Source organism: Rattus norvegicus, chromosome 7 (genome assembly GCF_036323735.1).
Source record: "Rattus norvegicus strain BN/NHsdMcwi chromosome 7, GRCr8, whole genome shotgun sequence".
In the NCBI taxonomy this organism is placed as follows: domain Eukaryota; kingdom Metazoa; phylum Chordata; class Mammalia; order Rodentia; family Muridae; genus Rattus; species Rattus norvegicus.
This window is the reverse complement of record NC_086025.1, coordinates 20,473,641-20,534,588: the sequence shown is the minus strand read 5'-3', so window position 1 is coordinate 20,534,588 and position 60,948 is coordinate 20,473,641. Positions and strand designations below refer to the sequence as shown.

The window sequence follows — 60,948 nt, the reverse complement described above, 5'->3', positions numbered from 1 at the left end:
ATTAACTTGAGTATTTCTTATATACATTTCAAGTGTTATTCCCTTTCCCGGTTTCCGGACAAACATCACCCTCCCCCCTCCCCTTCCTTATGGGTGTTCCCCTCCCAAACCTCCCCCCATTGCCACCCTCCCCGCATAGTCTAGTTCACTGGGGGTTCAGTCTTAGCAGGACCCAGGGCTTCCCCTTCCACTGGTGCTCTTACTAGGATATTCATTGCTACCTATGGGGACAGAGTCCAGGGTCAGTCCATGTATAGTCTTTAGGTAGTGGCTTAGTCCCTGGAAGCTCTGGTTGCTTGACATTGTTGTACTTTTGGGGTCTCGAGCACCTTCAAGCTCTTCCAGTTCTTTCTCTGATTCCTTCAACGGGGGACCTATTCTCAGTTCAGTGGTTTGCTGCTAGCATTCGCCTCTGTATTTGCTGTATTCTGGCTGTGTCTCTCAGGAGCGATCTACATCCGGCTCCTGTCGGTCTGCACTTCTTTGCTTCATCCATCTTGTCTAATTGGGTGGCTGTATATGTATGGGCCACATGTGGGGCAGGCTCTGAATGGGTGTTCCTTCAGTCTCTGTTTTAATCTTTGCCTCTCCCTTCCCTGCCAAGGGTATTCTTGTTCCTCATTTAAAGAAGGAGTGAAGCATTCACATTTTGATCATCCTTCTTGAGTTTCCTTTGTTCTAGGGATCTAGGGTAATTCAAGCATTTGGGCTAATAGCCACTTATCAATGAGTGCATACCATGTATGTCTTTCTGTGATTGGGTTAGCTCACTCAGGATGATATTTTCCAGTTCCAACCATTTGCCTACGAATTTCATAAACTCGTTGTTTTTGATAGCTGAGTAATATTCCATTGTGTAGATGTACCACATTTTCTGTATCCATTCCTCTGTTGAAGGGCATCTGGGTTCTTTCCAGTTTCTGGCTATTATAAATAAGGCTGCGATGAACATAGTGGAGCACGTGTCTCTTTTATATGTTGAGGCATCTTTTGGGTATATGCCCAAGAGAGGTATGGCTGGATCCTCAGGCAGTTCAATGTCCAATTTTCTGAGGAACCTCCAGACTGATTTCCAGAATGGTTTTACCAGTCTGCAATCCCACCAACAATGGAGGAGTGTTCCTCTTTCTCCACATCCTCGCCAGCATCTGCTGTCACCTGAGTTTTTGATCTTAGCCATTCTCACTGGTGTGAGGTGAAATCTCAGGGTTGTTTTGATTTGCATTTCCCTTATGACTAAAGATGTTGAACATTTCTTTAGGTGTTTCTCAGCCATTCGGCATTCCTCAGCTGTGAATTCTTTGTTTAGCTCTGAACCCCATTTTTTAATAGGGTTATTTGTTTCCCTGCGGTCTAACTTCTTGAGTTCTTTGTATATTTTGGATATAAGGCCTCTATCTGTTATAGGATTGGTAAAGATCTTTTCCCAATCTGTTGGTTGCCGTTTTGTCCTAACCACAGTGTCCTTTGCCTTACAGAAGCTTTGCAGTTTTATGAGATCCCATTTGTCGATTCTTGATCTTAGAGCATAAGCCATTGGTGTTTTGTTCAGGAAATTTTTTCCAGTGCCCATGTGTTCCAGATGCTTCCCTAGTTTTTCTTCTATTAGTTTGAGTGTGTCTGGTTTGATGTGGAGGTCCTTGATCCACTTGGACTTAAGCTTTGTACAGGGTGATAAGCATGGATCGATCTGCATTCTTCTACATGTTGCCCTCCAGTTGAACCAGCACCATTTGCTGAAAATGCTATCTTTTTTCCATTGGATGGTTTTGGCTCCTTTGTCAAAAATCAAGTGACCATAGGTGTGTGGGTTCATTTCTGGGTCTTCAATTCTATTCCATTGGTCTATCTGTCTGTCTCTGTACCAATACCATGCAGTTTTTATCACTATTGCTCTGTAATACTGCTTGAGTTCAGGGATAGTGATTCCCCCTGAAGTCCTCTTATTGTTGAGGATAGCTTTAGCTATCCTGGGTTTTTTGTTATTCCAGATGAATTTGCAAATTGTTCTGTCTAACTCTTTGAAGAATTGGATTGGTATTTTGATGGGGATTGCATTGAATCTGTAGATTGCTTTTGGTAAAATGGCCATTTTTACTATATTAATCCTGCCAATCCATGAGCATGGGAGATCTTTCCATCTTCTGAGGTCTTCTTCAATTTCTTTCCTCAGTGTCTTGAAGTTCTTATTGTACAGATCTTTTACTTGCTTGGTTAAAGTCACACCGAGGTACTTTATATTATTTGGGTCTATTATGAAGGGTGTCGTTTCCCTAATTTCTTTCTCGGCTTGTTTCTCTTTTGTATAGAGGAAGGCAACTGATTTATTTGAGTTAATTTTATACCCAGCCACTTTGCTGAAGTTGTTTATCAGCTTTAGTAGTTCTCTGGTGGAACTTTTGGGATCACTTAAATATACTATCATGTCGTCTGCAAATAGTGATATTTTGACCTCTTCTTTTCCGATCTGTATCCCCTTGATCTCCTTTTGTTGTCTGATTGCTCTGGCTAGAACTTCAAGAACTATATTGAATAAGTAGGGAGAGAGTGGGCAGCCTTGTCTAGTCCCTGATTTTAGTGGGATTGCTTCAAGTTTCTCTCCATTTAGTTTAATGTTAGCAACTGGTTTGCTGTATATGGCTTTTACTATGTTTAGGTATGGGCCTTGAATACCTATTCTTTCCAGGACTTTTATCATGAAGTGGTGTTGAATTTTGTCAAATGCTTTCTCAGCATCTAATGAAATGATCATGTGGTTCTGTTCTTTCAGTTTGTTTATATGATGGATCACGTTGATAGTTTTCCTTATATTAAACCATCCCTGCATGCCTGGGATGAAGCCTACTTGATCATGGTGGATGATTGTTTTGATGTGCTCTTGAATTCGGTTTGCCAGAATTTTATTGAGTATTTTTGCGTCGATATTCATAAGGGAAATTGGTCTGAAGTTCTCTTTCTTTGTTGGGTCTTTGTGTGGTTTAGGTATAAGAGTAATTGTGGCTTCATAGAAGGAATTCGGTAGGGCTCCATCTGTTTCAATTTTGTGGAATAGTTTGGATAATATTGGTATAAGGTCTTCTATGAAGGTTTGATAGAATTCTGCACTAAACCCGTCTGGACCTGGGCTCTTTTTGGTTGGGAGACCTTTAATGACTGCTTCTATTTCCTTAGGAGTTATGGGGTTGTTTAACTGGTTTATCTGTTCCTGATTTAACTTCGATACCTGGTATCTGTCTAGGAAATTGTCCATTTCCTGAAGATTTTCAAGTTTTGTTGAATATAGGTTTTTATAGTAAGATCTGATGATTTTTTGAATTTCCTCTGAATCTGTAGTTATGTCTCCCTTTTCATTTCTGATTTTGTTAATTTGGACGCACTCTCTGTGTCCTCTCGTTAGTCTGGCTAAGGGTTTATCTATCTTGTTGATTTTCTCAAAGAACCAACTTTTGGTTCTGTTGATTCTTTCTATGGTCCTTTTTGTTTCTACTTGGTTGATTTCAGCTCTGAGTTTGATTATTTCCTGCCTTCTACTCCTCCTGGGTGTATTTGCTTCTTTTTGTTCTAGAGCTTTTAGGTGTGCTGTCAAGCTGCTGACATATGCTCTTTCCTGTTTCTTTCTGCAGGCACTCAGCGCTATGAGTTTTCCTCTTAGCACAGCTTTCATTGTGTCCCATAAGTTTGGGTATGTTGTACCTTCATTTTCATTAAATTCTAAAAAGTTTTTAATTTCTTTCTTTATTTCTTCCTTGACCAGGTTATCATTGAGTAGAGCATTGTTCAATTTCCACGTATATGTGGGCATTCTTCCCTTATTGTTATTGAAGACCAGTTTTAGGCCGTGGTGGTCCGATAGCATGCATGGGATTATTTCTATCTTTCTGTACCTGTTGAGGCCTGTTTTTTGACCAATTATATGGTCAATTTTGGAGAAAGTACCATGAGGAGCTGAGAAGAAGGTATATCCTTTTGCTTTAGGATAGAATGTTCTATAAATATCCGTTAAGTCCATTTGGCTCATGACTTCTCTTAGTCTGTCTACATCTCTGTTTAATTTCTGTTTCCATGATCTGTCCATTGATGAGAGTGGGGTGTTGAAATCTCCCACTATTATTGTGTGAGGTGCAATGTGTGTTTTGAGCTTTAGTAAGGTTTCTTTTACATATGTAGGTGCCCTTGTATTTGGGGCATAGATATTTAGGATTGAGACTTCATCTTGGTGGATTTTTCCTTTGATGAATATGAAGTGTCCTTCCTTATCTTTTTTGATGACTTTTAGTTGAAAATTGATTTTATTTGATATTAGAATGGCTACTCCAGCTTTCTTCTTCTGACCATTTGCTTGGAAAATTGTTTTCCAGCCTTTCACTCTGAGGTAATGTCTGTCTTTGTCTCTGAGGTGTGTTTCCTGTAGGCAGCAGAATGCAGGGTCCTCGTTGCGTATCCAGTTTGTTAATCTATGTCTTTTTATTGGGGAGTTGAGGCCATTGATATTGAGAGATATTAAGGAATAGTGATTATTGCTTCCCGTTATATTCATATTTGGAAGTGAGGTTATGATTGTGTGCTTTCATTCTCTTTGTTTTGTTGCCAAGATGATTAGTTTCTTGCTTCTAGGGTATAGCTTGCCTCCTTATGTTGGGCTTTACCCTTTATTATCCTTTGTAGTGCTGGATTTGTAGAAAGATATTGTGTAAATTTGCTTTTGTCATGGAATATCTTGGTTTCTCCATCTATGTTAATTGAGAGTTTTGCAGGATACAGTAACCTGGGCTGGCATTTGTGTTCTCTTAGGGTCTGTATGACATCTGTCCAGGATCTTCTGGCCTTCATAGTTTCTGGCGAAAAGTCTGGTGTGATTCTGATAGGTCTCCCTTTATATGTTATTTGACCTTTTTCCCTTACTGCTTTTAATATTCTTTCTTTATTTTGTGCGTTTGGTGTTTTGACAATTATGTGACGGGAGGTGTTTCTTTTCTGGTCCAATCTATTTGGAGTTCTGTAGGCTTCTTGTATGCCTATGGGTATCTCTTTTTTTAGGTTAGGGAAGTTTTCTTCTATGATTTTGTTGAAGATATTTACTGGTCCTTTGAGCTGGGAGTCTTCACTCTCTTCTATACCTATTATCCTTAGGTTTGATCTTCTCATTGAGTCCTGGATTTCCTGTATGTTTTGGACCAGTAGCTTTTTCCGCTTTACATTATCTTTGACAGTTGAGTCAATGATTTCTATGGAATCTTCTGCTCCCGAGATTCTCTCTTCCATCTCTTGAATTCTGTTGGTGAAGCTTGTATCTACAGCTCCTTGTCTTTTCTTTTGATTTTCTATGTCCAGGGTTGTTTCCATGTGTTCTTTCTTGATTGCTTCTATTTCCATTTTTAATTCCTTCAACTGTTTGATTGTGTTTTCCTGGAATTCTTTCAGGGATTTTTGCGATTCCTCTCTGTAGGCTTCTACTTGTTCTCTAAGGGAGTTCTTTATGTCTTTCTTGAAGTCCTCCAGCATCATGATCAAATATGATTTTGAAACTAGGTCTTGCTTTTCTGGTGTGTTTGGATATTCCGTGTTTGCTTTGGTGGGAGAATTGGGCTCCGATGATGCCATGTAGTCTTGGTTTCTGTTGCTTGGGTTCCTGTGCTTGCCTCTCGCCATCAGATTATCTCTAGTGTTACTTTGTTCTGCTATTTCTGACTGTGGCTAGACTGTCCTATAACCTGTGTGTCAGGAGTGCTGTAGACCTGTTTTCCTGTTTTCTTTCAGCCAGTTATGGGGACAGAGTGTTCTGCTTTCGGGCGTGTAGTTTTTCCTCTCTACAGGTCTTCAGCTGTTCCTGTGGGCCTGTGTCTTGAGTTCACCAGGCAGCTTTCTTGCAGGGGAAAAATTGGTCCTACCTGTGGTTCCAAGGCTCAAGTTTGCTCGTGGGGTACTGCCTAAGTCCTCTCTGCTGTGGCAGCAACCGGGAAAATCTGTGCCGCTCCTTCCGGGAGCCTCCGTGCACCAGGGTTTCAGATGACGTTTGGTGTTTTCCTCTGGCGCCAAAATACTAGTTTTATAGTTCTTATAATTATTCCTATTCTGTATAGATTGCTAATGTTAGAAAAAAGGACATTTTTTTAAACAGAAAGAAGGATATGAATATGGTAATTTCTGTTTTTATTGGAGACTCAGTTGTATCCTGTGATTTTTTTTTTCTAGAAGCGATCTGGTAAAAGGGCGTGTGATGTTTTGCTAGAGTAGAAGCTTAAGAGGACATGCAATGTTTGGAAAGGGTATATGTATAATCCAACAGACAGTGACCAACGCTCTGGCATTGGTTCACCTTGCTACTCTTTGCTAGTCTTCGTTGGGCTTCACTTACACTAGTCTTCACTGATGATGCTCTTGCATTGAACTCGGGACCTCTGGAAGAGCAGTCAGTGCTCTTAACCACTGAGAAAACTCTCTAGCCCTAGCATATAGTTTCATCACTATCATCTTTGCTCTGGAATGGCTGTGCCACCAGCCCCTCCTGGCTTCCCTTGAATCCGAAGATAAGACACACACACACACACACACACACACACACACACACACACACACACACACACAGTTTTTCCTTTACAATTTGCCTTCTGGCCAATTGCTGGGCACTACTATCTCCCACTTGGAAAAGCATGTCTTTGTCAGTTTCTTAACCCAGTCTCTTCCACCTGGCCAAAATGTCAGTGGTTAATCCCATCTGGCCCCCAGGACCTCCAGAGATCTCACATGACTGCTGTGTTCTACTCCTTCCGAAGCATGGCAAAAACAAACAAAACCCAAAACTCTTCTTCCTTTCATCCCTCGGCCTGCCTCCAGGGACCCGGAAGTCCTGCCTCTATCTTCTACCCAACAATTGGCCCATAGCTTTGTTTACTGACATATCAAGAACCAATTGGGGAACAGGACCTTAGCATCAGAACCTCCCCTTACAATTGTCTTTTCTTCTTCTTCTTCTTCTTCTTCTTCTTCTTCTTCTTCTTCTTCTTCTTCTTCTTCTTCTTCTTCTTCTTCTTCTTCTTCTTCTTCTTCTTCTTCTTCTTCTTCTTCTTCTTCTTCTTCTTCTTCTTCTTCTTCTTTTCTTCTTCTTCTTCTTCTTCTTCTTTTCTTCTTCTTCTTCTTCTTCTTTTCTTCTTCCTCTTCCTCTTCCTCTTCTTCTTCTTCTTTCCTCTTCCTCTTCCTCTTCCTCTTCCTCTTCCTCTTCCTCCTCCTCCTCCTTCCTCCTCCTCCTCCTTCCTCCTCCTCCTTCCTCCTCCTCCTCCTCCTCTTCTTCTTCTTCTTCTTCCTTCTTCCTTCTTCTTCCTTCTTCTTCTTCCTTCTCCTTCTCCTTCTTTCTTCTCCTTCTCCTTCTCCCTCCTCCTCCTCCTCCTCCTCCTCCTCCTCCTCCTCCTCCTCCTCTTCTTCTTCTTCTTCTTCTTCTTTTACATGATGGCTTGGAATTGCCAAAGAGACCCAGAGTCCCTCTCTGATGCTCCAGCACTATTATTACAAACACAAAACAAACAAAAAACAGATCTGGCTTTTAGAAACAGAAGTGAGCCCTAGGGCCTGTACTAGGGTCCTCAGGCTTGCACAGTAAGCATCTTTTAGACTGAGAGGATCTCCCCAGGTCCTCTATATTTAAAAAGATTTTTAAAAAAATGTGTGGGGTTGGGGATTTAGCTCAGTGGTAGAGCGCTTGCCTAGGAAGCGCAAGGCCCTGGGTTCGATCCCCAGCTCCGAAAAAAAGAACCAAAAAAAAAAATGTGTAAGCGTGTTTCACCCACATGGATGCATATGTCCACACACGTAACTGGTATCCTTGGAGGTCAGAAGAGGGCATTGGAATTCCTGGGAACTGGAGTCATAGATGGTTTTGAATTTCTAGGTAGGGGATGTTGCAAATAGAATCCCAGCCCTCAGGAAGAGCAACCAGAGCTGTCACCTCTGCAGTCTCACAAAGCTAGATTTTATACACTCACTCAGTCCCCAGTTTTAACTCCTCGTTTTAGAGTATATTTATAATTTGTAAATGCTTGAGGGACATGTATTTAAAAGGGAGTAACCTCTTTAATATTAAAGTTTAATATTAATATTTACCTAGTGCCAAATATATGGAAAAAAGTACTCCATGTTTCAGTTGGATTATGCTGGTTAGAAGACACACAGGCTACAGTTTCTTAAATAACAAGGAAGATTACAAAAAACAAATTTGGACAAAGTTCAGGAAAAATAAATTTTCTAGCAGAATTAGGCTATAGCGTAATTTACATTTCACTATGCTAAGATAGAGTCCAGACTCAAACAGTGATATTTATTTCTCTACTTGTTTCTGTAGAAGGGCATTTCAGAGCAGAATGTAGCCAACAGTGGTCAACGTTTCTGAACAATTATGCAAAACCTAAGAGCAAATGAACTATTTTAAAGTGTAGCAGTATTACTAAAAATCCCAGGAAGGGATGTGCATTAGGCACATAGGGAACTTGTCTCTTTTTAGAGAAGAACCATCATATTCATGATGCCAGGTGGTCTACCTTCATTTCAATTCTATTTTTTCCCTTCAGCATCTTTTTCTATTTTAAATCAAGCTTACTAAAGTATTGTTTATGAATTAAAATTATTTGTTGGCATAGTTTTGACAGATACTTATGTTGTATATCACAAATTAAGAATATCACAATTAGGGGTTGGGGATTTAGCTCAGTGGTAGAGCGCTTGCCTAGCAAGCGCAAGGCCCTGGGTTCGGTCCCCAGCTCTGAAAAAAAGAAAAAAGAAAAAAAAAAGAATATCACAATTAAGAAACAGAATAGTCCCACTGCCTCCCTCAAATCTTTCATGCTCCTTTAGTCAACAGTCCCTCCTCCTTAGTCAACAAATGTTTTCTATGATTTCCACCTTTTCAACATCATATATATGGACTCATACTGTATATATGCTCTTTAGTCTTGAGTCTTTCACTGAGACTGGTACCTATTCATTCTGTGTAGTTTGTCCCCAGCAGATTATACTGAGCATATGTGCCAACATGTTTGTATATTCACTAATTAAAGGGCACTTAGAGTGCTTCTAGTTTTAGGTTGTTATGTCATTGTTTTTAGATATATATCTGCTCGGGTTGATATCTAGTTGGATACCTGGGTCATAATGTAAGTGTATTATCAATTTCATAAGTAATTGAACTCTGAAGCCATTTCCCCAAACCTTTGTTTAATTCTGCATTTCTATTAAGTGTTTTGGTTGCCTTCCACTAGTGGCATTTGTACTAAAAATAACCAAGTAGATTTTCAATGGTATGTATGTGTGCATGTATGCACAAACACATGTGGAGGTCACAGATCTAATTCTGGCATCTTCTTGGATTGCTTTTCACTGATTAGCTAGGCCAATCTGCCACAGGGATCTGCCTGTCCCAGAAATAACAGCCTCAGGGTCACAGAAGCCACCATCAGTATAGCTGTCCTTTATCTTCTAATGCTAGACAGCTTTTTACAGGGGTTCTGGGGTCTGACCTCAGGTCCTCATGTTTGCATGGCAAGCAAACATCAAATGAGCCATCTCGTCAACCCCGCATTATGGCTTTGTTTTTCATTTCCCTAATGACCATGATGTTGAGCATCTTTCCATGCACTAACTTGCCATCAGTGTATCTTCTTTAATTATTGGCAATTCAATTAAACACTCATTTTAAAATTGTTTTGCTTTGAGGGGTAAGAAATTTTTCATATGCTTTGATATAACTTTAATGTGTCTTGGAAATATTTTCTCCTAGTTGGCTACTTGTGCTTTCATTTTCTTAGCAGTACCATGTTAAGATCAGTTTTATTTGTGTGTGTGTGTGTGTGTGTGTGTGTGTGTGTGTGTGTGTGTGTTGAATTTAGAGCATCAGGAGACAGCCTCTTGGTAAACTGTTTTTCAAACAGAATAACCTGAGTTCAATCCCTAGAACCTATGTAAAAATTCTGGAACTGGTGACACGTACTTGTAACCCCAGTACTAGAGAGAGCCTTACTAATGGACTTGCTACCCAGTCAGACTACCCTTTTTTGATAAGTTCAAGTCAGTGATCAATCGATCATGCCTTAAAGAACAAGGTAGATGGCAGTTGAGGAACAACACTAGAGTTTCATCTTTGGTTTCTACACCCACTAAGATCTGTCCTATATATATATATATATATATTTTGGTGTTAGTCCTTTCCATAATGTCAAATATATACATGGGAACACACATGTACACTCATGCACCCACACACATTAACATGTGCACACACAAATACATTTATAACTTTCATGGATTATGTTTCATATTCTGAAATGTAGTGAAATGTAGTTTTCTAACTGAAGATCGCCTAGATTTTTTTCTAACAGTTTTATTATGATTTTACAGTTAGACTTATGGTCCACTTTAAGTTGTACATGGTGCAAGCTTTGAGCTGATGGGCTGAAGTACTTTTTTCCTCTTTGAAATGATAGCCAAGGCTCAAGATGTGGTTTAATGGACAATTATTTGCTTGGTATACCATGACTCCTAGCACTCAGAAAAACTGTTTTCAATGATTTCAGACTTATGTGTCTCTATTTATTATCTCATTTTGTTGAAACAAGTCTTTTCTGTGTAGCTCAGTCTACCTTGAACTTTTGATCCTCTTGCCTTAGCTTCCTGTTGCTATCCACTAAGCTCCTTTTTGGAGGTAGTCGGGTACTGTGGGTTGAACCTAGGATCTTAACACATGCCAGGATGTGCTGTACTACTGAGCTGCATCTCAGTCATTTTTCAAAATAGAGTCTAAATTGACCAGGATGGACTTGCATTCTATGTATTCCAGCTAGGCCTCTAACTTTTCTTTCTGCTTCAGCCTCCTAGGTACTTGGGATTATAGGCATGAGCCACTAGACTAATTTTTTAAAATGTACATTTAACAGTCACTGTATATATAATCCATGAAAATGAGAACACCCAATGTTTCTGACAATCTGATGGATACAGATGGGTACTTTTTAGTTTCTTTTTTTAAGAAAGGGCTAATAGGTATTGTTATAAGGGTTTCTGGGTTCTTGTCTTCTTGAAGAACTTAACCCAGAAAGTTTCAGCATAAGATTATCAAAGCAAAGCATATAGTTCCAAGATAGTTGTTGGGGGTTGGTTCTAATACTTTGAATTAATCTGGCCCCCCAATCAGGAATCTGCATGTCCAAGGGCTAAAGCCCCTTGCCCCCAGTTGGTTTTTGGCCGATCAATAAAGAGCCAACAGCCAATGGCTGGGCAGGTAGACTTAGGCAGGACCTTTAGATTTCCATGGGATAGAGACTGGGGAAGGAAGGAGAGAATTGCCATGATTTGGAGGGAGATGGGTCAGATTTAGAGCTGCAGGAGGAAAAATCCGAAATGTGAGAAGGAATGTGGCCCCTGGAAGGACTGACCAGAAGCTTCTTGGTCAGCAAAGACTAGTCGACTGCCCAGAAGGTAATAAGGTGGCCAAGATAAAACATACTTAGAAGGTATTGAGCCAGGAGTACTGGAAGGAAATGTATGTTAGACAGGTAGAGGATTAAAACTGCCCAGCCTTTGAGTCAAGGCATATTCAAATTAACGTGTGTGTGTGTGTGTGTGTGTGTGTGTGTGTGTGTGTGTGTGTGTCTTTTTAATTCTTGAATCCAGATAGCTCCTGGGTGGGTGCACACGAGACCCATCAGGAGTCAAAGTAATGTAGCCAAAATTACCATTACAGATAGTTTAGTAAGATGTACCCAATAGGGACAGGTAACAGCCTAGTGGGTAGATTTTGAGGAGACATTTTTATAAGGTGGGTGGTCTATCAGTGAGGTAAGTTGTAATGATCAACTAGACAGGATCTAGAATATCCTTGGGCATGAGTAAGGGATTATTTTATATTAATATATGTAGAAAGGTCCATTTTAACTGTGACTAGGGTCACTCACTGGGCAGGAGATCCTAGACTATGTAAAATGGAGAAAGCATTGATTTTACTGGCTACTTCAAGCTTCTCCTGCCTTGACTTCCTTGATACAATGTACTCAATTGTTAGAAAAAGCCCTTTCTCCCTCAAGTTGCTTTTGTCAGCTTTATATCACAGCAATAGGACAAGAATGTAAGACATAAGGTGATTCTCTTTCTTTGCAAAATTATGCTCAACAAGATTTCCTTGCAGAGTACTTTACTTCTTTTCATGATCCTCTAGAACAGTGGTTCTCAACCTTTCTAATACCTTTAGTATAGCTCTTCATGTTTTGGTGACCCCCAGCCATAGAGTCATTTTTGTTGCTACCTCATGAATGTAATTTTACTACTGTTACATTATCATATAAATGTTTTTCTGGAGATTATAGGTAACCTTTGCAAAAATAGGTCATTTTACCCATAGGTTGAGAAGCATTATCCTAGAGTCTAGAGCAAAAGTTGGATGATATGGGGGAGATAGTGCCCATAAGTGAGTCTACAATGCAGCACTCCAGTCTCTGATAATGCGGGAACAATCTACTTGCAACTCAAAGGACATATAATCACAGAAAGGCAACATGAGGAGACATAGCTACCAGGAGCTAGCTGTGTTTCGGTTACCTTCTTTTTGAGACTTTTTGAGGTTAATGATTGACCTTATGCCTGTCAGTTAAGACATTTTTGTGGTAGCGATGAAGTCTCAGGATGAGAGCTGAGGCTCTTTTCCCTTTCTTTTGTAAGGCTGCCCTGAAATGTTAAATAACAGCTACTAACAAAATGTGACATCAGCATCTATAACCACCCTAGAAAAACATGATAGGTACTCTCATTTTCATTTACTTTGACACTGTCTTATTACATACGTAACATCACAACAGAGAATACAGTTAGTTGCTGGGCAATCCTCTATTTTATAGAAATAGGAAGGGTAACCAAGGATCACCTATGAAGGATTGTAGCTGACTCATATCCCCAGAGATCTAACTAACCACTTAAGAAAAAGTCCTAAGATCATAAGGAACTTTGCAGTTTTCTTGAATATATGCGCCAAGGGCAGACAACAACTCTTACAAGGGATTCAATTTGTCTTGACTTTGAAATGTCTTATTAATGTTGATGATGGCTTTGCATTTCTTGGCTACCCATTTAGTTTGTCACTTCTTCAGGATGAATCTCTAAACTGCATGGCTGTCTGGGAATACTCAGATATTGTCATGCAAGTTTCCAAACTCAAACTATTTCACTATTAAACAAAAATATCATTAATTTAAAAAAATATAGGATTAGTTTTGTAAGCTTCTAGAAGTATTGTTAAGATGCTTTGACACAGGCTTGTTTTCTTAGATCAGCTTATATTGTTTAAATTGTCTTCCATGTTCTAAAATAGGAACACCTATGGTTCTTGCTTACATTATAGGGTACATGGTTAGCACTTTTGTGATTTATAAGAAACATGCAGAAGAAAATAATCCATATGGACCAATCTAACGTTAGTATGTAGACAAGGTCAGCTGAGAATTATGGCTAAGTTCAAAATGTTTATTTTCTGGAACATCTCAGTGGAAGGTTTATTGCCTATGATTCTCACATCATGTGGCTATATGGTTAGCACTTTTCTGATCTCACATGGTAGACTCAATCTAACTTGTTTTCCATTGCAACAACAGAGACATGATTCTGTGCTGCAAGGTTGTTGAATCCTAATGCAATCACTGTGTGTTCTTAGCTGAGTAATACTATAACATGTCAGAAAAGACAGAGGAGTAGCACCACAGAGGTGAAAGCTCACTCATCCCCTGTGGTTGGTGCAGCACAGAAACAGGAAAGACAAAAAGCATGGTTCAAATGCCATTTTACAGGATAGGAGCCCTTGTCAAGCTAGCTTTTTGGCACAGTCAGGACAGTATATCTGCTCTTGATGAAACACAAAGTGCTTATTGGCTAGATTTACAGAACAGGCTTTGCAGTTGAAGCAGTAGTCATGCCAGGAATTTGTCTCGTGGGTCACCACATTGGAGCCTTTACCAAACCCAGTGATGGGGTTCTTGCACCCAGCACACTTCTTGGCTATAAAGTTCTTGTAGCAATCCACGCAAAAAATCTTGTCATCCATAACAGTGAAACGCTGTTCACTCAGCTCCTTAGAGCAGTTAACACATACAAAGCACTCACTATGCCAGGGCTGATCCTGGTAACTGACTCCTCCAGATGTGATGGGCTTGTTGCATTTCACACAATACTTGGTAAACAAGATGTCATAGCAAGCCACACAGTAGAATCCCTCATCTTTAGGGAAGAAAGTTTTGGTTCCAATGACTTCCTTGCAGTTGCTGCAGACAAAGCAGTCTTTATGCCAGATGGTACCTTTGTATTCCACACTCTGCTCTCCTTGCTTAATATCCTTGAGGCACCCTTTGCACTTGGGGAAGGCCTGTTGACTGACACAATTATTGCACAGGATCTTGTTGTCCCAGACCACAAAGGTCTCAGTAGCCAAGGGTTGAAGGCACTTGGAACATTTGAAGCAGGTGTTGTGCCAGAATCGCTCCTTATAACACACCTCCTTGGAGTCTGCACCTATGGGCTTGTTGCATTCCACACAGATATTGGCACAGTGTGCATCAAAGCATGTCACGCAGTAGTTGAAGTTATCCTTCTGCACATACTTTTTACCTTGCAAGGATTCCCGGCAATGGTGGCATTTGAACTCAGACATGGTATCTTCTATGGGGGACCTCACGCTGGATGAGCAGAGAATAGGATGTATTTGGGATGAGTTGGATATAGTTGAGAACAGCTATCAGTTGTTATCTGGAGATACTTGCTCATACATAGTAGTTTAGGCTGTCTGCTGGGTGATGGATATGAAGCTTGTAGTTTGGGATTATTAGGCTGTACAAACAGGAAGATGTTGTGGGCTGTCTTCTAGGACCACTCTTCCTAGCTCCACTACTCATGTCTATCTTCTACCTAACAGCATGCTTTCCATGCCATAGAATCAGATGGTACAGATAACACAGAAAGAATTGCTAACACACTTTAGCCAAAAATCACCAAGAATTCCTGCAAGCTGAACAGGCTGTGATCATCACTCATTGGAGAAATGGAGAACGCACATCACAGTGAATCGCATGGCATCTCAGTAATAGGATGTAAGGCAGGGCTATTAGGATTTAGGATTGTGTTAGATGCTCTGATGGAGAGTTAAGGAATTAGAACCTTCTTGCCTTACTGTCGTGTTGAATCAGGAGTGATTGTATGTTTGTTATCTTCATAGATTTTACCTATAAAGAGGAAAGGCTAGAATGAGTAAAACTGTAACTGGTGAGGAAGCAATAGCCATTTACTAGTTGTCATTTTCATTTTGTATATTCCATTTGGCGACTTAGATTGTACTCATGATCTTGTTCAGGTTCAAATATTAGAAAGTCATCTTTTTTTTTTTTTTTACTTTTTTGACCATTAATGATTAAGTAGCTTTGCCTCATGCTGTTGGACTTAACTGGAAAATACCAAGGCCTAGGTATATCAAGCCAGCTCCTAGCAATTTTATAGCCTCCTGATAGCAGTGGACCATTTGCTAGATTTTAGGGACTGCTTTTCTGTCTTAGAATATAGTGCTTTGAGTCAGTGGCTTTACCTTAAGCCCAGAACGTAGAAAGATCAAAGTTTGAGGCCAGCTTGGATTAGACAGCAAGTTCAAGATCACTCTGGTTTATATAGAGAGGGTTCATGTCAAACAATAATATGATGGTTTAGAACTTGGGCTGTGGTCACAAAACTGGACTGTAGAATTTTATCTTCAACAGTTGTGAGGCTAGACCGCATTGTTTAACTTATCTGCTTCAGTTTCTTTGTATGAATATAGAATATAGCGCTTGCCTCATTATTGAAAGAAATGAGATGACACAGACTAACAGTGGTGTCGAATAAACTATACATGAAAAAGGATAGTGGGTCAAGGAAAGGCAAAACAGTTCAAGTAATTACACCTGGAAACCAGTAAGAATGTGGGAATAGAAAAGTATTATAATTTACATTGATGGTAGCCTATAATATATATATATGTATATATATATACATATATATATAACAAAGTGAACATAAAAATGTGTTACCTTTACACTGATTTGTCATAAACAGTTCAATAGAAATACTGTGAAGATGATGACAACTCAACAAAGGGAATTATTTATGCAAAGAACTGGATCAATTTCCTATACTGGGCAGCGGGTTGGACCACTCAGCTTCAGTGCTACAGCATAATAATCTGTGTTTTGCTTTCACAGTTTGTCTTCTGTCTTGCTACTTTCTGGTCTTAACATTTTAACTACCCTAATCCGTTAAGCAATGTCACTTCTAATTACTCTAGGGTCTCAATAAGGTAACTAACTCTCTGAATGTAACCAATTAGAGAACAATTCAGGCACTTAAGACTTAACTAGAATTAACTTTCTTTTAGGTGGTGGAGGTACAGACTGGAGAATACTAGGCAAGTGCTCTAAACTGAGTCATAACCTCAGCTATAATTTATAATATACTACAAGATTTTTTTTGCCCTAAGTCACTGCATTAAGAACTTATTATTTGAAGACATTTAAAAATATCTAGAAATAAAGATATTACAGTATTAGAATCAAGAACTATAATGGAGGTCAGCCTATAAAATAAATAGGGCCTAATTTCATTGAGGTTCCTTCTGGTTGCATCGAGGTATCTGAAGTCAAGATAGCATCAAGATAGAAACAATTCAGTCAAGATCAACATACTTATTCTTATCTAGACAAGAGTGGTTTGGAACGGACTGGGATGCTCTTCTTTTTAAAGAGATGGTACCATATGGTTGTGAGCTGTCATGTGGGTGCTGGGAACTGAACTCAGGACCTTTGGAAAAGCAGTGAGTGCTCTTAACAACTAGGCCATCTCTCCAGCCCTGGTTCCATTATTATAGGTAAGGAAACTGAGACAGCAAGAAATGACTGGTGTCAGATCTATAAGAAATACGGGACTACCTGTATTTGTAGTTTCAGAAGGAGCCCAAAGCTCCCCAGAACCTTCATTGGTTCAGGAAACAGAATAAACCATTGCTTTGAATTATAACCTTAATTACTAGGAAAACTGTAAGTCACTTTGGAAAGAAAGTTCTAAAAAAAAAATCCTTAAAGTCCTATTAAGAATTCAGGAGTCTGTGACAATAAAAGACAGATACTCAGTTCTAACACAGTTCAGGCTCTCCTAATCATCCATCTCATAGTGAAGTGATAAGATCTGCATTCCCTTTTAAATTCTGTGACACAAGATTATCATGGTAATTTCATCACGGTGGACTGAATGGGTTTAATTCATTGATTTATAATAGTTAAGCTGAAGCCATGCTCTAGTTCATTCTATTTAAGAACTGAAGCAAGGTTAGCTCCCTCTCAGGATTTTTTTGTTAGCATCCCTTTTCTGAGACTTGTCAACACTTACTATCCAGTTACACCACGCTGGTTACTTTCACTTAAAAATTGAGATCTTCTGCCCCGTGTATGTTTCCAGTTGGTAATTAGGTTGTGAAAAGAAAAATCTCCCATTTTGGTACGATTTCAGTTTATAATGCCTCTTTACACCCACAGTCTCTTTTTGTCCTCTCAAAAAGCTTAGGGTGGATTTATTATCATTTTTAAGATGTTGAGAGTCAAGGAAAAGCTAATAGCATTTATCTAGTCAGGTAGCCTTTCCACCATGTCTCTCCTCCTCTTCTTCCCAACAGCCTCCCTAGGCAGCTATTACAAGCCCCCTTGGAAGCTCACTATCCTGCTTCCCACCTGAAGCAGAGGAAAGCCTGAACTCACAGGACTTCCCAGACAGCATCCTCTTAGGCTGCTCAACACTTTACAGGACCCCACCAGGAATTTCTCCCGGCCCAAGGCTGGAAAGAACGTGGAGGGTTCGAGACCTGAAGAAGCCCCAGTTAGGAAGTGACAGTTTTCCTGCCTTTCCAGTTCTTTTCTCACATTGATGAACCAACCTTTTTCGTTACCAAAATTCTAGGTACCCTGAAAGGCCTGGGCACCCGCTGTGGGATGAGGGCAAACCTGACAGATTTCTATGCTCGAGGAGTCCAGTTGTAGGAAAGAACAACAACAAAAAGCCCACTAGGCCTCGCCTCACCCTATTAAGCTCGCAGGGCGCCCCGTGGAGAACGGCTGACTGAAGGCCCTGCCCGTCACTCCCTTAGGGCAGCAGCTAAAGGTTGAAGCCCTTGGGCGATGGAGAGGGAGACACTGGCGACCATGCCGCCCTCCTCAGGGGAGAAGTTCTAAATTCCCATAACCGTTAGTTCCCTCGAGCCCACAGAGAGGCTGGAGACTCGGGCGAGGCCGGAGGCGCGCGCCTCACCCGGCAGCGCCCCTCGCCCGCTCTGATTGGGTGCCGGGGCGGAGGGGGCGGGGAGACCCCGGGTGGGGCGCGCGCGCAGGCGGGCCCGGGGCTGCTGGGACGGCTGCGCGCGCCGAGCGACCGGTGGGCGCGGGAGGGGGCCCGGGGGCGCGAGCGCGCGTGCGCGTCGGAACCCGAGGCGCGGGAGGAGGCGGGAGCTCCGGAGGCTGCGGAGGGGGCGGGTCGCGTCAGGCGCCACGTCCGCAGCCAGAGGCCGCCGCCGCCGCCGCCGCCGCCTCCACCTCCTCGAACGGAGAGTCTTCCGACTCCTGAGCCTGAGGAGAGCATCTGGGTCTCGTAGCCGCCCCTGGCCGCGTCAGGGCCTCTGCTGTCCCGGCCGCTTCTGCTGTCCTCGGTGCCACCGCTCCCTCCGCCGGGCCGCAGCTCCCGGCCCCGATCCCGCGGTGAGTGAGTATGTCCCGTGGCGGGGGTCGGGGCCCGGAGGACTGGAGGGACGCTGGCCTGGCTGGCTGCACTCCAGGCCCTTTCCGTTAGCCCCATCTGCACCTCACCTGCGCGACCTGGGGCCTGGCCGCTCCAGCCTGGCCTTTTGGGGGACACGGAACGGTAGGGGGATGGGCGGGAGTCGTTGGGGGGGGGGTACGGAGGTATGGGGTCACCCCAGTGGGTCCGCGAGTTTGCGGACGCGGTGTTAGCAGTTTAGGGGAGTCGCTCCTGGAAGCCTGGGTCCGACCTCTTGCCTTGAGCGTCAGGCTGGCGCGGAGGAGGAGATGGGGCATCCGAGGAGGAGCCCAGCTTCCTTGCCCCACTTAACTTCTGACCTGTTGATAAACGGTCCCGGTGGGTTCAAGTACACAGGGCTCGGCTCCAAGCGGAGATTCCCGCTGCTCTTCCTAAATCGGGAACTCCACTCCCACGCCTGTTCTAAACCCGCAGGTGTGGGAATGAAGTGGGGGCGCTGACAGTGTCAAGAAGCCACTGGGGAGTCCTGGAGCAGCCTCCAGTGCAGTCACTGCTGACCCCTGGCTCAACCTGACCCCGAGCCTGCCATGAACAAACAGCATCTAGACTAGCCCCAGAGCTTCCACTCCGGATCAAATTGGATCGCCTCTCTTAAGCCGGTCTTACGTTGGAATTCCGCAGGAGCTAGGGTGTGCTGGGTGGACAACGAAGGGGCGGAGGAAGGAGGTGTCCAAGTCAGCACCAGCCTGTAGGGTCATTTTCTGCCTCTCCTGCCACGTCACTCCTTTGCTAAGGAAAAAAAGAAAGACTTGCTTGTGCCTAAAGACTAAAGGTGGATCAATGAGGGGGAGCTAGGGCTGCTGGGAAGAGTTAGAAACACCTAGACTAGGAAGCAAAATCTTACTTGATTGTGTCTTTTGTATCTTGTGAACGCTGCTAATCCAAAGGAAACATTGTGGGTATTTGTATCTGCTATTGGTTAGTGCCTGAAACTTCTAGTTGTCGCTCAAGGGCTATCACACCAACCGGTAAGTGTGTTTTCCATTCTTGCTTTAGCAACGTATAATAAACTCATATATGTCTGCTTTCATTTTTCACTTTCATCTTTTTGTTCTTTGTGATAGCACTTATACCAGAAACTAAGTTCAATGAAAACATCATTTGAAAAGTTGAAGTGATTTTTACATGTAAATTCAAAAGTTAAGTGTTCAATAACTTTTTTTTTTTTAACTTCTGGGAATGTTGACTTTTCCTGTTTCAGTCCTTGAGTCTCTGCCCTTTTCCTCCATTCTGATGATATTGTATCAGATTACACACATTAAGAGTATGGTCTTTATGTATGTTCACTCATTGTCTCAATAAGATCTGGCACAAAGTAGGGATGCCAGGATCTATTGGACAGATTAAGTGTATTTTAGTGAGGATGACAGAAGTACTGGTTCTGGGGCTTGGCAGAATATTTTAATCCTATTTCATGTTTCTTTTAAGAAAAATACTTAAAATTTCTCCTTTGAGACTCAATTTTTGTCACTTTGTGTGGGATTTTTAAACTTTCATTGATGAATTTTTCTTCTTTGCCAAACTCAGTGCCTTGCTTGAAGTCTATTTGCGTTAACTTATGGCAGGAGCCGCCTTTTATACAAGCAGTGGTCAGTATTGTTAGCTGCAGAAACATAAAGACCAGCAGGTGATGTCTTGCTTGTGAGTATGTGTGTACTTTTGACATGCCTCAGAGTTAATTGGCGAAGGAATGAGAACATGCCAGTTTCCATATAGCACATGGGGAAGAATTCCTCCCTCCTTAGATAGATTCTCATTCTAGAGCTAGGCTGGCCTTGACCTTGATCTTGCTGTAGCTTCATGAGGGCTGAGATTATGGGCCAGCCACCATGCCTAGCTTAGTCTTTTTCCTATATAGGAAGCCTGTTACTTGTGTAACAAATGTTTAAAGTGACTTCCAAGGTAAAGTGTTGCACACTATATTTTGTAATTGAGCTTTTTACTGTTAACTTACTTTAGTTTTAGAGGGTTTTTAAAAAAAACCATTTTTTTCGATCTTGTTTTCTTTGTGACCTAAAATTAAGTTTGTATATAAAATGTTCCTGAAACCCACAAACGGCATCGGTGGTTTTACTTTTTCTTAAAAAACCCACACATGTAAGAGAAGGAAAGGTTTCCAACAGGTGTTTGGTTGCTTGTTTCTATTATTGGAGTAAATTCCCCTCCAGGGAATAGTGGTATTGATATTTGCTCAATATATTTGCCAGCTGCTGTATTATTTTGTACTAGATAAGAATTATCCCTTTCCCATTTTTGCTATCATGTTATACAGTCTGTATTAAAGAAGTCTTTTATTGTTGATATTATAATGGTTTATCCATGCCAGGACTGAAAGATTAAACTAATTATGTATGTAAAATAAAGGAAGTCCTTTGCTTTGATCTAAAGGCTGTTGCCATCAGTGCCTTCTTTAGGAAAACTTTTTTTAAAACTAGAAACTTGTATGCATCATGAGCTCCTAAAAAGCAGAAATATATTAATATATTTTTCTTCTTAAGGAATGATCAAAGTATTTGCTTAAACAGTGTATTCCCACTTGAATGAGTTTTAGGAGAGAGCAGTACCTGTATTGTTTAAATGCATAACAGGACACAGGTTAGGAGGGTTTGTGTATGTTAAACCAATGGCTCGGTGAGTTTAGAACACATGCATTGTACACAAATTAATAATTTGGCAGGCTGGAGAGATGGCTGAGTAGTTAAGAGAACTGGCTGCCCTTGTAGCGGACTAGGGGTTCAACTCCCAGGACCCACACAGAGGCTTACAATCAACTGTGACTTCTGTTCTCAAGGGTCGAATGCCTTTTCTGGTCTTCATGGGCAGTGTATGCACATGGTGCACATACATACATTTGTGCACATAGGCCAAACACATAAAATAAATATTTTTCTTATCAAAGGGGTAAGTTTTTATATTATTTCTTTTTGAGATAACAGTTTTGTTTTCTAACTTTGCCTAGTCTAGAGCTCACTGCATCACCAAGCTGACCTCGCTCATGACAGCCCTGCTTCAGTCTCCAGGGTGCTGTGATTACAGGGTTGCAGGACACCTGGGTTCCTACTTGCAACTTTAGTTAAAACTTTAGGATTCAATCTTTTTGTGTGCATCGTAAAAATAACCAGATCATTTGATACTAGTCTTTTATACTAATCTGATTTAATTAATACTTCTAGTACTTGATCTTGATAGGTTGTTTTAATGCCTGCATTAAATTTGTAGGAAACTTTAGGAATCTTACAAATTCCTTTCTTGCTCTCTATGAATTTATACTATTCAATGAATACTGACTATTCATTTGAAGGTTTGTTTTTGCTTAATTCTCTTCTTGAGCTGACTCTTAACTACCATCTAATGAAGGTGTAAGTCCATCCAATATAATGAGCATGTCACCCACCCTCCATAGATTACCTCATCACTTAAAGCCATTGTAAACCTCAACTTGTCTCAGACTGTCTCAGCTTCTTAAGTACAATTGCCAAGTGAATACTTCTGTGGATTCCCTGAAGGCATCTCGTATAACGTCTGTGGATGTTTTGAAGGTGTCTAAAATACAACTTGTTTAGAAGCCCCTCAATGAAATGTTTTTTTAAATGTATACCATCTTGATGATCATTTCTGCATACTTAGTTGCTCATTCTAGAAATCTAACCAACTAGATTTTCCTGATAAGCTTGTTTTAATACCCAAGTTGGCTTTATACAGAAATTCAAGTATTTGACTATATCAGACGTTAAGGACTTGAAGATGAAATAGTGAAGAAAGCTCAAACCCTTGTTCTCACAGGCCTTATATTCTAATAGGGATACATATAGTATAGATATTAAGCTATGAAGAAATCAAAGTAAAGTAAAAAGATAGGCAGAGTAGAGAGTGCTTTCCTAGAGGAGATACTTATATGACCACCCCCCCCCACCCCCCCTCCCCCGTTCTTTTTTTTCCGGAGCTGGGGACCGAACCCAGGGCCTTGCGCTTCCTAGGCAAGCGCTCTACCACTGAGCTAAATCCCCAACCCTTATATGACTCTCTTAATCTCTCCTAATCCTGACAGCATTTGTTTTTGTTTTCTTGAAGATAGCCATTCTGATTGGTGTGAGAAGGAATCTACAGTTTTGATTAGCATTTCCTTGGTGACTAAGGATATTGAGTACTTTTTAATGCATATATTGGTTACTTGTAGTTCTTTTGGTAGCTGTTCAGTTCACTTGCCCACCTTATTGGTTATACTATTTGTTCTTTTGGTGTTTTATTTTTATATATAGTCTGGATATTAGTCCTCTGATGTCTAGTTGGCAAAGGCTTTCTATAGTCTGTCTATTCAATTCACTCTGCTGGTGTTCCCTTATATGTGCTAAAGACTTTTAGCTAGTTGCTTTTTAAAGGAGGAGGGGTTTAATTTGGCTCAAGGACCTGTGGGGATATAGTCCTTCACAACAAGGAAAGCATGACAGAATTAATGGTATTGAAAACTTGTAGCAGAGACTCCCTACCTGGTGATAGACAAATCATAGCTAGTTTCTTAAAGCACAGACGGCATTGTTATTCTGCACATGGTTTCTTTATTGCCTATCCACAGAAGGATAGAGTCAGCTCATGTTGTTTAGATTAATGTCTATGTCTATAAGGCAACTGTGACCTATAAGAAGTGGTAGTATTCTATTTTGGATGTAAGATATATATATATATATGTATATATATATATATGTATATGTATATGTATATGTATATGTATATGTATGTGTGTGTGTGTGTGTGTGTGTGTGTTCTCTAGCTGGGCATGGTGGTGGTACTTGCCTTTAATCCAAGCACTTGGGAGGCAGAGGCAATGGATTTCTGTGAGTTTGAGGTCAGCCTGGTTTACAAAGCAAGTTCTAGGACCTCCAGGGTTGTGGTGCAGAAAAACTCCATCTCTTGGGGAGCAAAGGTTCTTTAGTAGATGGAAAATATAAAGCCATTAGCAGGGAATTTGCAAGTTGGACACTTGAAATGAGTATGGTTGGAATCACAAATCACATTCTCATATATTTTGAATTCCAGTTAAAATATATAAGATGAACTTGGGAGTGGGGGCACATGCCTATGTTCCCGTCACTTGTGAGATCGAGGCAGTGTTTGAGTTTCAGGTCAGCTTTGGCCACATAGGAGACTCCGCCTAAGAAAGGGGGGGATGTCAGTATGCATATAACTTTTGCATTTCTATATAGATTATCATAACTTTTATTGATCATGTCGGCCATCAGCAATTGACCATGAGTTTCTATGTATATAGGTATATGTTTATAGATTTGTGTGTTCTATAGCGGAATGTAATGAAGAGTTTACACAGAATTCTCCCAAAGTAACAGTCTGTTAGGAGAAGAAAATGGCCATATAATAGGTTTTTCCCCCCACAGAAGGAACACACATATTTTCCCAGGATTTTCTGCATGTTTTGCTTTAGAATCTGTTAAATAATATTCTCATTTTAGGGTTAGGGCTGGAATATCTTAGTTTCTATTTTAAATCTCTTAAAGTTATTTTTCCTTTGTCTTATATTTTATATCAGTGGGGATTCAAACTTAGGCTTTCTAAAACTAGAGTCTTGGACACTATGCAGCATAATTTGTTATGTTTTACCATGTTTATAGATATAAATAGAAATAAACGTAGCTTTCTAGTTTGAGAAAGTTTTCTAATTAAGTCAAATTACTTGAGAATTTTGACTTGGAACAAAGAACCAACTGATATTCTTTTGTTTCTTTTTGTGCAAGATTACATACGTTTATTGTTACTTCTTTAATCATATGAAATGGTGTGCTAAATTCACAAGGTAGGGCAGATTAGTGCCTTGAGTCAGCACTTTTACCAGAGCAACCGAAAAATAATTACCACTACATGATTTATGTGGTGGATGTTAGGGCCCACTGGTGTCTGTTTAGGATTTAGGTTGTAAAGGTATAGCAAGGTGTATTACATACAATTAAAATTACCTTTTAAAGTCTCTATTTTTACAGTCTGTTCTGCCACCTATACCCGTCTTCAGTTTTCCTTGGTTTCTCAGCTTGGACTGTTGAAATACAGTGTGACAGGTCTCTCTGCTTCTGCTTGAGCTTTCCTACCCTGTGTTCTTTCCTCAGTAGTCGGGAAAGTAGTACCTTCCCCTCCTCCCTCCCCCTCCTGCTCCTCCTCTTCCTCCTTCCTTTATTTTTTTAGGTAGGACATAGCTGGGTAGCCTAGGATTGCTTTGAACTCCAGGTCTTCCAGCCTTAACTTCCTGAGTGCTAGGATTCCAGGCCTGAGCCCCCACACCTGTTTTAATATTTAAAACTGTAAACCAGAACACCTCTTTACCCTGTCAGTGTGTCTCACTGGTTCTCCAACTCACTCTGCTAAAAGCCAGTCTCCACCATTGGCTGCAGGGGCTTGTATGCTGCAGACCACATTTAGGGATTCCATCTCTTATTGCCCTTTGATGTAGTCTCTCCATTCTTTATTAGCTCTGTTTCTTGCTGCTCCTGGTAAGCTTTCACCAGGGCCCTTTTTCTTGCTGTTTTTCCTTTTTGAGGACTCTTCATTTAAATATCTGATGCTTTTCCTCTTGTGGGATGCACCTGAAATGGAACCTTCACAGATTCTCTATTTAGAACACCACATTTTCTTCTTTTCCATTCCTCCAGGTCGATAGCTTTTAGCACTGTTGACATATACTATAGTGTTAATATATCATCCTCCCCAACTAGTGTGACTAGTGCCCTGTGCAGTGCCCTTTGTACCTGGAACAGGGTTTAGTGATTTAGATGGTACTTAATCACTACTTGCTAATCAGTGTATTAAAGTTCACCGTACATTCTCACAATGCCTTTTTACAGTCTTCATTTTGTGTCTGTGTGTGCACGTTTGCGTGTATAAGATGGCCTGCGGGTGGGTAGCACATGCATCTGAGTGCATGCAGAGCCAGAGGCGAGCATTTGCTGTGTTCCAGTCAGCGCTTCGTCTTACTGTCTGTGAGACATGGTCTCCCGCTGAAGCCTCACAGACCTTCAGCTTCCTCAGCACGTCTGGGTACAAGCAGATACCAGATTCTAAGTTTTTTCTTTTAAAGTGTGTATTGGGACTCAGACCTGAAGTTCTCAGTGTTTGTGTGGTAGGCACTTGACTGACTGAGCCATCTGCTCACCATCTGCACAGTATCCTTTAGAATATCTGTTGTTTATGCATGGATACAATAACTTAGTCCTTAGAGACATGGGCAACACTTGGTTGATTGTAAGGCCTTAGAGACACAGGAAAAATATTTATTTGACTGCTGGAATCACAATCCTAGTTTTCTGTCCAAGCAAGATATCATATAGTCAGGTTTAGGTCAGTTTTGTCTTGCCTTTACTTAGTCATGTTTATTTTTTTTAAAGAATATTTTCAGATTATAAAGGAATTTGGAAAAGGAATTCTAGAATTCTAACCATATTTTCTTTTTCTTAGTAGAGTATTAAGTTCTTAAATTTCTTTCCTATCTTTACTGAGAATTAATCATAGTTTATGTACTTCCACAGGTTTTCAATTCTTCCACTATTTCTGTGTATAACTATAAGAGACACAAAACACTCATGTCTTACTGATTCAGACGAGGTGTGTTATGTGTTCAGAGGAGGGTCTTATTTTCCTTGCTTTTTATTACTGTCCAGCTCTCTTTTCTCAGCAATGTTCTGTTTGGGTTGGAGTGCCACAGTGAAACAACGAAGGGAAGCTGTGTCAGCACTCTGCTCTTCGTCAGTGCTGCTGATAAGGTGGATGTTGTCCCTTGTTGTCCCTTGGTGTAATTTCAGGGCTTTTGTAAACTGTACAGTTTCAATAGGAGATAGGATGAGTTACTCTCTGGTGCGGACGTTAAAATGTTCTTTATCTAAATACAATTAAGTTGATTTAACACAGCCTGCAAGAAGTGGTAGTCTTACTCTGAAATATGTTTTGTTTTATAGGTGATCATGAATCAGGCAGATAAAAATCAAGAAATCCCCTCTTACCTTAGCGATGAACCCCCAGAAGGTAAGCATGTACCCAACACTAGGAATGGAAGGAATATGGTAGTAAATTAAATAGCTGATCCTTTTACAAAATTAAATTTAAAGAATCATAGCCTTTATATGGTCAATGGACATATTCCAAAAATAATTGAGCCTTTAATAAGAAAATACAGACCTTGGTGTGTAGAAACACAATTTCTATTACTTAAGGCTTATTATCTTGTCGTACGTTAAGGCCATTTCTCAAGCATAAGCATCTTCTTATTTGCAGAAGTGTGGGAGGTACACGATGAACTGTTTTTTGATGTCCTGAATATGAACACACCTAATTGAAGATTTGAGTTAAAAAATTCTTATCATTTATTATGGTATAATTGATACTGCTCTCTATGTTCATATATGATCTTGGGCTCTGCTTAATTTGTCTTTCTGAATCCTAACTACTTTAGCTTGAAAATTGAGATGAGTTACTCTTATTTGCTTCTAAAAGTCTTGGAAACACTATTGTCTCCTCTCCCCTGGTGTCCTAACTCTGTACAGAAAATGACTGTCGTCTTAATTTACTTGTAGTTTTGGTATAGGCTTTATTTTTTTTTATTGGATGTTTTATATATTTACATTTCAAGTGTTATCCTCTTTCCCAGTTCCCCCCTCTCCCATCCTCTTCTCCCTGCTTCTATGAGGATGCTCCCCCTCCTACCCACCCCTTTCCACCTCTCCACTCAGGCATTCCTCTATATTGGGGAAATGAACCTTCACAGGGCCAAGGGCTTCTCCTCCTATTGATGCCATCCTCTGCTACATATGTGGCTGGAGCCATGGGTCCCTTCATGTGCACTTTTTAGTTGGTGGTTTAGTCCCTGGGAACTCTGGGGGATCTGGGTGGTTGATATTGTTGTTCTTCCTATGGTTTGCAAACCCCTTTATCTCCTTCAGTCTTTAACTCCTCCGTTGGGGTCCCCAATGAGTAGCTGCAAGCATCCTCATCTGTATCAGTAGGGCTCTGGCAGAGCCTCTCAGGAGACACCCATATCAGGCTCCTGTCAGCAAGCCCTTCTTGGCATCAGCAATAGTGACTGGGTTTGGTGGCTGCATATGGGATGGATTCTTAGGTGGGGCAGTCTCTGGATGGCCTTTCCTTCAGTCTCTGCTGCATTCTTTGTCCCTGTATTTCCTCCTGTGAGCATTTTGTTCCCCCTTCTAAGAAGGACTGGAACATCCACATTTTGGTCTTCCTTCTTCTTGAGCTTTATGTGGTCTGTGAATTGTATCTTGGGTACTCTGAGCTTTTGGGCTAATATCCACCTCTAAGCTTGATATAAATAATGATCTCCTTGGGGGACTGCATGTTGATTCCTGGACTAACTTTAGGTATTGCATTTCTTCCCAGTTCTGTTTTCCCTGTCTGAATGTTTCTTCCTATATTATTAATTGCAAATCAAATTTCTGGGAAGATATAAATACAAATAAAAATAAAAATCTTACAGGTAAGCCTAAAGGATGCACTTGTCTGCCCTGGTGACTGGCACATGTAATCCTAGCATGGTGACATAAAAGCCAGAGGACATCAAGTTCATAGCTTGGCTACATATTGAGCCCCTCCTCCACCATACCATGAATGAGGAAGAACTATGTAATTGGTTTAATTTAGTTTAGAGGTAGAATAATCTGAAAATTATTAGCTTAGCTTTTTGCTTTTTTTTTAAAAGAACAATTTGTATAACTTTATTATATACTCTGGTTATATGAAATTTACAAATATATATATATATATATTTTGGATGTATATTTCTATTTCTGTGTCTTGATTTTTAAAAACTTGTTAACCATGTGTAGTGGTACATGTCTTTCATCACAGCACTGAGGAAGCAGAATCGAGCAGATCTTTGAGTTCGAGACCAGCCTGGTCTACATAGTGAGTTCCAGGACAGCCAGGGTTACATAGTGAGACTCTGTTTTCAAAACAAAACAAAAGACTCAACTCTTTGTTTTCTTTGGAGATCGGGTCTCTTCTGACAAGTATGTGCCCTCATTCCCCGATCATTATCTTTAGGAAAAGATTTTGTATTATAATAAAGTTAAACATATGTATTTTTTGAGACAAGGTCATCTTTTTTTTTTTTTTAATCTTTATTAACTTGAGTATTTATTTACATTTCGATTGTCATTCCCTTTCCCAGTTTCCAGGCCAACATCCCCCTAACCTTTCCCCCTTCTACCTCCCCCTCTATATGGGTGTTCCCCTCCCCATCCTCCCTCCATTACCGCCCTCCCCCTAACAATCACGTTCACTGGGGGTTCAGTCTTAGCAGAACCAAGGGCTTCCCCTTCCACTGGTGCTCTTACTAGGCTATTTATTGCTACCTATGAAGTTAGAGTCCAGGGATGTATAGTCTTTGGGTAGTGGCTTAGTCCCTGGAAGCTCTGGTTGGTTGGCATTGTTGTTCATATGGTGTCTCGAGCCCCTTCAAACTCTTCCAGTCCTTTCTCTGATTCCTTCAACGATGGTCCTGTTCTCAGTTCAGTGGTTAGCTGCTGGCATTCGCCTCTGTATTTGCTGTAATCTGGCTGTGTCTCTCAGGAGAGATCTACATCTGGTTCCTGTCGGCCTGCACTTCTTTGCTTCATCCATCTTATCTAATTGGGTGGCTGTATATGTATGGGCCACATGTGGGGCAGGCTCTGAATGGGTGTTCCTTCTGCCTCTGTCTTAATCTTTGCCTCCCTATTCCCTGCCAAGGGTATTCTTGTTCCCCTTTTAAAGAAAGAGTGAAGCATTTGCATTTTGGTCATCCCTCATGAGTTTCATGTGTTCTGTGCATCTAGGGCAATTCAAGCATTTGGGCTAATATCCACTTATCAATGAGTGCATACCATGTGTGTTTTTCTGTGATTGGGTTACCTCACTCAGGATGATATTTTCCAGTTCCATCCATTTGCCTATGAATTTTATAAAGTCATTGTTTTTGATAGCTGAGTAATATTCCATTGTGTAGATGTACCACATTTTCTGTATCCGTTCCTCTGTTGAAGGGCATCTGGGTTCTTTCCAGCTCCTGCCTATTATAAATAAGGCTGCTATGAACATAGTGGAGCATGTGTCTTTGTTATATGTTGGGGCATCTTTTGGGTATATGCCCAAGAGAGGTATAGCTCGGTCCTCAGGTAGTTCAATATCCAATTTTCTGAGGAACCTCCAGACTGATTTCCAGAATGGTTGTACCAGTCTGCAATCCCACCAACAATGGAGGAGTGTTCCTCTTTCTCCACATCCTCACTAGCATTTGCTGTCACCTGAGTTTTTGCTCTTAGCCATTCTGACTGGTGTGAGGTGGAATCTCAGGGTTGTTTTGATTTGCATTTCCCTTATGACTAAAGATGTTGAACATTTCTTTAGGTGCTTCTCAGCCATTCGGCATTCCTCAGCTGTGAATTTTTTGTTTAGCTCTGAACCCCATTTTTTAATAGGGTTATTTGTTTCCCTGCAGTCTAACTTCTTGAGTTCTTTGTATATTTTGGATATAAGGCCTCTATCAGTTGTAGGATTGGTAAAGATCTTTTCCCAATCTGTTGGTTGCCGTTTTGTCCTAACCACAGTGTCCTTTGCCTCACAGAAGCTTTGCAGTTTTATGAGATCCCATTTGTCGATTCTTGATCTTAGAGCATAAGCCATTGGTGTTTTGTTCAGGAAGTTTTCTCCAGTGCCCATGTGTTCAAGATTCTTCCCCACTTTTTCTTCTATTAGTTTGAGTGTATCTGGTTTGATGTGGAGGTCCTTGATCCACTTGGACTTAAGCTTGAGACAAGGTCATCTTATGTAGCCTCGTCTACCCTCAAACTGAGGCAGTCTTGCTGTCTCAGCACTCTGAATTTTATATAATTTTATAATTAATATTTAGTTTTGCTATATGTTTATAATTTTATATCATTTTGTTTTTGTTTTGTTTTTTGTTTTGTTTCCCGGAGCTGAGGAACCGAACCCAGGGCCTTGAGCTTGCTAAGCAAGCTCTCTACCACTGAGCTAAAGCCCCAACCCCTAATTTTATATCATTTTGTAACTAATATATTAAGTCTTTTATTTTTAAGCCATTTAAAAACCTAAAATTTATTATGCATAGTAGTTTTAATATTTGTGTTTTAAAAACAAATTTAGCAGTAAATATATATCTTATATGTGTAGTATTTTGTTGGTTTTTAATATTTGTTTTCATATCTAAATACAATTTTTAAATTAAATTACATTTAAATCTAAATGGAATTTTTAAGCAAAATCTGTTTTAGCTGATGTTCCTTCCCCCACGTCCCACTTCCTTTCTCATCTCCTTTCTGTTTTCCAGGCCACACGTGTTCCTTTGCTTCATGTCCCCTTTTCCTTACCATCTCTTTTGACCTGTTTTCATCTGTTTTAGATTTTTAGTACTAATCTGCATTTCCTCCTACTTGTATACACATGCATATTAAAGCTAGGATCCAAATATGTAAGAGAATATGCAATTACTTCTTTCTGAGTTTGCATCACCTAGCTTAATACTTTCCAAATCCATTCATTTTCTTGCACATTTTGAAATTTCATTTTTCTTTACAGCTGAATATATTTTCATTGTGTATATATACCACATTTTCAATATCATCCCTGATGGGCATCCACGCCGGTTCCATTTCTTTGCTGTTATAGATAGAGTAGCAGTGAACATTGATATGCATATACCATGTTATGGTATATGCTATCTTTGAAGATGTGCCCAGGAATGGCATAGCTGGGTCATACAATAATTCTATTTCAATTTTTTGAGAGACCTTCACACATAATGGCTGTACTGATTTGCATTCCTTCAAGCAATGAACAGGGGTTCCTCTTTCCTCACCAACATTGGCTATTAGTTAAATTTCTGTTTGTTAGAGACAAGGGTCTCTCTTTGTCTGGCTGTTCTGGAACTTGGTATGTTGATGGGGGAAATCAGATAGAACCAATTTTGATTGCAAATTCCATAATGATACATTGTATGTTAAGGTGGAAAATAAGTACACAGATATAGGCTCTGCTTCCTGAGTGTTGGGATTAAAGGCTTGTGCCACTGCAACTGACCTTATTAGTTTTGATGCTAGCAATTCTTACTTGGGTGAGATGGTATCTCACAGTAGGTGTAATTTACATTGCTTCTGTGGAATAAGGATATCAGACACTTTGGTTAATGTTGTGTGTGTGTGTGTGTGTGTGTGTGTGTGTGTGTGTGTATGTGTGTGTGTAGTTTTTTTGAACTTTAAGAAAATAAAATCTGGATATTCGTTCTCTGATATATAGCTGGCAGATGTTCTTCTGTTCTGTGGGCTGTTTGCTCTTCTTATAGTTTCTTGTGCTGTGCATGTATCATGTAGTTCCAATTGTTAATTCTGAGTGCTATTTCCTGCCTGGTGCACTATTTAGAAAAATCAGCAAGACTGCCCCAGTTAGAATGTAAAGTTTCCAAGCAATGAAAAAAAAGTCTTAAGATGAATTTGTGCCTTGTGTCTTATAAAAGCTCAATTTTAGAACTTTCAAATAAGAGATTTGTTACCTATTGATACTGTTTGTACATTTTTATAAACCTCATAACTGTTTGGCAAGAAGACAGGCACATTCCTACAGCTGCTTTTGCAATTGTCTTTTGTGCTTTACACCATCTAATTTCTGGAACTCTTGGTTATAGATTTGTGAGAGAATAAAGTGAAAAGATAATGTCATTTTAATATTATTTTGAAGGAGATTTTTTACCATGTGTCCCCACTCCTCAAAGTCCTTAGAGATCACCTGAGTACCTTCAGAACCATATTATATAAAAATGATTATTTTGGTAATTAGTAACTGCATATTGAATAAGAAATTGAAGGCTATATATGTTTATATTTTATTTTTTCATACTTTTTAGGGTAAAATTTTATTAGCAAAACTGCAAATCAAAGAGACATTTAAAATGCATCTTTTAAAATAAGATTATATTATACAAAGTGGTTTAGTCTCTACAATATTTCTTTTTTAAAAAATTCCTTTTATGGATAAGACATAGATATAGATACATGTCTACTTATTCTACTATTGATATACCAGAGTTCAACTTGGTTAGCCAATAAGTTTAATTGGGGTTACTTACAGGAGTAGAAGTGATTCAAAGATAGCTGCATCACTAAAGTCCACTCCAGTGTGGGTGACAGCTCACTGAAGCTAGAAATGTGGAGCACACTCTACAGTCTGCAGGGAGCGCAACAGGTTGAAGAGTGTCCCTCTCAGGTAGCTCAGCTGTTCTCTGCTTCTTTCAGATGCCTCAGCTTATCTGAATGTCTTTAACTAGTCCATATAGTTTATATCTGCTTGGAGAAGGAGAGGCCTAGTGAATCAGGTCAGTTTCAGGAACTTCCTGAAGCTGTTCTGATTTACTTTCCGAGCTTAAGGAGCTTCAATGTAGAATGGAACTTTTACCTTCCTTTTAATAAAACATGCTGTGTCTTACCTTAACCAGCTTCCCTTCAAAATGGAAGATTTTCATCTCAGCGTAAATTGCTATACAATACTATGTGTGGTGGTGCATACCTATCATCTCAGTGTTTGTGAGGCAGAGGTAGGAAAATTGTGAGTTTGAGGAAAGTGTGAACTATGTTAACAAGACCTTGCTTCAAAAGACTTAGTTGTGGACCAAGGTATAATATAAGACATCTGCAACTGTATTCAGGCAAGAGCTCCCTACTGTTCAATCAGCATAGTGGAGCTTATCAGATTAAGCTGCTAGTTGTGAGAAGGTTACTTAAGGATTTGAAATGTTCTTAGAAAGACTTGCATTTGACTGTCATACCATTTTCTCTCATTAGGGTCAATGAAAGATCACCCACAGCAGCAGCCAGGCATGTTGTCTCGTGTGACTGGAGGTATCTTCAGTGTTACAAAGGGAGCTGTTGGTGCCACCATTGGTGGTGTGGCTTGGATTGGTGGAAAGAGTCTGGAAGTGACCAAAACAGCTGTTACAACTGTGCCTTCCATGGGAATAGGGCTGGTGAAAGGAGGTGTGTCTGCTGTGGCTGGAGGTGTGACAGCGGTTGGGTCTGCTGTTGTAAACAAAGTGCCCTTATCAGGAAAGAAGAAAGACAAGTCTGATTGAGAGAGGAGTACACTTGCTCTCCACAGCATATGATGCCAGTGGCATTGAACAGCTCAATTACAGACTACAACCAAGTCAACCGCTAAACTGCTGTGTTGAAAGTATTGGTGACTGGCTGCATCTAAACCAGGAGGAGACCAATGCTACCACAGTGTATGAAGGCTTCTCATCCTTAAGTTCAGCTTTTTATCTGGTAAAATGTTACACTTGCTCAGTTGTAACTGAAGATATGGTATGTTTAAATATTTGCTCTAAGTCTTTCAGTTTGACTAAAAAATGTGAAAGTTCAACTTAGTAGATGATTTTACAGTCCCATGTGTACAGTGTGCCAGGTAACTCATCTGACCCTTACAAAGGGACTCGAACTACATAAACTGTACCTTTGATGTGCCTAATAGTTTCAGATGTCTTAGTTTTTTATAACTATAGTGGTTTAGGCCAAGAGGCATTCTTATTTAAAATGGCAGAAAAGTAGCAGGAATTCAAAAGTTTAGAAGACAAATGGTTTTATGATAGTGTTAATTGTTTTTTTGGTTAGATAAGCATTCTATTTGTTCAATCATTGATGCCTTACAAAAGAAAACATCTTTTCTAATAACCTTAAATATGTGCAGTTCATATAATTATCAGTGAATTCTTTAAAGGTTGTAAAACTAGTTTCCCTAACAATCTCAGGAGTGTTGAGGTAGAGTCTCCTGGGGTCGGTGGTAGGCTTGTGCTTGTTGGCTGTGTGAGTAGCCAACATGAAGCACAGCGGAGCTGTAGGAGGTGGGTTCACACTCCCATCACTGCACTCCCATCACTGATACACCCCACAGTATCTATGAACAGCTCTTAGCTCAGCAAAGCAAGTTTTCATAGCGAGAAGGCATAAATATTAATTTTTAAATTCTTATAATTATCTGAGGAATCTAAGATAATCCTTCATGCTTATTCTTTCTTTAGGATGTCTTAAATTATCCATAGTAATTCCTTTAAAAATACAATAAAATCAACCATTAATATATGAGGATTGACTCTTCAAATGAACGAGACGGGCTCCATACATTGGCTTTGAATTTAAAAAAAAAAAAAAAGTAGATAAGTGCTTTCAGTAACATATACAGGTTTTTTTTTTTTTCCTTTTTTGAGATGGGATCTTATAAAGCCCAGGCTGGTCTTGAACTGGATATGTAGTTGAGGATATCCTGGAGCTTCTAATTCTGTTTTCACCTCCCAAGTTCTGAGATTGCAGCCATGAGACACCATGCTTGGTTTATGTGATATTGGGGGTGGAGCCCAGGGTGGCATGCAGAGTAGGCAAGTACTGAACCAACTGAACTGCATCTGCAGTGAAATTTATTCCTGGCTTAAAAACATGCTCTCTTAGAGCCCTCTAACGCAGTACTGTAGACTGTCACGCAGTACTGTAGACTGTCACACAGTACTGTAGACTTACCCTTTCTCAAGCCAGGCTCAGGGAGGGAACTGACGGTTTCAATGTGGATGGTAAGCATGTTGTGTCTCAATGTGTTACCATAGCTCATTCATTCTCACAGGATGTTACTCAAAAGTTCAATTCTTTTTGTCTTAATGCTTCATTTATGGAAATCTATAAATGACAAATATATTTGGCATTTATCTTATAAGCTAAGCCTGAAAAAAAATCTTAATTTTCTTTATACCTAAAACTAGAAGTCTGTCTCAATTCTGCCCCTTCTAACTCCCTGGAAAGAGGAAGGGAGCGGTGCCTTGACATAAGTCAAAATGTAGTGTACCTGAAAGCAGGAGAAGATCCCCCAAATATGTAGGTTCAAATGTTGGGAACTCTTTAAGAGGATTCTATTAGTAATGTGGACCAACAGTTGGATAAAAATATAAATTTAAAAAGCATTCATAAATAACAGCAGGACTGTCAAGCAAATCTACAAATGTTCTTGGAACTTTATGTTTATAGAAAACTTAAAATCATTGAATTAAATTTAGAAGGAATTAAATGGTCATTTATTTCATGCAATATCATTTAAGAGACATTTGTTGGTAGATCTGGTGAAATGTCTTAACAAATGGTATTTTTTAAATTCCAAAATTAATTCTCAGTGATCTAAGTAATGGTATTGGAGAACTCGAGTCCTGCTATTTAGAAGAATTTCTTGATTCATTGCTGGTTTGTATTTCTAACTTAGAGGCTCTGCTATGCTTTGTACCTGAATTAGTCTACGTGTAGGCTTAGTATACTATATGCTTGCATATTTATTTTCAACTTTGCTTGTCTTTAAGATCACTTGAGGAAAAATGGCTGTAATTATTTTCTGCTATAGAAAAGACAAGTGGTAAATTTTCTCAATTGTCTTAAATGCTGAAGTACAATGTGGTTCAGAGGGGCTTTTACAACAATGGCAGAGAACTGTACAGATGTACAGGTAGCTGTAGTTCTAACTGAGATGAACTTGCAATTTGATGATGTGTACAGCTATACACCTGAGTCTCTTCTACTTTATTTGCGTAGACTAGCAATCTGACCTGTTAAACAGGACTAGTTCACTTTGTTGTGTGCACCTGGAGGTTTCTGCTATTCGGCTCCTTTTTTGAGTGGGTTTTGTCACAGTGAAGATAAATTTGTGTGACCCACTTGAATGATCAAATAATGTTGACATGAATACTGTATTTAGTGAAATGTCAGATGAAAATACCTGATTGCATAATGCGGGGATTTTTGTATTAAAGGGATGGGAAAGAACACCCGAATCTGATAATAAAGGACTATGATCTGCAAAGATGGAATGTTTCATAAAGATCTACGAAATAAAGGGCATTTGTAAACAGGATCATCTTAAAAGTTGAGATTACACAGCAGTTGAGGAAGTGCTGTCCGGCTTTGTATGGTACTTTTAAAAACATGATATGGATGTAGACACAACCATAAAGTACAAACACACAACCAAAAGTCTGAAAATTCAGATGTCTCGGTTTTGTCCTGTCAGTTGGTTTGGTCTGTTTAACAACCTTTGTGGGTTGTTCTTAGGCACACTAAAGTGTGAGCGCTGAGGAGTGAGACCTAGGAAACACTTTTCTATTGCATGCAGTTAAGGAGCCACTTAAGATTGCTGCTGCAGGGACCCCAAGCCCACTCCACACTGCATTTCTTATGTGAGTTCTAGGAATCAAACCTAATGTCCCACGTGCCTTGCTGACATGTGTCCCAAGCCCTCCTCTTCCATCCATATCAACCCACTCTGCATGGCCTTCTTACTTTCCTGCTCCACCAGTCACTCTTGACAAGGTCAACCAGTGATTGCCCTTTTCCAAATTCATTAGTCACTTTCTACATCTTAGTTGCCTCTCTGTGACAATCTCATTTACAACCCTAAATGCCACAGCAATGCAAGTGGTGCTGATGTTTATCTCCACTTCTGACCTCTCACAGCTTCATTCCTGGCCACTTGCCTGTTACTAACCACTTCACAGTTGACAGGTAACTGTAGAGGACCTTGTAGCCTGTAATGTTTCCAGGCCTTCCGTGAGAAAGTGCATGCATTACTTACTGATGATTCCAGGACAAAGGCCTAGAGGTTCACCGCCACACTGAGGATGAACTCCTGCTTCTTAGGTAGACCAGTGATGCCTCTCATCTTGTGCTACACTGACTGAAACACATTCTCTCTCTAACACACACGTATGTATATATTCAAGTATACAACTGTGACTGAATTCAAGGTGAAGCATGCACTCTGTCACTAGGCTACAGCTGCCAACATCTGGTCTTAACATTTTTCTTGACAGTCCTAAGTGCTTTGGGTAAGTGCCTTTCTTTGAGTCTTACTGTAGAAGAGTAAGGATTCTTAACTTCCTGGGCACTTGTTGCTATTCAATCCCAACTAAGGAACTGAGCAGATTTGGATAGTGAGGGATACTTGCATTGACTAAGAGAATGGAAAAAGAAGATAAAGGCTGCATTTCTCATTCTATTTGAAAAGCTGTGCACACTACATAAACTGTTGTGCATTACAACCAATGAGTGTTACAGTTGTTACAAACTGTACACCTACCTGAAAGTGAATCAGTCTTTATCTGGGTATGTTTATCTTAGAAATGGAAGTGGAAACACTAGAGCTGAAAGTCTTATCACATGCAGTAGATTTTCAGGCTTTCTAGGAAGCTACATTCATTTCAATTAAGCATGAATTAACTTTGAAATTCGTTTTCATACCCCTCCCCTACAATTTATTTGTATTCCTTCCTTTTTCTGTGCAGGGAAAGGTGAAAAATCTTTTCTTGAAATTGAAGAGAATTCAGATCTTAATAAATCTGGACTCTGCTATGAACCTCATTTGTAAAATGAGGAACAGAATGAATGTGTGTGTTTAAGAGATTTCAAACTGACCACAGAAGTAGGCTCGTGATCCTTCTGGATGAGTAATACTACTCAAAAATACTCATTCCAAACACAAGGTGAAGTTATCTCTCTCTAAAGGAATGTGCTGTTGGCCTGTTAATGACTCAAGGCTGGTGGTGAGGAATTATACTTTGGTAGCAGCTCATGGAACAGAGGTGTTCTCTGGGCAAGAGTGTGTACTGTCAATTTCTTCAAAATGATCCGTGTGAGCTATCACACTCCTGTCACTTAACATATGATGTTTTGAAATACTAGTTCCAAGATCAAAGTTACTGGTTTTATTTAAATACAATTTATATTTTAAAATACAGCAAATGAATCAGAGACCATTATTTTTGAGGTAACTTGGATACAACTCAGAATCTCAGTAGGTCCTGAGAATCCTTAGTGCTTATAAGCTGAATGGCTTAAGTCTTTGTGAATTGGTCACTTTGCCCTGTTACTCTTCGACCTTTAATGAGGCCACAGGGTTAAATAATGGCCTTCCTTGTTTGGCTTGCATCTTGCTAAAGTTAGCTTCAAACTCCTTTTTTGTTCCATTTAGACTTGCTAGATGACCATCCTTTATTCCATAGCCTAAAGAATTCAGCTTTCTTATCCTATATTGAATTATCTGTGGCGTTAATTCAAGAACCATTGGTGACGCTCTTATTTGAGCTACGGAGATGCCTTCCTTCAGCAGTGCCTGGATTCTCTCTTCTAGAACAGGAGCAGGATAATATAGAAGGGCAGGGCATTTCACAACTAACTGCCGGAGGTCATGGTCTGTACACTCAAAAGTAGTTTTGGTGAAGGAAATACTGTTCTGGATACTTCCTGGCTGAAGCTGAAAAAGAAACCCTTTAAGTTTGGACAGAAGCTGAAGAACTTCGGAGTCTGTGAAGCCTTGTCCTTGGAGAAATTTCAGTACTTCACCTACAGCTGTAGGAGAACTTAACACAATGAATGGATTTTGGCTTAATAATTTTAGTAGCCACACTTTAGCATTGGCCTCAGAGCCACCTAAGTTTAGATAGCTCTCCAGGAGAACCCCTATCATTTGTTTATTGTTTTCTACAGGATTATGGAAAATGCTAGAGGCCGTTGTCAAAAACCTGGTAATCACCACATTCTTGAGTCCCAGCTCTTGAAAGAACTGAACATTTAGCTTCTGGTTCTCCTGGTCCTTGACAGCAAAGAAAGACTCTGGAAACTGCTCTATTAACTGGATTAACTCTGTCTTGGTTTTGCAGACCATCTGCCAGAGTTTCCTTTTGGTGTTAACAGCAGCGGGACTGCAGACAATGGCTTCCGGACAGCGTTCTAAAATACTGGCTATCACGGTTTGGTTGGCACCTAGTTCTTTGAGAATGTTTGCAATCTCCTCGGCGTAGGTCTCCTCCTCCAGAAGCACCCATCCTTTCAGCCTGCAGATTTTCCCAATGTCAACGGAGCACGCACGGAGCGTTTCCACTGTTCTCTTGTTTTCTTTATTTGACTGGCAGTCTGTTCCGTAGGTGACACATACTGAAGAGGGTCTGATTTTCAGAGCTGGTTGCGGCTTTCTGAAAAGACGCAGTCTGCATAGTTGGTATCCTGTCAGCAACCTCCACGACATGCTGTGAGCTCTGGCTAATTTCCACATCCCTAGGCTGAGAATGTCCACACTGTGCCTGTGTGGAAGATGAAGACTTAAAAGGAGCACTGGCTTTTACAACACTTAGAAATCTGAGTTCTAAGCAGTAACTGGGAATGATTTAAGCTGGCAAGGAAAACCGTTCCAGTATAATACATTTTATCACAGTTTAAGGCACCTTATCCTTTATAAAAACACTGACTCTTTGAGCTCTGAATTCATCCTATGAAGCAGGTGAACGTAATGGGGTTCAAAGGTTCATAGGCCTCAAATGTTTTGACACAGACTCCCTTTTTTCTACAACTCTTATGTTTCTCTTTTAGGTGGCATATTACATAGGTAATTGCTTTTTTAAGGTTTTACATTTTTCAAGTTGATGTTTAGCTCAGGTAGATGCATAGGAAGGGAGAAGTCATCCTTCATTGTATTTTAAAGTATTTTTGCTGATGAACTATGATCCAGACAGGTCAGTTTTATTTGAAATGAGTACATAAATGCATGTTTGCTTTTTTTTTTTCTTTTATTTTTTTTGGAGCTGGGGATCGAACCCAGGGCCTTGCGCTTGCTAGGCAAGCGCTCTACCACTGAGCTAAATCCCCAACCCCGCATGCTTGCTTTATTAGAACTTTGCAAATGCAACTTGTTTTTATAAATTCAGGATTAAAGTAAGTCTTAGCCCAGCAACATGAGAAGTGCTATGTGCCAGCCTTGGCGAAACCTCTGGAGATCATGTCAGCTGTGTAATGGTGATGGTGCTCTCCGACCTAGTACTGCTCCAGCCTAAACCTGGCTCCAGCTCATGAAGCAGTGTTGGGAAAGTTAGACGCCTTCAACCAAACCCAGGAGTAATCTCAGCAGTGCCTCTCCGTCTACCCAAATGCCCCTGGCCATCTTCATCCACACTGTTTGGAGCACTGCAGCCTCTGATACATAGGGGCTGCAATACTCCCTTCTGACTTGGGGTCCTGGCTGGGTGCATGCAACCAGAATGATCACTAAGAAAGCACGCACACTTATTTCATACAAGCTGTCCACATCAGGGAAGCCCATACAAAGATGGCAAGACCCAAAGCAGGTAGGTTACACTGAGGTGGACAAAGACAGTAAGATGTAAGGAAGCAACTCCGCCATGCGAGGAGCCTAAAAGCAGTGTTTCAGTAAGGTTTGGTCTCCAGCCATCCTTAAGAAGGATGTTACCACTCCTGAGCAGAAGACAGAATGACCCACACATATTTTCAGGTGGCTTTAATTCCAAACACTCCGTGTGTCATGGTGTTAAGTATTCTTATACCAACCCCTTCACCACTGTTTCCTGTTTCTGGTAACATGCACATGCTTTAGGGTTTGGTTAAACTTTTATTTCAGCCCTGCCACACACAGTGCAGTGTCCTTAGATTTGAAAGGGTAAGTGGATAGCCATTTCTGATCCTTGCCTGAATTATCAGTGCTCTTGCCACATAGGCTGACGACTTTACACGCCTGTCCTAATCTGAGTGATTACTCTGAGGAATGTTGGTTTGTAGTGGTGGCTCACTGTTGGGGTCTAATGGACACCAACACTGTAGACTTAGCTTCTGTTTTACTCAAGGCTTAGTTTTCTTCAGGTCATGCCTAATGCCACAAGGCAAGATGAAAATATATTTCTAAAGCATCTTCTAAAAGAACTTTCAACTTTGACAGGAAGGAGGTGGGAAGTAGGATGAAGCCCAGGTAGATATGGGTTGGGGCTCTACAGGTTCATGCCTGTCGGGTGTAGACACGCTGGGAAGACGTGAAGGCTCCTAACTGACCCGCCTGTGCTCAGCCCCAGCATAACTTAGAGAGTGACCCTGAGGTTTGTTAGCTTCAGACAAAGCACAGTGACTCAAATAGCGCCTCATGGGAAACTTGTCAGCAGACATTAAAACCTGTGGGATGACGTCACAGGTGAGGCAGGTACAGGACAGAAGGAGGCCTGTCACTGGATGAGAAGGAAGGATGGGTGGGAGAAAAGTTTGAAGGAAGAGGAGGAGACTGGAATGGAGAGGAGGAAGAGACAGGAGGGAGAGGGAGAGAAGCTGTGGCAGGACAATATGGCGGGTGACGTTAAGATTCCACACTGAACCTTTACAGGTTGTTACGAATGTTCCTAAGGGATGGATGTGTACAGGGCTTTGTACATGTAGGTGGGCAGTTATATCTTATCAATTGGGCCAAAGGTTATTGTGTTGTACGTTCTTTCATGTAGCGATTTAAGTGTAAGAAAGTGTGTGGTGGCTGGTCTGGGCCACCAGAGCTGGGATGTGTGTTTCTGGCATGGTGGCAGCCTGCCTTGAGAACTAGATAGGTAGAGAGAGTGCTGCCAGGCTCAGAGAGAGGCCTTCGGCAGTGTGATAATAGGACGGAGCAGAGCAGGTGAGAGGCTTTGCTGACTGAGAATTAAGATATCCAGCAGATATCTTGGGGCACCGCGGTGTAGACCTCGTAGAGATAAAAGACAACCATACTTTTTTATTTTTTATATTTTAACAACAAAAACCAGCAGTGCTCTAAAATGAGAACAGCACCCATACCTTACAGGGGCACTGCCAGAGTCAAATACTTATCAGGCACTTGGAGACAGTTTGATACATAGTGTTCACTAAATAGTAGTTATCACTGGGAACTGCCAGGAGCCAAATTCTTGTAGTGATACAACTTTAAACTCAGTTTTAATGTGACTTGGAGTGGGATGGGGATCTGGAAAAGGAGTTCAGGTAAGATGTGGGGGATGAATATGACTAAAATATATGTATGTATGAAATTCTCAAAGAATAAAACTATATTTAAAAAAGGCTTTGAGAGATTGCTTGTCTTTTTATTGTGAGAACATAAAAGATGCTGTGTGTGAGGAGAGAGCGTCCTTAGAGTCTGTAGGCATCTTAGCCTTGGCCACGGCAGCCTCCAGAAGTGATGGGTAATGAACCTTTATTGCTTGTAATTAACCTTTCTATTTTCTTGTACAGCCCACATGCATTAAAGAAAAATGTTTTTTTTTCTTTCTGCTAAACAAACTCCAAATTCTGGGTTTAGGTAGAAGTATGACTTACAAAGGGAAAATGAGAATGTTTAAATATGTCAGATTTTCAAAATAACTCCATAAAACTAAAACACACTGTAGAGTTGCTGAATTCTGAGGTACATAAGCAGAAGAAAAACTTACAACCCTACTGCTTATCGATAATTTAATACTTCATTGTTTCTGAGGTAAGGTCTTGCTGTTTAGCCCTGGATGGACTGATACTTGATGTGTAGCCTAGGTTAGACTCAATCTCATGGCAGTCATGCCCTATGTGCCATTCTCGTCAGCTATTCATATTTTACTATCATATTTTACATATTTTTGTACAATTCTCACTTCCTTGTTGTGAGTCTTTACACAGAGCAGAGCTGCACATGGGAATTGCATCCAAATCCTGTCTGTGAAGTGAAACTGTAAACATGTCATCTCTAAGCGAGTCCCAAACAGCCCCGGGCTCCTTGAGGGTCAGGGCAGGTCTGCTGTAGCTCAGGTACCAGTTAGAACAGCTCAGTTGGAGTCTCATTTTGCAAAATGCCAGAAGGTCAGAGGTCATGTCCATGGCAAGGCAGCCGTGAGCGCTCCCATGAGCAGGTGCCTATCAGCTGAGACAAAGGGAAAGGCAGACCATAACCCACTTGCTGCTTTCTTAAAGGTAAACGGGGAATAGTCATCAGGACAGTCCAGGCCTTGCTGCCTTTCTGCTGGGCAAATGTGGTTAGCAGTAAAAATGGAGAGAAAGCCTGATGAATAAACGTACGTCACAACTTACTACGTCCAACTGTGGCATTAGACACGTCCAGCGGACTCAGGAAGTGGCTGACTGTAGCTCTTGCTGCTGAGTGGGGATGCTGTTCGCAGCGTCTGCCTGCCTGCATTTCATGTTTGCCCTTTAAAGTGAGTTTCTAGAATCCCAGAGAGGGGTAGAGAGCTACTTACCGTCAAGAAACCCCATCTCCGATGACTCCCTAAAGAGCGTAAGCATATAACTGACTCTTCTGTTATTCTGAAGTGTGGAAAATAAGTCACTGGTGAAGTGCCTTGTTACTGAGGCTGACCTCTAGCTAATATGTTATTTTTGGCCTTATCTTCTCTTTGCCTTTTTGTCCTAGATATATCATAAAGATTAACATGTAAAAACTATAATTATACAAGGAAAACAATGTAGTTTTTCTAGAATTGACATTCTTTGGTTCATTTTTAGTAGCTATCACTTTTTTTCTTGACGAGAGGAGTGGAGGGGAGGAGAGGGGAGGGGGGAGTGGAGGGTAGCGTAGGAGAGGAGAGGAGACAGGAGAGGAGAGCAGAGGAGAGGAGAGGAGCGGAGAGGAGATGAGAGGAGAGGAGGGGAGAGGAGAGGAGGGGAGAGGAGAGGAGGGGAGAGGAGGGGAGAGGAGAGGAGGGGAAAGGAGGGGAGAGGAGAGGAGAGCAGAGGAGAGGAGAGCAGAGGAGAGGAGGGGAAAGGAGGGGAGAGGAGAGCAGAGCAGGGGAGAGGAGAGGAGAGCAGAGGAGAGGAGAGCAGAGGAGAGGAGGGGAAAGGAGGGGAGAGGAGAGCAGAGCAGGGGAGAGGAGAGGAGGGGAGGGGAGAGCAGAGGAGGGGAGAGGAGAGGAGGGGAGGGGAGACAGGAGAGGAGAGGAGGGGAGAGGAGAGGAGGGGAGGGGAGAGGAGAGGAGAGGAGAGGAGAGGAGAGGAGAGGAGAGGAGAGGAGAGGAGAGGAGAGGAGAGGAGAGGAGAGGAGAGAGATTGATCCTTACATTGTAGTTCCTTCTGTTTTGGCTCCCAAATGCTGGTGTCACAGGCATGAGTTAGAGTTGTCACTTGTTATGGTAAGATGTTAATAAAAGCACAGTAGTATTTGGAGCATTTCCCAGTGTATAGTTCAGTGGCATAATGTACTTTGACAACTCTGTACAACTATTCACCACCACATCTAGGATTTCCTGTCAAACACAAAGTCTGCTCTCGAAACGGGGTGCCTAACTCTCCCCTAACTCTCCACTCCTACATGGCACCTGGAAAGCTCTGCTTCACGATCTCCACATGTCTTCTGGATAGGTCATGTAAATGAAACCGTACAACACATTTTTTAAATGGCTGGCTTATTTCACTTAGTGTAACGCTTTCAAACTCCACATTGTAGCAAGTGTCAGAACAAGGCACATTTACTCACAGTGGACTTATTCACGTGCTTGTGTGCACTGCGCTGAGGTGCACACCTGAGGCGGACAGAGGACCACTCAGTAGGGTTGGTTTTTCTCTTTGCACCTTTATGTAAATCCTGTCTTGAACTGAGGCCATGAGGCTGGCTCATACCCTGCTTGCTTAGCCATCTTGCCAGCCCTGCCAATTTCTTAAAATAAGACAGTAAGTCTGCTGTTTGATAGCATTTTCCTTAAGCAGAGTTATTTCAAATGCAAAGTCAGGTCTCTTGGACCCACTGCTTTGTCAGCTGCGTTTATGTGACATTCTAAGTCCTGTGTCATCTTCACCAAGAACGGATTTCAGCTCAAGTCACCACTTCCCGGGCATTTGGGAACCAAGTCCACACCTGCTAAAGTTTGATCTGGTGACTGAATGATGCAGTCCATCTCTGCGTCTATTTCTAATTCTACTTCTGTCACATTTTGTATTTCTTTCCTTTACAAGATTCCCTTAAAGGGATCTGTGAGGGCTAAAACTACTCCCTCCAACTCCCACAGTGCTGACATCTTGGCCCCGCCCCCACGGGTTTTCAACAGCAGCTGGAGTAGTGAATCCTTTCCGCAAGATTTTCAGTGAACTCTGCCCATGTCCTAGGTCTTTGTACATGAACAAGGAAACGAAAGAAAAGCCACCAAGACTCAGCAGGTAAAGGTGCTTTTCACCAAGGCTGCTGCGATGGCTTCAGTCCCAGAGACGAACGCGGTGGAATGAGAGCACTGACTTCTACAAGTTGCCCTCTGACCTCCATACATGCACCACTTTGGCACACACCTCCCCACCAACCCTAAATATTTTTTCAACTTATTAAGAAAGGCCAACTCTCCCCACCCAACACGTAATCTATGAACAGCAATAAAGATAAACAATCAAATGAGGTCACATTCGCATCTATGCCTTCGGTTGCATCCACCTTTCTTTCTCTGCATTTCCGATGCTCACAGTTCCTCCTCCCAGGCCCCCTTTGTTCCATCCTCTTAGCTGACTCTTGCAGATCCTCCTCCCTTTTCTACTACACAGCTCTCAATAAAGGCGACTTCCCTGTCATCAGAGCTGATGAGTAGTTTCAGTTCCTACTTTTCTGGGCTTTTGTAGCATCTGGCAGCATCCGACCATTTGTTTTTCAAAACAGTCTCTTGTCTGACTTACAAACTGCTCCCCAATCCTTGTTCTCCCCACTGCTCCCCACTGGCCACCCCTTATTTGTTTCCTCTACAGGCTCATCTTTAGGCTTGGTAGCCTGAAATTCCAGAACCAGGAAGGCTGAGGCATAAGCTTTAGGCCAGCCTGGTCTACCTAGAGTTTTTTAGGCCAGCCTGGACTGCAAAGTAACAACTTGTTTTTTTAAAAAAAATAAAATTACAATTAAAGAAATAGAGACCATGAATTTGAGAGAATAATGGGGTCTTGTGTGTGTGTGTGTGTGTGTGTGTGTGTGTGTGAAGTATAAATGATGCAATTACATTTAAATTAAAAACATTAAAAATGGACAGGCTTTTCAAGTGAAAAACAAATGAACAAACAAAGAAGTAAATATCCTTTCCCTCTTACCTTACAGTCTTTCCTGAGAGATTCCTTGTCCAGGGCTTCAGTCAGTCTAATAAGGACTTCTCTGTAGCTTCTAAAATGTGATTCTATCACCTCTGCAATAGACCTCAGTGGAACTTTAGGACAGACATACAATAATTTGTAGGAAAGACTCTGAATTTTGCTGTCACCTGAATCCCCTTCCTTTAAACCATAGTCATTTCTCAGTCCCCAGGGCTCTAACTGTTCCCACTCTACAGTCTCCAAAGACGGGGGATTACTTTCACTGTACTTTTGCAAATGACTCCCAGAAGTGTCACTTTCCTAAGGAAATGTCTCTGACATTTCAGAACAGATAGAGCCTCATGTCCCCTTTAGGGGCGTTTATGGCACCACGGACTGCAATGCTATTCCTGAGATGGCTGACTGTTCCTGCTTCCACTTCGACCACACTACTCACTTTGCATCACCATGTTCTAATGAGTTGTCTCCCTGCCCTTCAAGGGCTGGCATCACTAACTCTGGGAGAGAGAGGGGCAGGCACCTTCCGGTATATTTTTTTTTATAACTTTATAGTAGCATTTATCAATTTTCCATTTATCCAAGTGGTAGTTTTTGTTGTTTTTTTTAAAACTCAGGCTGCCATCAGGATGGTAGGCACTAGCTCTCTTGGTCAAACACTTCATATTTCTGTTGGGATCACAGACCATCCGAGAACTTGAGAGTTACAGACTTTCCAGGGGCAAAAAAAGGCCCACACCTTTTCTACTTTAGAAATGACTTTAGCAAGAACCATGAACATAACTGTGTACGCAGGGGAGGGTAGAGACGGAATACTGTTATTTCCCGTAAGGAGCAAAGAACAGGACACACAAAGCAATAATATCAAATTAACAAATCAGGCCATGAAACAACGCAAACGGCAAAGATGAGTTACCTTAGCACAGCCACACTGCTTTGGGATTAATTTCAGATTAACGGTGACTTTTTAAGAAGTAATTTCACGGGGTGGGGTAAAAAAAATTAAAAAAAAAAAAAGAAGTAATTTCACTCCAGGGACTAAGCCATTACCCAGACTATACATGGACTGACCCTGGGCTCCAACTGCATAGGTAGCAATGAATAGCCTAGTAAGAGCACCAGTGGAAGACTAGACCCCCAGTGAATGGGATTCTTGTGGGGAGGATGGGGAGGGGAACACTCATATAGTAGGGGAGTGGGAGGGATTAGGGGGATGTTGGCCTGGAAACCAGGAAAGGGATTAACATTTGAAATGTAAATAAGAAATACCCAATTTAATAAAGATTAAAAAAAAAAGTAATTTCGCCTTTTTATGACTGCAGTGTGGGGGCATCAGGAACATGGGAACATGCTACTCCTCGGTGAAAGCTCATGTTAAATGAGTTAATAGTAATTCAGAGTATTAAACAACAAAACAAACCCCTCACATCTACTCATCAAGCCACAAATCTTTAAGGGTAAAGATGAGGTCAGGATGCAGGTCTAGCTTGACCAAATCTGCCTACCTGAGAATGGCAGTCCTCTTAGCCTTGTGTTCTGTGTACCGTGATGCTCTTGGGGAAAAGGTCACATAGTCTGCTCTCTTAAGCAATCCTGAGATGTGAAATACATTTTTATACTTAAAACAGTCCTCTTGATAACACCAATTAAGTTCTGATCTGACAGTTTCAAGTGAATCCCAATTTTGCAAGCAAAGAACCACAAAGTTGGTCAGGGGAAGGACATTGCCTGGACCAATACAGCGGCCTCTTGTTTACATGTGCAGCCTCCCTTTTTCGGTGCTCCGAGTTGGAGTGTCTGTGGGGACGTTCTCGGTGGGCTGCTGCTAACCCTGACCCCAGTAGGCAGGCATGAGACTCAGTCTGAGCTGGAGGAACAGGACGGCTCACCTGTGGGCAGCAGCGCGACAGACCGTTGAGCCCCTGGGTGTTGCGGTATGGTGTATTAAGTCCCCACCCTATTCCGCAGGCCTCTCCACCCAGGAAACAGATCCTAGGTAACGGCAGGGCTTTTCTTGACTGGTAACCAATCAGAGCTCAGGAAACTGATGAGCAAGAAGTCACGCCCCCACCCCCGAGCGCAGCCAATTAGACTACTGGGTACAGGCTCCCGTGGGAATCAGCGAGCCAAGCAACAGGGCCAATTGTCACCAGTGCCACCTGGCGCTTCTGTCTCAGTAAATTCTGGTGGTTAGGTCGCCTTAGAGAACGTCACAACACGTTGAGAGGGGTGGGTGGGAGAATCAGAACCTGTTGTCTGTATGGTGGAGCCATTCAGAATCCTCAGAAGTTTAAGACTTTGAAACCTGACTTTCCTGTCCATCGCCACAGTAAACACTAGGTCTGATTTTCTAAAGACTATTCATCCCTTTTCCTCCTAGATGACTTTGTCCAACTACTGCTAAACTGCCTTGAGCTTTACATTTTAGTTATTCGTGATGCTCAAACTCAGAGCAAACTAAAGCCAGAATCCTTTTGATCCATCCATCAAATAAATATTTACAGCCTGCCGCTTCAGCACCAAGCATGCGGAACTGCAGTGCTAGGACCTTGGACAAGGCAACAGGAACTGAAACACATGAACATGTTAACCACAATTAGAGCGAAGTGCTACCCAGGACAGAGTCCCCTGTGTCCACCCTGTGTTGTCTGCAGTGGAGCAAGAAAACTAGTGTTTCCTAGGCTGATTGCCCACCTCATTACCTTTGTAAGGCTCTCTCCCACAGGGCTGGGGTACATCCAGGTTGACACCTCCCCTTCTTGTGGAATGTAGGATCCTGGCTACTCAGTATGTCCCTGAGAACAATGCTTATTTGAGAACAGCCTTGAGGTTTACACTCAGTGGGCTTTAGAGGAACCCACAACTTGCCCTCGAGTTTCCCAAGCAGAGTCCCGATTCCTCATCTCAAGATCAGTTCTGACCTTCAGGATGCTACCTAGATGAGTAACTTACCTATACCCAATAACCCTCCTTGGCACATCAACACTCTATTCAGGGATTTACTGCACACTTTCTTAAAAGATTTTGGGATCCATGGTTAAGATATGCTATTCTCACTTGGGAAAGGGAAGTTAAAATATAGAAAAGGAATAAGTCATCATATCTATAATCCTAGCACGGGGAAGGATTAGTATGGCTTCAAAGACAGTCTGGAATTATGTTGGGAGCGATGCCCTTGAAACCCTCCATTATTGATGTTAATATTATGGTTAGTTAAGTATGACTGGGTTCATGGGAAATCCCCAGTCAGCTGCAGAAGACTAATACAAATCTGGTGGTCAGGATGAATAATGATATGATAAAGTTCTGACCTTGCTGAGAAATACATCTGACGTCAAGATGCCCAATGTGACCTGTAACCTTTCTGAAAAACCAACATCCTGTTGACATCAGCTGACCACATGAATACTGTGTCCTTGGCCTGTGTAAATGTTTCCCACTTGCCCCCTCTCTCTGTTACCCCTGTTATGGCTGACTTTGAGGTTTCAGCCTTGGGAAAAAATAAAATTGTACCCTTGATCAGACTCTTGTCTTGGCATCCTTCCATCGTTCCCCTTGTCCCCCATTGTCTTCCTCTTGTCCCCCATTCTCTTCCAGGTACCCTCTGCACCCTCGTTGACAGAATTACATAGTAATCCAGGCCAGTTGTGTTTACAGTCTAAGGCACTGTCTCAAAAAGACAAACCACCCTTCCCCCCAAATCAGACAATGAAAGAAAAAGGAAAGAAGGAAGTAAAAGAAAGTTGTAGGTGTTAAAGTCAGGACTTGGAATTGCACGCTGTGCAGGCACTTGTTAGGAGAGGGAAACAGAAATGCATGCCATGGTGGGAGAAGCTTTTCCCCAGGCTCCACACAGCCTGTGCACTGTAATCAAAGCAGATGCTAACTTGGCTGCACCAACTGTAGCCAGTGGCTGGGCTCAGGCTGTGCCATCTCCTTACAGTGCACTGCCAGGGCCTCACACTCAGAAAAAGCCTTAGGAGAGCAGGTGATGAGACGACTACTATGATGTATATTTTCTTAAAATTACAGAAATCAGACAATTTTAAAGTCTCTGGTATATAGGAAGTAAAATTATAGTGGGTATAGTGGTTTGAATGAGAATGGTCCACACAGACTTATTGTTGATACTTGGGCCTCAGTTGGTGGGAATGTTTGGGAAGGATAAAGGGGTGTGGTCTTGGAGGAGGTGTGACTCTGGGGCAGGCTTTGAGGTTTCAAAAGATTCTTGCCATTCCAGGGGCTCACTCTGGGACTCTGAGTTATGGACAAGGAATGAGCACTCAGCTGTTCCTGTGCTCTGCAATCATGAACTGTAACTCTCTGAGATTATCCACATTAAATGCTTTTGTAAGCTGCATTGAATGTTTATCACAGCAACCTAGACGTAGCTAAACAATGGTTATCATTCTTGCACTTGTGAAAGTTACTACTGTAAGGACATGAGAAAAACAAGGTAACTACATTAATTCAAAAGCCTGGTTCCTTCAATTCCCCGAAGTGTGAAGTAGTAACAATTCAAGGATTCAGGAAGCTGGGTCTTCCCTCTGCTCACGAAGCTGCTTGCACTCTTGGCATGCCTGCTCCCTTCTTAACAATCTATGGTACTTCTATTCCACACCCAATTTAAAAGCCATGACCTTTTCTCTTTCTCTTCCTGGCATTGCCAGAATTTTTACCTAACCTGTATTATGTTGTCTCTTAAACTCTAATAAAATTGTTCTTAAGCTAAAGTCAGAAAGCCAAATATTATTATTAATAATAATTTAAGATAGGGTTTCTCTGTGGAGCCCTGGCTGTCTTGGAACTCATTCAGTAGACCAGGCTGGCCTTGAACTTCAAGGTCCACTTGCCTCTGCCTCCCATGCTAGAATCAAAGGTATGTACCACACATGGCTTAAATACAGTAACTTTTTTTTTCCTTTTTCTTTTTTTCGGAGCTGGGGACTGAACCCAGGGCCTTGTGTTTGCTAGGCAAGCACTCTACCACTGAGCTAAATCCCCAACCCCCTAAATACAGTAACTTTAATACTTCAACCTCTGGTAGAATTTTGGTGACTTAACTTGGCAGACTAGGGGCAGAATGCTGTATTCAAGAATCGTTGTCAGACTGGAACTCTGAACCATACCTCTTTACCTTCAGTGATTCCTTCTGGACAGCTTTCAGAAAATCTCTGGGGAGAAAACATGTCACCCAACAACACCCAGCTGCCCACATGGCTGAACTGTTCCTGTGCCAAGGCGAGATGATATCAGAAATGAGTCTGCTCCCCCAGATGGTGATGACCCTGAGCCTATGACTTGCAGCTCCACAGGAGGAGTTAGTGAAAGACAATCTTGACTTTCTGACTGTTGGAATTTATTGAGCACTATTAACTTGTTATTCAGTATATATTTTAAAAATACTTGTCATATAAAAACATCTGTTAGTAAGGACTGAACATAGAGCCTTCCTTATACATACTAGGCAAATGCTCTATTATGACCCACTATACTGAGGACAGGAAAGTAAAAAGCCAATGGTTAATCAATACAGCCTTTAGTATAAAAGTGCCTAATAGAGCCCAGTAAGGGAGAGACAGTGGGGCCAGTGGGGGGCTGGCTCGTGTAATCCAGAGCACCATGCAGCCTGCAGCCTGCAGCTAACATACTGGATGAGGCGGTACACCCTGCAGTACTAAGAGCTCTTGACATGAAACTCAACTATAAAGCAGATTCTTTCTTACTCCCATTTAAGACGGAGAAATGGAGACAGCAAGGAAAGTCTTGTCCAGGATCCCAAAGCTTTCACTTTGAACCCACACTCTTAGCTGCTGCCTCACACAGCAACTTACATCGACAGAACCCCTTCTGTGAGAACAAACAAACCAGGCTGTAAATCTGCTTTCCAGATCATTCTAAAGATACTGTCTGCTGGTGGGAGTGCCTATTCTTTTATTCAAAATGGTGACACGTGCCTTCTATATCTGTAATCTAATCATACCTCACACAACAATCCTCTTACCAAGCAAACAGAATGAAAATGAACACAAGTACACGAGACTCCATATTTGCATATACTTTAATAACAAAGTCACGGTAGCTGGAAATGAACAAGGAGGGAGACAAAGGGGCTGGGCACAGTGCACAGTGCGAGTCAGAGCAGCTGCACGGGCTGTAACACAGACTGTCCACGCAGACAGGAGCGTTCGCACTGATTCCACGGAGCTTCTAAAGCAGTATTATCAAAGACTGCAAAATTAGGTCAAACAATGATGTCTGGAAAAATGTGTCCTAAAATTTTAACAAAGTCTTTTTAAGAAAGTCTAAAAACTTCCCATTTTCCCACAATGACTCTCAAAACTCTTGAGATTTATATCAGAATATCTGTTAACTTTAACTTTTACCATACATGAAAAATTATCAAAAATATACTGATGAGTCTATTCTAACTGTGGCTATATTTACATTAAGCAAATTTTTTACCAAGTTCTTTATATACAAATTACCACTTGTCCTATGTGACATTCATTAAAAAGTTAAAAACCACAGAAATATTAGAAATAATATGTTCGAAATATAACTGTTTTCCATGAATGAATGACATTTTTAAATAATTTAAATGAGAAGTACTGACTCTCCCACCAACTTCAGCTGCGAGGACTCCTCCCGCATGCTTTCTGTGATTTAAAGGGGGAAAAAAAACAAGTAAAACTTCACTGCAGAGAACTAAATGACACAAGACTGCTGAGCATTTACCAACTTTCACTTCAGGAAACGTATAGTAAGGTTGGCATAAAAATAATAACGTAAGGAGTTTAAGATAACCGAAAGCATGAAAATCTTTAAAAACTGACAAGGTAGAAGGTAAATACTTTTCCTATTAACTGAGTCACAAAACAGCATCATAAATTGAATTAAATTGGATGTAGGCACGATTTTTGCTACTTCTTTTTTTTTTTTTTTTCCTTTTTCTTTTTTTGGAGCTGGGGACCGAACCCAGGGCCTTGCGCTTCCTAGGCAAGCGCTCTACCACTGAGCTAAATCCCCAACCCCGATTTTTGCTACTTCTAACAAGGCCCAGCACTAATTAAAAATTAACGATGGGGTTTTCAAAGCAGCAGGACAGAAGATAAAAGGATGGACTGAGCTTACAGGGTCTGCAGTCCTAGCATTTGGGAAGAGGGCTCAGGAGGATATGTGCAGTATGAGGCTGGCCTGCGATACCCTTCTCAAACCCTTCCCTCCTTACAGATCAATGTTTAGAGTAAAGGCTCCAGGGAGGGTCTGAGAGGGATCTTATTAGGTTATTGAAAGGAGAAGGCTTATAGTTCTAGCCTCAGAGAGCCATGTCCTCTTCAGAGCCATACGCGTCTCCAGTTGACACACAGTGGTTTGGGAGCCTGGCTGTGAGTTCAGTGCTGTGTCCAGTACAGGCGCTCCTCTCCTGTTCAATCACTAACTGCGCTTACTACAACTGCTCATATGGTAGAGAACAGATCAGTCCTCACATGGAATTACTTAATTTTAGTTACAGACACTACTAAAGCAGGGAAGAGAAAAACCTAAGTATTTACCGTATCAGTTACTGCTCTGTCGCTGGACTTTGGGGCCAACACTCTGTGCGTCCTCTTCCTGACTTGGGCGCTTCCCGCTGCTGAGGCCAGTGCCCATGGAGCTTCTTCCTACACATTTACAGAGCAAGCGTGAGCTGGGCTAAGGGGGAGAGTGCGGCGGGCTCGAGCGAGCGAGCGAGCGAGCGAGCGAGCGCACTGTCTTACCTTGCTTTAGTGGGTTAGTTTGCTGACTGTCTCCGTGAGCATAGTGTAAAATACCACTTCCTTGAGAGCAGTCTGGATTTAAAACAAAAGAAAATGACTTAAAAACTTAAGACATATATATGTATTAGGACTGTAAAGTCAATTTTTAGCTTTTGTATTTAAGTTTAGTTCTAAATTTTTCTCAATTTTAACTCAGTCAAAACATCACAATCTCCAATCAAGAAAACTGTTGACAGTTCAAGGCAAAAGCCACTGGTTCTTTTATTTTCATTTTGAATGCAGTGTTCACATGTATTATTTTTGTGTGTAGTACATGTCATGTGTGTGCTTGTATGTGTGTAAACCAGAGGTTGATGTTAGGTGTCTTTCTCTCTAGCTTAGTTCTTCAGACAGAGTCTCTCACTGAGCCCAGAGCTCACCGCCTGGCTAGACTGCGTGGCCAGTGGGCTCCTTCCTGGTCTGCCTCTTTCTTGTCAGTGTGACATGTGCACCGCCACACCTAGTCTTCATGTGTGAGTCCTTGCACAGCGGGCACTTTGCCGAGTGAGCCATCGTCTGTTATTTTTTTAAAGGGTTACTGTATTTTTAGTTATGTGGGTGTGTGCATATGCATGCAGGTGCCCACCCAGGTCAGGGGTATCAGCATCCCCCGAAGCTGGAGTTAGAGGCAGTTATGAACCACCCAAAGTGGAGGTGGGGAACTGAACTCAGGCTCTTGGCAAGTGCAAGTGTGTTCTCTTAACTGCTGAGCCCTCTCTTCAGGCTTCCTTTTCTAGCACAGGGTTTTAAACCAGGTGATAGCTGGACATGTGACTGTGATGGTTTGCACCTGCTTGGCCTATGGCATGGCACCATTCGCAGGTGTGGCCTCAGTGGAGTAGGTGTGTCACTCGTCCTAGCTGCTCAGAAATCAGTCTTCTCCTAGCAGCCCTCAATAAAAATGTAGAACTCAGCTCCTCCTGACCCATGCCTGCTGAGATGCTGCCTCGTTCCTGTCCTGACAAAATGCTGTCCTTGTAAGAGCTGCCTTGGTCATGGTGACTGTTCACAGCAGTAAAACCCTTAACTAAGACAGTGACCAGGAAGGGAAAACACACGGAGGAACACAATGAGGAAGATGTCGGACCTTCACCCTGCCCTTTGGTGCCACATCCTTCTGTCGGAGCCCTTTAAAAATGTGTTTCAGTGGAGATGAGAGCTACACAATTCGGATCACAAAGGCAAGAACCTCACATGGAGCAGTTGCTTAAGCAATTTAACAAGCCTTCCAAAAAGGAAGCCATCCTATAAGGAAACTGACTTCTAGAGCAGAAAAGCTTCACAGAAACATGTTCCTTCGCTCAGTGCCCAGACTATGAAAGGTATATGCAAGTTGGGTGTGGTACATACTGTAATCCCAGGAATGGGAGACAAAAGCAGGAGGTAGAACAAGTTCAAGGGGTCCTTGCTGAACACACAGAGAGTCAACAGCAGACAGGGCTACATGAAATAGTTTCAAAACAAATAAACAATAATTCAAAACAGACCAGAGAGAAAAAGGACATATAGCCACACGGCGCATGGATTTGTCACCCCAAGACTTTCCTTGTTTTGCTGGCAGAGTGGTGTATACTTGCAATCTTAATACTGGGCAGGTCAAGGCAGGAAGACTACCACAAGTCTGAGCCCAGCCTGATCTACACAGCAAGTTCCAGCTTATCTATGGCTACACAGCAAAACCCCATTTAAAAAAAATAAACAAATGAATACTGAAAAGACACCCAGTCATTTTATTTTTCCTGTTACTGAAAATCGATTCTGGCCGGGTGGTGGTGGCACAGACTTTTAATCCTCTCCCTTTCTGTCTCTCCTTAGAAAAGGACAGGCTTCTCGAAGAGATAAGAACCACCTTCAACAAAATAAAGCATCATAAGATAAAGCAAAGTCCATCCCATCGAGGCTGGACAGAAAACCCAACAGAAGGAAAACATGCGGGCGCAGGCACAGGGAGGACGAGACACAGGACTCGGATACAAATACTAAGTTGAAAGCTATATTTAATATACATGCAGAGGACCCACGTAGGCCTGTGCATGCTGCTTCAAGACGATTTACTTCTACTAAATGCTCAAAAGGTTCTTTTTTGGATAAGGAATTCCATTTTTCAGGTACTCAGAATCTGACAATTGGCTTCCTTGGATCACAGATAACAACCTCCATCCCTGGGAAGGGATAGCTCCATACTATAATAAAGAAGCCAGCCAGGTGGTGGTGGCACCCGTCTTTGATCCCAGCACTCAGAGGCAGATCTCTCTGAGTTTGAGGTCAGCCTGGTCTGCAGCGCAAGTTCCAGAACAGCCAGGCTACACAGAGAAACTCTGTCTCAGAAAAACAAAACAAAACAAAAAGAAAAACAAACAAAAACGAACAAAAAAGAAAGAAGAACTTTGACACTTTACTTCATGGGGATTTTGTTTTAAATTTTGATGCTGTTGTTTACAGAGTGGCCATTTTCTACTTATACTGGAAACATACAACATGTGAGCATGTATGTGGATAAGGGTCACCGTGTTTAGAAACTGTTGCCATGCATGATGGTACAGCACTATCTACACCTTCATGAAGGGTTCTAGTGCACTTTAATGTCGCTGACATGCATATCCAGAGACAGATACACGGTGAGTTCATGCTCAGGACAGCAAATACATCTCTTTTTGAGATCAGGTCATATCACGTAGTTCAGGCTGGCTTTGACCTTGAGAGCCTTCCAGGTGCATCAGTTCCTGCTAACAATGCATCCTCACTTACAGGACGTACACTTCCCTTGTTGCTTTATTCATGTGTGTCTCACACAGCTGCTGCAGACACTACGGATATAACTACTGTGAAGACAAAGGATCTACAGTACAGAGCTCAGAGTCCAGGAGTAAGCGGGCTTACTAATGACAGTGCTATCAGTGGCTCTGAGGAGGGACAGACCAACTTTTGGTAAGAGTCATAGGAAGGTCCTTAGAAAAGGCACAAAATATTAACTTTAGTTTCAGTTTTTCATTCTTTAGCAACTAAGTGAATAACCCTGAAAATACTGTACTGAGTTAAAACAGCTGGATATACACACAGGAAGGAAGGAAGGGAGGAAGGAAGGAAGGAGGAAGGAAGGAAGGAAGGAAGGGAGGAAGGAAGGGAGGAAGGAAGGAAGGAAGGAAAGAAGGAAGGAAGGAGGAAGGAAGGAAGGAAGGGAGGAAGGAAGGGAGGAAGGAAGGAAGGAAGCGAGGGAGGAAGGAAGGAAGGAAGGAAGGAAGGAAGCGAGGGAGGAAGGAAGGGAGGAAGGAAAGAAGGAAGGAAGGAAGCGAGGGAGGAAGGAAGGAAGGAAGGAAGGAAGGAAGGAAGGAAGGAAGCGAGGGAGGAAGGAAGGGAGGAAGGAAAGAAGGAAGGAAGGAAGCGAGGGAGGAAGGAAGGAAGGAAGGAAGGAAGCGAGGGAGGAAGGAAGGAAGGAAGGGAGGAAGGAAGGAAGCGAGGGAGGAAGGAAGGAAGGGAGGGAGGGAGGAATGAAGAAAGGAAGGGAGGGAGGGAGGAAGGAAGGAAGCAAGGGAGGAAGGAAGGAAGCAAGGGAGGGAGGAATGAAGGAAGGGAGGGAGGAAGGAAGGAAGGGAGGGAGGGAGGAAGGAAGGAAGCGAGGGAGGAAGGAAGAAAGGAAGCGAGGGAGGAAGGAAGGAAGCGAGGGAAGAAGAAAGGAAGGAAGCGAGGGAGGAAGGAAGGGAGGGAGGAAGGAAGGAATCGAGGGAGGAAGGAAGGAAGCGAGGGAGGGAGGAAGGAAGCGAGGGAGAAAGGAAGGAAGGGAGGGAGGAAGGAAAGAAGGGAGGGAGGGAGGAAGGAAGCGAGGGAGGGAGGAATGAAGGAAGGGAGAGAAATCCCTAAATCTGTGTCTTCAGGGTCTTTACTGCAGTTTACACAAAAAATGCTGAGAGCATGTAAGAGATAATGAAATGAAAATACCATGTTCCCACTCTGTGTGTGTGTGTGTGTGGGGGGGGTTCTGTCCTTTTATCATGTGGATCTTAAGGGTCAAATTCAGGTGGGTCAGGCTTGGTGGCATGTACTTTTCTGAGGCAACTTGCCCACCTGAAATTCACTTAAAAAGAAAAAAGGATTTCCTACCAAGGGTGGGGATGTAACCTGTGATCTCAGGTTTCAGGAAGCTGCAGCAGGCTGCTCTTGACTTGAGGTTAAACTAGGCTCCATGATAAGGTGCCATCTCTAAACAAAATCTGCTTATTTTTGGGAAAAAGGCGTGGATCAGTTGGTAGACTCCAGAGCATGCACACAACTTTGGGTTTGATGCCTGCACTGGGGAAAACAAACTTGTTCCAGAAAGTGTTGGAACAGGAACTACAAGGGCTATGACTGCATGCACAAGACCTGACAAAAGTCAGGGCACACAAAATCCCAGCGCTGATGTGGGTGGGCGTTCATAACTCCCACCCTAGCTGAGGGGCTACTGGCAACTGAAGGTGGCTAGGAGGAGCCAGCTGTCTTCAGGGATGTGGGTCCTGAGAGACACCCCAGGCTCATGGACAGCTATGCACGGGAAGCACCACATGGATTCTTGGCTTTAGAAGCAGAGCACAGGAAACTGGAATAGCCCGTGTGAGGGTGAGGGACTGGAGGAAAGGGAAGGGGTGGGTTTGATCAAACACTACATGCATCTATGAAATTCTCAAACAAAAAAGGATTCTGAAAAGAAACACACTGGCGTTTTAGTAAGGACTACATTAATGGGAACTATACAAGGCATTTTTTCTCTTTTACACTTTTCCGAGTTTTCTAAATTACACTGGAGATTATTATTTTATTGTTTCCTCCTAAAATGAATCACTTCTGCCTACTGTTCATTACAGGCTCGTGCGCAGTATGGGAAAGGAGTGGTGACAGGCCTTCATGCAGTCATCTGAATGGCTACAGTGGTAACACTGTCAACATGACAGTCTCTGGGCATGCTCGTGGGTAGCATCTAACCATGGGCTAGGATCCCCGCTGAATAGAATACGGCGAGCGGAGCAGCAATATCCCCCATTTGCTTCTCCACTGTGGGTGTCATGTGACCAGCTGCCTGCAGTTTCTGTCTTCATCACTTCCTTGCCACGGGTGGTGAGCTGAAGTGACCCCTCTCCCCCTTACTTACCATAATACAATGACTGAGAATGTGGCACAGGCTTCCAGTCTCTGTGTTTACGTTAACAACATTTATTTTGAGGTGTGTGTGTGTGTCTGCTCCCTTGGCTCTCGGTGCGCTCTCCCTGGTATGCTATTCAATGAGGCAGCAACCTAGAGGGCTTCACCTTTTCCCCTCCACACTTTAGACTGGAAGTGCTATGTGGTTTATTCTTTATGTCTTTTAAACGCCTCAGAGAAACATCCCCAAAGGCAGTGTCGGCAAACATTTATACAATTACAGTAATTTCATGAGTAATTCTTCTGTAACCTGAAAAGGATTTTTAAATAAATTTATGAAGCCAAGTCAGCTCAGTTTAACTTGCGATGGTGATGAGCCTCAGGATAACTCCTAATAACGGCTCGGGGGCAGTGTGTCCCAGCACAGTTCACCCCAGGCACCTACAGCCAACCAGCGCCCACCCTCTGCTTCCTGCCTGTCAGCAGGGCCCTCCCCAGAGCTTCTGCCTCTCACACTTGTATGGGGGCTGACAAGGCAGGCCGAGAACTGAACAAGAGATCTGAAAGGACTTTCAAAACAACATACAGAGACTTGCTTCAAATTATAGGGGCTGCAGGGGAACAGATCTGCAGCAAACTGTCACCACTGACAGCTGTTTTCAGGTGAGTCAGGTCCCAGCTGTGAACTATTTTACCTTATAAACAGCACACACAGAAACGCATCTGCAGAGCAGGCCTCCTGATGCAGAAGGGGCTCAGCTGCACTCAGTCTTATGCAGGAGCTTCCACACTGCGAGGCCTTGTAAGCCGGCCTGGCCGACCTTCCCAGGATGGTGTCTCAAACACCAAGCGAGGACGCACCACTAACGGCCCTGGAGATCACTGTCAGAGGTAGCCCAATCCTCTACTTCTGGGTGCAAGACAAAAACATGTCTTCTTCCCCACAAAACTTAATCCTTAGAAGACAGCACACATGCTGCTTTCATAGAGACATAAGAACTTTCTGATTACAAATAGTTACTTCTTAAAGGGATTGTATTCTCAGACTGGGAATACAGCTCAGTGTGTAGAATGTTTTCTCCCAGCATAAAAGTTCTGGCTTCCAGATGCCCTTCAACAGAGGAATGGATACAGAAAACGGGGTACATCTACACAATGGAATATTACTCAGCTGTCAAAAACAACGAGTTTATGAAATTCGTAGGCAAATGGTTGGAACTGGAAAATATCATCCTGAGTGAGCTAACCCAATCACAGAAAGACATACATGGTATGCACTCATT

The 60,948-nt window shown here is 41.9% G+C and overlaps 4 protein-coding genes across 9 annotated transcripts in view; 1 reads left to right on the top strand and 3 right to left on the bottom strand.

The window, feature by feature from the left end:
- Positions 1-13,477: 13,477 nt before the first annotated feature.
- Positions 13,478-18,281, bottom strand: Fhl4 (four and a half LIM domains 4). The gene is made up of 2 exons (NM_001013172.2): positions 18,106-18,281; positions 13,478-15,236 (listed from the first exon to the last, which is right to left on the bottom strand). Exon 2 carries the CDS (start codon positions 14,666-14,668, stop codon positions 13,826-13,828), a length of 843 nt encoding a protein of 280 aa, NP_001013190.2. The 5' UTR covers positions 14,669-15,236; positions 18,106-18,281; the 3' UTR covers positions 13,478-13,825.
- Positions 18,282-18,577: 296 nt separating this feature from the next.
- Tmem263 (transmembrane protein 263) lies at positions 18,578-36,737 on the top strand. 2 transcript variants are annotated; one of them, XM_017594918.3, is made up of 4 exons: positions 18,654-18,776; positions 19,743-19,823; positions 26,808-26,874; positions 33,693-36,735. In XM_017594918.3, exons 3-4 carry the CDS (start codon positions 26,814-26,816, stop codon positions 33,977-33,979), a joined length of 348 nt encoding a protein of 115 aa, XP_017450407.1. In that variant the 5' UTR covers positions 18,654-18,776; positions 19,743-19,823; positions 26,808-26,813; the 3' UTR covers positions 33,980-36,735. The 2 variants fall into 2 exon arrangements, with proteins under 2 accessions (NP_001102209.1, XP_017450407.1); NM_001108739.2 differs by lacking the exon at positions 19,743-19,823 and having other exon boundaries at positions 18,578-18,776; positions 33,693-36,737.
- Positions 36,738-38,609: 1,872 nt separating this feature from the next.
- Mterf2 (mitochondrial transcription termination factor 2) lies at positions 38,610-48,688 on the bottom strand. 3 transcript variants are annotated; one of them, NM_001014265.2, is made up of 4 exons: positions 48,644-48,688; positions 48,260-48,347; positions 46,758-46,870; positions 38,631-40,006 (listed from the first exon to the last, which is right to left on the bottom strand). In NM_001014265.2, exon 4 carries the CDS (start codon positions 39,949-39,951, stop codon positions 38,794-38,796), a length of 1,158 nt encoding a protein of 385 aa, NP_001014287.1. In that variant the 5' UTR covers positions 39,952-40,006; positions 46,758-46,870; positions 48,260-48,347; positions 48,644-48,688; the 3' UTR covers positions 38,631-38,793. The 3 variants fall into 3 exon arrangements, with proteins under 3 accessions (XP_038935604.1, XP_063120095.1, NP_001014287.1); XM_039079676.1 differs by lacking the exon at positions 46,758-46,870 and having other exon boundaries at positions 38,610-40,006; positions 48,644-48,687; XM_063264025.1 differs by lacking the exon at positions 48,260-48,347 and having other exon boundaries at positions 38,610-40,006; positions 48,644-48,668.
- A 4,109-nt stretch (positions 48,689-52,797) lies between these two features.
- Positions 52,798-60,948, bottom strand: part of Cry1 (cryptochrome circadian regulator 1) — a 64,266-nt gene continuing 56,115 nt past the window's right edge. Inside the window, 3 exon segments of one of the 3 annotated variants that reach the window (NM_198750.2) lie at positions 52,798-53,413; positions 54,311-54,418; positions 54,515-54,586. In NM_198750.2, the coding sequence (NP_942045.2) occupies positions 54,315-54,418; positions 54,515-54,586 (176 nt within the window). In that variant the 3' untranslated portion in view covers positions 52,798-53,413; positions 54,311-54,314. 3 annotated transcript variants of the gene reach the window in all.

Bases quoted from the DNA above. Each gene is read 5' to 3' on its own strand.
- Mterf2 (XM_039079676.1), bottom strand. From the start codon at position 39,978: ATGTGGAAATTAGCCAGAGCTCACAGCATGTCGTGGAGGTTGCTGACA.
- Fhl4 (NM_001013172.2), bottom strand. From the start codon at position 14,668: ATGTCTGAGTTCAAATGCCACCATTGCCGGGAATCCTTGCAAGGTAAA.
- Tmem263 (NM_001108739.2), top strand. From the start codon at position 26,814: ATGAATCAGGCAGATAAAAATCAAGAAATCCCCTCTTACCTTAGCGAT. The intron at 26,875-33,692 runs GTAAGCATGTAC...TTCTCTCATTAG, and splicing joins TAGCGATGAACCCCCAGAAG to GGTCAATGAAAGATCACCCA.